Here is a 59,345-nt window from a genome sequence, read left to right on the forward strand (position 1 = left end):
AGCGAGGAAAACACCACCTGTGCTTCCCGTGTGTTTGAACTTGTTGACCAATTTCAACCAAATTGGATGGCAAGACACCAAAATGCCTGCCCAGGCAGAGAAAAAATGGCTTTATTAATGCATTCTCTGACAGACAAGGTGAATTCACACCCAAAGACACCATAACATTTCCACGGGAGAAAACACCCCTCTGTATGTCTCACCAGTGGTGAAAAACCTTTAACTACATCTCATGTCTGACTAGAGACCCAAGCCACACAATTCCAGAGGTAAATCTGCAGAAAATCAAACTTCCAGCTCTAATGCCTGTAGAAATACAGTGAAATGCTGTTTCAGAAAGTGAAGAAGCAGCCCTTTAACTGCCCTGGTGTTACGAAAAAGCAGACACACTCTCCATTGTCAAAAATCTTTTCATGAATGACTAGGAAAAAACATAAGCTTGATTACACTAAAACTAAAAGCTTAATGTTGGAGACTTGCATTGAAATACTAAGATCAATATGAAGAAATGCATTCACAATCAGAAATACATGATTTTGGGGAAATCACCTGGTAGAAAGCATTTGTACTAAGATTCAATCTCACCATTAATGAAGTTAATAGCGAAACGTATTCATTGCTACATACACCAAGTTCCGACTATTCAAATCCTAGGTACCTAGGATCCTACAGTTCTTCTGAGTGCAATTTCGTGTCTTATAGAAGCATTGTTACTTGCAGAATTTACAAACAAAGAAACAATAGCCAAATTCCTTTCTTTTTTGTTCCTTAAAATACCCTGAATAATGCAGGGCCTCCTGGGCTCCCCATGGAAAAACCACACTATAATTAGGGACTAGCGAGGGAAGAAAACTCTGTCAGGTTCCTGTCACAGACATTTCTTTAAATCATTTGCTGTTTGCCACAGAACAATTGTTCTGTGTAAAACACAAACTGCACAGAGGACAGTCAGCATTGCTGCTGGGACTTTGTGTCTCCTCGGCTACATGTTTGGAAAGAACAGAATCAGCTTACTAATACGTTCCTTTTGCTGGAAGATTCCTAATGCTACAGCTTTCACTCCTACCCTATTGCCAAGTTTCCTCGGCCACAACCTCAGCCAAGTACTGGCTCTAATGGGCAAATCAGGATTTTAGCCAGAGTCCCTGCCATGCTGCTTGTCACTTCCATGGGTCGATCAGCAGCAAGCGCAAGCGTAGAGGTGTTTTTTGGCAGTGCAGAGGGGGAAACATCTCTTCTAAGCATCTCTTCCTCCCGCATGTTCAGTAAATGACTGCTGCAGATGTAGCTATGCTCAGTCAGGGGAGGAACTCATCTGTTCAAATCATGCATTCTCTCTACAAAGAGCAGCTTCGTTTGCACAGACTGTCTGCAATGGGAATTCTCCTCTGCAGAGATTTAGCATCCCACTGCAAAACAGGCTATGCAGTTCCCCATTTGTTTTCTCTAAATTATGATAGTTAACAAGAAGAGTACCTTGTTTCTGTGTTCTGATACCTACTGTGCCAACTGTATTAATTCATAAGATTTACCATTCTGTAGAGGTGCCATTCTTTTCCCTTGGGAGCCAAAGTTGGGCTTGGTCTTAGCAGATGTGATTTTGTTTACCTGCCTGAAGCTTCATAGCTTGCTAAGTGTTTGCTTATATCCCCTGCAACCCACTTGGCTTACGATTTCTGAAAAGACAATGAGTTTCAACTGTATTCACCAGCTCTCTTGTACGGAATCTCAAAGACTGCTATAATAGCAAAGGGTTAGGAAAAAATACTGCCTACGCGTTGTTTGTTTACTCTGTGATGTAACAGCACCTTGGTCATTAACTAGACATTAATAGGTCAATGCAGATGAGACACATGAGGAGAATGGACTTAATCCCTGAGCTGTACAATAATGACCTGAACATCTTCTTCATCAATTTTACACCAGCACACCTCTCACCAATGTCGCTCCTAACCTAGCATGGTGAAAGTGCTCAGCAACAAGTCAGAGTGGGATTTCTTGGGAAGGGTAATAGTTCTTCACAAAACCAGAAGTATCTGAGTGCCAGCTACTCCAGTTTTTCTGTTTGTTCATTTCCACACTGGTGAGACCCACAGGTATCCTTCGAAGGCTGGAGCAGTCCCAGAAGCAGAAAACTGGCAGTTGTGGAGCACCTTTTCCTGCCAGTAAGTTAACATTGCCAAGAACTAAGCAGCTGATAATACATGCTTACATGCCAATGGTACACTTCTGCACAGCCCAGTGGTTTCTTTTGGTAGGGGCACTGCTTGAAGTCTTGCTGCCATGATATGGGAACAGGATAGACTTCTCTATCAGCAGACAGCATCCACCTTTCCCTTTGCCTGGAGATGAACTCCTACTGTCACTGACTTCAGTGGAGCACATTTGTCACCATTTACTGACTCATGTGAAGGGAACTAATCTTTTTTCCAGTTAAAAATCAAGTAAGTCAGGAGAACCACTTTGTTTTGTCTGGGTACAAAATGTTTTCCCTGCCAAAGCAACTAAATACACGAATAAATAAATATCTTGAACTTCTACACAAGTCAGTGGTGACCTCCATCTTGATTTTAACTTCATATACGCACTGATGGGGAGAGACAACCTTTATTGCATAATCTTGAAGATTAAGCCTTAGAAGCAACCCCCAAAGCATTCTTACCCATTTTACAAACACAGAAACTGAAACACAGAGAGCTTATATGAATTATCTTACATCACGGAGATTCACCAGAGGACAATACAATCCATCAATCCTAATATTTAGTCACTTTCTGTAACTACTGGACTTGTGTTCTTATTTTAAAATTTACAGTAATCCTCTCTGTGAAGAAGGCATCACCCTGTTTTATAGATGTAGAAATTGAAAGAGAAGCTGAAGTACAAATATTGAAATGTGGGTATCAGCCAATTTCATCCCTATATATACAGCTAAGTAAGTATCTGAATTCCAGAAGTGCTTCAGTTCAGACATTCAAGTTGGAAAATGCTAGTTAAACCAGACAACTTCTGTGTTTGTGGTTTTTAAATACATATAGAAAGAAATGTGTTCTGACCTTCATGGATATGTCCAAAAACATGAAGCCTTGGCTGTATTCGTCTCTGGACTGTGTTCAGCAGCTCAACACACCCTACCCGTTGCATTTTCTTAGGAACCCAGTCTAGAAAACCTTTGGAAAAGAAAGGAAAGCTTTAAGAGAAGACAGGTTATCTGCAAAGCTGTACTGCTATACAGTATTTCTAAGATTTCATGTCTCGTGGCTTTTCATAAGCAGCTCCAGAAGAACTGACATGGAAAAAACAGTGTTTGCCTTGGTAAGTAGAAGAGAAAGGAAGCAAAAATACTTGAGTAAAACCATAAAAGCTCATCCGAAGAAAAAGGACCATGAGAACTCTTGCCAGTGGTTTTTCAAGGAAAAAAAAAAATCACTGCAATTAAAGCTTTTTTGCACTGCTCTTAATGGGAAAACTCAATGCTTTATCCATTCTTCTTCCTTTAAGAGAGTGAGGTGTCAAGAGCAGTATGTCCAAAGTGAGTCTCTGAAGAATCTAAATCAACATTTAGCTATTTAAATCTAGTCCTGGGATCTAGTTTTTAAAATTGAACATTTTAGCTGATGTAATGGAATCTATGTTGCTAAAAATAGAACTATACTGTTATCACATTGAATTTTGCAGTAGTGGATCAGGTGAGGAACCCACAGCATGCTAAAAACAACATCCTCAAGTAAAACTGGTTTAAGCGTGTCATGACACAGCAAGCCCCACTAGCCTATATCTATAGGCCTCAGATAGGAAGAGAAACTCAGCCCTTCTGCAGTAGATTTTAAGTGCTACATTTACTTGCATGAAGTTTGTATAAAAATGCATTTTTTATGAATACAGACAAAGATGTACACCAAATTGCTTATATGTCTAAAAACATACTGCAGGGGGATGCTTACTGCCAACTGAAGTCTCGTGTTTCCTTCAAAATACTAGTATAAGAAGAATGTTGTTGTATTAGAAGGTTTGCAATAACCAATCTTGTTTTTCTTCTATTGTTCTGTCCTTTTCATCAGGCTCAAATTTGGAAACCTAAAAGATACAATCATTCTGTTTTTCTTTATTTGTTCTGGTACTTTCCCTGTCATAGCTTTGTATCTCTGACTTAGATTGCTGCAATAGAGTGAATATATTGTGCCTTTGAGAAAATGGTAGTCAGCCAGAGAGGTATAGAGACTGGACCTAGTTTTCATATGCTTACTTTTGAGGTCTGCTCAAGCATGGCTAAATAGCAGCTAACCAACTGGCTTGAAAGACCAGAACTGTGGTATTCAAGCTCTTAGAAAAGCTCTCAGTTTTGCTAGAGCTTCAGGGTAGGTTCACACATTGAGAAAGACCTCTTTAGATGCCAGTGCTTGAAAACTGGGCTCAGTATACTGTGGGGTTTTATGAAAATGGTAAAAATTTGCCCTCGTATCACCGTTACTCAGAGAGCTAAGTCCAATTTTCCGAAATGAGTTGGGAATACAGCACCCTAAGTGTCAAAAAGAGGAAGTTCTGATAATGGTCATAGACTCCTAATTCATTCAGACGCCTCTGAAGTCACTGCTTGGCTCCTGTCGGGAGGAGGTACAAAGGCAAAGCCCCGCTGAATTACAGACAGAGCAGGGCACTGCTCAATTCTGGTAGCTGATTTTACTAGTCATTCTTGGTATCCAATGCAGGTCAAAATTCACTGTAGGGCATAAAAAGTATTAAAGATGTCAAACTGCAGCCAGCAACTCTTCTGGAATCCAGTCATGCTTTTGTCACAGCAAACGTCTTGTAACCATAGGTTTTGTTACTTCAATGATTTGAAACAGTTAATTGTCAAAATGTCTGTGGTGAACATAAAGCCAAAAGTATTTCCACTTCAAAAACTTCACAAACAATAATCCATAAAATTAACTTCTCCATTAAATTAAGCATTATTTATGTTGAACATGTTTTTGTTTACATGCATTATCACCCTTCTGAAGCTTTCCCATATGTTTGCAGCTTATTATGTACACCTGACTACACAAACTAAGAATAATTGATTACACCTAGCTAACAATTAGAGTTCATCTTAGGGGTTTTTTAATGTTTGGTTACTTGAAACAGGTTTCTGCAGCTGTCAGGGAAGTATAAATCTTTGTCACAGACAATCAAGCAGACAGCTACAAATGAAGTCTTAAAGGTGAAATTAAATTAAAAACAAAGAAAGAAAAGAACAGTGAACTTTTTGAAGATAAATAAAAGAATCACAAATGCAGATCTTTAGGAATCAGGAAAAAGACTTTAAAGTTATACTATACATAAAAGTAACAAAAATATGCTGATGTAGAAATGAGCATTAGCACTGATCCTATAATCATGAATACAATATTTCATAAGCTATGAAATATATGTCATATCTTTATTAATAATAAACAGGTTACTAATAAAATGGTCAGTAAAAGCTGCTTTAACCTTTGTTTTCTCATCCTGTGTGAACCTCCTGTGTATCCCTGCCCTGGTTTCATCCCAAAGCACTACTCTAAAACAGAAAAAAAAAATTACTCAGATTTTTGTTATGTACCTAACTGAGTTAGAAACACAAAGTCCGTTAACTCTTAATGGTGCTTCTGCATCTAAATCATGCAGGCAATTTTAAATCTATCTAATAATGTAGTATTAATTAGTTTAGGAGGATGCGCACTCTTTTGAAGTGGGAGAATGAGAAAGCAGCACAGAAAATTGATGATGGACAGAATTTAGGCAGCCATGCTGGAGAAAAAAGAGGAATTTGCAAGAGCACTGATTGCTATTTATGATCATTAGGAACAGCTCTAGTGATGCTATCCAAGATCAGAACAACAGTAATCAGCTTTCTGGTTAAAATAATTGCCTGGGAGGGTCAAGGAGGATCCTGTCTCCCAAAATGTCTGTGGACACAGATACACAATAAGGAGGTTCTGTAAGTTAGGCAGAGTGCTCATTTCTTTTGAAGCGTCATATATTTGTTGCCATGGGTGTCAGGGAGACCAACAGCTGATGCCCTCAGGCAGAGGGTTCTGTGCCTGAGCCATCTATTAATGCATCAATAAGACAAAAAAACGGGACCTTTTAAAAAAGAAAATCCTTGGAGAACGGGAAGCTTAAGAATTCAAAAAAAAAGAGAACAAATACTGAGACATGGAGATGGGGGGAATTCAAGTTACCCCACTACAGTCAATGGAGATGGGCGGCTCTTCCTCAGAATTACTACAATTATTAAATCGCTTTTAAATTACTAAATTTACTATTAAATTTATTATCAAAGCATGTCTGTTGAGTGCCAGCTCTGCAGTGCTCTCTAGAGGTTCTCCTCCCTCTGCTGATCCCAGAGGCTGCCTGGAGAGGCCAAGTGGCTAAATTAGCAAGGTGGCTGAAGCTGGGTGGTGCAAACCCCTCTCTCCACCTTCCAACACTGGATTTCAAGTGCTAGATACAGGGATATTCTTCGGATTAGCTGAAGGCTGGATTTCTTTACAGCTGATCAGCTGGTTTTAAAAATGGCTTTAAAAGTGCTGAAAAAGCTTCTGAAAAAGTTTTAAATATGACTTATAAAAAAAACTGTATCAAAGACCCAACATCATGCCTTGGACCCTAATAGCGATTATCCCCAGTACTAACCATTTGGAGCTGATATCTCAAGATCTAAACAATTAATTTCTGCCATCCACTTTTATGATAAGGACCATATTAAAATCAGTCCAAGGCATGGCATGAGACTCCACTTAGGTGAAGTATCAAAACACACACCCTTACTGTGAGAAACTGTGCTCACAAAGAAGCCCTTTCCCCCAGGATTAGTGAGCAGTGGAATGCAAACATGTCTTTCTAAAGAAAACACAAACCCTTTAGACACTTTCTCCTCCAAGCTCTGAAAGAAGAGAAGAAAGGGTGGAAGACAAGAGGGTTTTAGCTTCAGGAAATTGGGGAATCTAAAGGTTTAAAGAAACCAACTGCCTTCATTTCACACAAAGCACTCCTCCGCAGTAAGACCCAGTAGAACACTTAAGTACATGCTTCACTTTCGTGTCCATTTATTAAATTAGTGAGAGTTAAACGCATAGTTGCATTAAATATAGCTTCCTGTATGTTAAATACATTGAAAAACATGTTAAAAGCCTTAAGCCTTACTGGACAAGTTTCTGTGATTACATTATTTCCATAACAGAGATAATTTCACTATTATCTAGGAATACAAGAAATCTCTCCTGGCTTTTGTATCACCTGTATTAATATTTGTAAAACACATGCAAAACTACTTCTTGTTGGTCTGTTAGTATTGTCAGATTGTATTAAAGATAGGCAATTCACCCATGCTGTCCAAAGAACAGGCAAACAATGGCAGCATTTAGGTTTGTGAGGCAGAAGATGCACCAAGTCAGCATGATGAGGAAAAACACAGACTCTGGGTACTTGTTGGTGGGGGAATGCTACTGCAAGTGAGGGAGAGAGACAGTGCTAAAAAAAATAAGATCCCAATCCCGCATTTCTCTTCAAGCAGGCTCCATGCTTTAAATCTACTAATTTCACCAGTGGCAGAGTGGACAGATGCACAGGAAAACTAGACCTTGCTTATTGATAAAGCTCATTAAGGCTTTATGTGTTAAGGCTTTATTTTTTAAGCCATTATTTAATTCCCTACCATTGAGCATAGGTAATCATGAAACATAAACTTGAGCTGAAGTCCTGGTGCTGCTGAAATCAGTACAGATGTTACTTTTGACTTTTGTAAGTCAGGATTGCACTCTTTGTTTAAGGAGAGCCATCAGTTACTGTATAGTCATCTGAAACACACAGCTAAGAGCACTAGTATTTTCTTACCGAGAGGTGGTCCATGTGTTATAAGAATATCTATTCCATCTGGAATAAGGTTCCATTTCTCTAATAGTGCTTGGCCTCGTGGAAGATTAAAGCCCCAGCCATAAAACCAAGGTTGCCTGCCAAGAGAGGAGGAGAATGTCTTCAGTGCTACTTCCATGTACTGGTTATCTAATTAAAATACGGAGATTGACTCTCTACTAGCAGGGAATTTGGAGACACAAATAGCATTCATTTTCTTCTTTGTGTGCACAGTAAAACCCTCTTTCCATACAACCAGTGTTATTTAACTTGTGTGGCAAATCAGTGCAGTCCTTACCACTTTCAGCAGGCAGCATACAGTAGAATATTCACAGTATTCCTCTAACTAGGTGAAAAATAACTCTTACAAGACCTGGATACCAAGATCTCCATGTGTGGATTAGCATGCTGGACTCCCACAGCATCTAGAACACCTGTCTCAGACACCTAGGTGTGGATATATGTTTCACATTGGCTCCCATCACGTTTGGCCTTTAGCCTATGACAGGCTGCGCAAGGACAGACCCTGGCACAATGACAGATCCCGCTCCAAAGCTGGAGACCTCATCTATGCTGTTTTGTTTCCCTAATTGGAAGCATCCCATCAGAACAAGAATACTGCTTCTTTTCTTACATAGAATTTTCTTCTGTCCTCTAATGTGTTGACTTGCTTTTAAGTAGGACTTTCCATATTCAGGATTTCTTATCAGACGGGTATTTACATTTTTTAAAACATATTTATGCAGCAGCTCATCATGGAACAGTGGGACTGTAACACTGCCAGTCAGAACACAATTTATCCGTATCTTGCTATCCCATTGATTAAAAAAAAATGTATTTCACAGCAATTATATCACAGTGGTAAATTATGCCTTGCTGACTATGCTCTAATTCTAGCTCATAAAATTGAGGGGTTAGTTTTAGGCTGGAATTTTTTTGTAATTTTTTGACTGATGTGTTCTGGCCATATCCGTATTTGGAGAACAACAAATAGGCTGCTGTGATTTAATAAGGTTTATGATAATTGCAGCATTAGTGTTTATAAATACATACACATCAACCAGAGTTCCCTTTGAGATGTTACTTTGTTGAGGAAAGCTTTACACTCTCTCACTGCATCAAAAGACAGAAAGAATTCTTTCAAACAAATTCTCTGAACTCCACTTTATATCATGTATGGCAAAGACAAAAAAAAAAATGCCCATAAAGCTATTATTCATCCTCTTCCATTACTGATACTTGACTAACATTTAAAAAATTAGCACATCTGCAATCTTCATGATGATGTATTTCCCACTTTTCCTTTCGGAATGCTGTACAGCACATGTCTATTGAAAACAGCTTAAGAAATAGAGCTTGCTAAAACATAAAGGGATGTGGCTTACTGGAGGGAAGAAAAGAAAATTCTGCTACAAGGAAAGGAAGAAAGGAGCTTTGCAGAATGTTTCCTGCCTTTCTTCCACAGATAAAAAAAGCCTCAACTTTTCTAGACAGATGACTGAAAGGCTTTCTGTGTCCACGGCTAAGAGCTCATTTCCTAGCTCTTCATCACATAGCACCCTGGATAACAAGGGTCTGGATAAACAGGTGTCCCAGGGGGGAAAGAAAAAAAAAGGTGAAACGGTGTACATCTGCCACTGGGACGAGAAATACATCCCAGCCTCCAGAAGCTGTGATGAGGGAGGTGAAGAAGGTGTGTGAAGAAGAGATGCTAATAGCAGTAGCAATGAAGCGGAAACTTTGTTCTGAGTCACGTTGCTCAGACCAGGGCAGCTGGCTGAGAAAAAGATATATCCATATATCAGGGATATGAAATCACACTTTTCTGGTTACCTGTTCATCTCCTAGTAGCCTTTCCTCATAGGAGGAATAGCACCTGGCTCACAGGTACATGACTTCTCACCTTCCTACTGCTGGGGTGGTAACTCATGGTCTAGTTACCGGCTTGTTTTCCAGTAAGCTACCAGCGATGTTCCTGTATAACACTGTCATGCAGAACCAAACCACAGTCTGTGGAGTCTGATCAGCCTGTCTTTTATGTTCAGTTCACCATTGACAGAATGGGAGTATTTTTATCTCACAGGAAAAAAAAACTGAAGTCTGCGACGTGCTCGGATATTACAGAAGTAGGAGGCTTTATAGAGGTTAGGCTTTTTCTAAACTCTCCATCCGTCCCTGTCTTGGGATTGTGTTCTACACCTTACATGCCAAGTATCTTTCTTCACCACGATGAAAATATTCAACTGTTTGGCAAACTGTCTTTAGGCCCAGAACAAGTTTTCCAGGAGCAAAATCTCACTGACAGAAAATATTTGCAAGGGCAAATGGGAGGCAAACGAAGTGTAGGCATAGTAAATCATGCTTTTAAAGCCACTGACGGCTTCAATGAATACGGGCCCTGCTGCCACCCGTCGCTCGCCCCGGTGCTGCTGGGCATGGACAGGACTGTCCCCATGTCCCCGGAGGGAAGGGAGACGAGGCGCCATCCTGCATCCCGCAGGTGTGCCAAACACAGCAGAATGGGCCGTGGTCACTGCGAAAGAAACCAAGGGGAAAGATCAATATTTGCGAAAGGTCAAAAATATATGAAATAATTATTTTAAGGATACAGTGAAGTATTTACAAAGAGAAATAATCGCGACTGTCACAGCTCTTGCCAGAAGTCAGCTTAATCCGGCTGAAGTCCGAATGACCACGAATGGCATAGGCAGCTGTGAGAGTCTCCGCCTGCCCTTTCTACTAGGGCTAGCCTGTACATGGCCACTTTTTAAAAAGCCCATTTCCCCTTATGAATAGGCATGATCTGCTTATTAAGACAAGAAGCACTTTCCCCCATCCCTCCCTCTCTTTGTGGTGACTGCAGCGTGTAGCTGCCTGAGCGCAGGGCTGGTAAGTTATGCATGCTGGAGCTGTTCTTTTGTGAAGGGGAGATGTTACAACTTGTGTGATTTGCCATTATGCTGTCTTTTGTGACAATCCCAAGATCGAAAGAAACGTCTGGAGTACTTCTGACAAAAAAAATTTGAAGTCCAAGAAAGGATTCAGCGGAGGATGTTGGTGTGCTTTACGTTTGAGAGAAGAAAGACAAATCATACACTTCAGTGCCCCCACCCCCAAAGCAAAACCATCTTTATACGCACACGGGGATTTTATAAATTCCCAAGTCCCTTCTTCTGAAAATTTATTGCAAAACAGCCATCAAAGTTTCTGAGTAGGGAAAAAAAATCTTCTCTAATACCCACTAACAAGTCTGTGATCTGGATATCGTCCAAAGACAACTTTGTCTAAAATTTCCATTTACAACGGAATCCGAAAGCAAAGTTTAAGTCTTCATATCAAGCACCAAATTTCTGGATCCCCAGTTACTGCTTGCTAAGGAAAAGTGTAATTTTTTTATAAATTACTTTTCAATAATATTTTACATTTTACAAAAAAAATACTGTCATGTATGTTCTGTTAAGAGAAAAATCTGCTGTTCTCAAAAAAACCCCACGAAAAATGTATTTGGCAATTAAAGACATACATCATGAATGTATTTCACCTCTGAAGTGAAGCCCTCGTGTAGAAATGTACTTTGACTTAGGTCTTATCTTCTTAAAGCAAACAGTTGAGTCTCTCCACATACTACTGAAATTCAACTGTATTATTATTATGATAAGAATAATGATTGTCTACATATAAGACTCTAGGGGGAAAATATATTGGAAGTGAATTTGCTTACAGCACAATTAACCTTATGTTAAAAACACATGAACAAGTTTTGCAGGTCAAATAATCCACCACACAAAAAAGGCTGAATTATCAGAATTTGTGCTAGCAATCGGATGTTGCTTTATGTACTGAATTTCTATCTTTCTGTTCTAAAGTAACCATTGGAATAATTTTCTTACAGAATGATAGTTGCTATGACAACCATAGCAAATTTTCCTTTTCTGAAACAGATGTCTCATTTAGTTGAAAATTAGAATGTGAAAAACCCATGGGAAAAATTAATTCAAACTTTAACAGAACACTGACTACAATGTAATCTCTTATAGGTTAACCCCTTAACATCTTTCTGCACTCTTATACTAACCTTCTCATAAATTCTAATTAAACCAATTTAACCTCCTAGGAATGACCTTCTTAGCTATCATTAGCGCTTTAGTTGTCTTTGAAAGGAGCATTTCTGTTACACTAATAACAGAAAAAAGTCATACTAAAAAAAAAGTGGTCAAACATATTACTGCCTTAATTATATATTAATAATTTTTCTTCTTTTATTCATCTACTACTGGAAAGAGCTACCATGTAGCCCAAGAATTCTTTTGTCATTTAAATGGGGCATAACTTAAGTTTTACATGTGATTTACTGTAAAGGGCGGTGATGCACCACACAGATTTGACCTGTAGTTTACGTGAAAATTGAAGGTTTTCAATTTTCAAACCACTCAAACCCATCTCAATCTGCTCAGCAGACATACAAAAAGGGGACTCAAAAAAGGATACTTGACTGGGGAAAACTATCAATGTGCATGGAATTTCTATTACAAGCAACGAGAGAGTGAAATCTGATTCTCCATTATGTTGATTCAATTTAGACGTTTTAACTTAAAAGAACGGACTCCTCCATCTCTGTACACTTACCAGCTCCAGAGGACCCTCCACAGTAGTTGGTCATGAGCTACAGATGAACATGGCAGGCAGCCAGCAGGCAGTCAAATATTCCCACCACAGCACTGCCTGTAGTGCTTGTGGGGTGTCAGCTACCACAAGAACTTCAGGACTGCAAGATTTACTGCATCAGCTGCCTCTAGGTTGTCCAGTTGAATAAGACAAATCCTGCCACCAGCAGGCACGCAATTACTCTCTTTGATTTCAAGGGAAAACTCCCTTGCATAGTCCAGTATACACAGCAAGCTATGGGTGGGAGCTGACTGAATAGCCATTAGCGTATCAAAGGGACTGGTGGGCAGCATCTTGCAAACACTTTAGTAGCAAAAAATACAGAACTAAAACACAATGTGCAGATCATTGTACCTCCTCATTTCTATAAAGTTTCCTACAGAAATCTTTTTTGCATCTGAAAGGCAAGTTCTCTCATTACAATTCCTTTGCTCACAAAATAAAGTTCAAAGGTTCACAAACACATGTAACTTGCTCCAGTCTTTCCTCCACAACAGTTGTCATTTTTCTCCTACTGGAAAATAAACAGATATTGGCCCGTGACAGTAAAGAAGCTCAGTGGGAGAAGAATGGACCAAATCAGTCTTCTCATTCCAGCTCTCCTTCCTGACAATTGCAGAGCTGCACGTATTCAATATTTATAAGATTGGACTACACATGCTGAAAGTCATACTGGTAAAAGTGACCGGTCAAGGGCCACAGAGCACCAAACAGCAGTTAGATTCAACAGTGGCAATCACAGGCAAAACTCCAACACATCCTGATTCCCAGCCCAAGAAATCTCACTGTTGGACATTTAAGTCTAATTTTTCCTGGTCTTGATTTAATCTCACTATTATAACTAGCTACAGACCTGTGAACATGGGTATACAGTACTATATACACTGTATACCTTCCTTGTCTGCCTGGTGTTCACATCCTTCAGATGTTCATATTTTTACGTTTCCCCATCACTGCTTTAGCCGAATTTACCCAATCTCTGTAACTGCCTTTTTAGCCTTTCCTCAGTAAGTAACTACCCAGTTCACTGAATATTTCTACTGCTTTTTACTCAACTTTGTCTCCAAGTAAGGATTCATAAAAGTTCACCTTTTTTTTGTGGTCTATTGGCGTGTTTCTACATCTAAAGCAGTTGCAAAATAATACTCATCTTTCTGTCTTTTCTTCCTCTCATTCAAGAGGACCATCCAAAGCAGGCAGGAAACTAGCTATTAGACCATTAGTGCCAAGGAGGACTGGCAGGGTGCTGTTTATTCATAGGCTTTGAAATACCATTCCAGCATCTTGGCATCTGAGCATTTTAACAGCATAACTGAGATTTAAAGAAAACTGGGTTTCAGAAGTTTTGAAGAGTATGAGGAGACTTATATTATGACTAACTTCCATGTGAGAGAGACAAGGGTAGTATGATTTTAGAGAAGAGGTACGAAAGCAGTGTACAAAAACAATTAAATTACGCAAAAAAGAAACTTAGATTCGCTCATTCATAATATTGGAACCAGGGCTTTTTTAATGAAAGCTAAGGTGTTATACTTAAAACTAATGATGGTTAATCTCATATAAGATTATCCCCTGGAACACATGGCCACAAAGTACAGCTCAGCAGGTGGAAAGGAGAAAGCAGAAGGGAGGGGAATGTAGGTGCTAAGACACTAGATAGCTTGCACAACGTTACTTTGGGAGGCTGTAGAGAGCAGTAAGTTGAACTCAGATCCTCTATCAGTCTGCTGGCCACAACAGACATTTCTTCCATGGGGAAGTTTGCCGTGTTCTTGGTTTTTTACCTTACTTACTTTGCATCCAAGGTTGTCATTCTTGAAACTGAATCAAATTATTGTTTTCACAAAAGGAAAGGAAGGTTAAAATCAGAACATGGCCCTTTGTCAATAATTATTTCTTTTGCAATTTGAGTTACACATGAAATCATTCATCTTTTGTTTAGTAATGGATTTCGTACATCTCTGACTGGAAAGAAGAAAGAATGAGCTGCGACTAAAAGCAACTGATCATTTCTAAACATTAATCTGTTATAAAACAATGAAAAATAAAATTAAATCTACCTTATCTTCATAATAAGAAAACAGAAGATAACAGGTAAGGAGAAAAATTAATGAAAGACTGAATTTAAAACATGCCAACACCAAATGCAAATAGTTTATTCCATTCTGCTCGGAGCCAAATGATAATATCCCATCTGATTTTTTTTTTAAATAATAAAATAAACCCAACAAACAAACTAAAAAGCTAATTTGGAATAATTAGCCAAGAGATTCAGTGCTGAGGGTACAGATGTAGAACTGTACAGACTTTCAGTATGGTCTTACGGGCTTAATGCAGGGCTAAGGTGTCAAGCTCCTGATGTCTCAGAGTCTGTTCCCTCAGTCTCTCTGATCCTCAGTATGTAAAAACATAGGTACAGCCAGGTTATGCAGACTGTACTTCAGACACTGATAGCCCATAGTCACAGAGAGAAGGGTTAAGAGAGAGGAGAAGTTAACAAGCCTCTCTGTCCACAGTACAGTCACCATCTCATTTTAAATTTAAAACTTGCCATGAATGGGCCAATCAGTAAGGAAAAATAATTTGAGCTCCATCTATGCATGGCATCTTTACAGTTTTTCACTATCAAATGACCAGACAGCTAAAGAAAAATAATGTTCTTCCACACATCCAGCTAGTTAGTGTTTACTGTAGTCCTCTAAGACTTTGCAGAAGTTTGCTAACTGAGGAGGTAGAATATCCCTTCAAATGGAGATGCTATACTTGTGGGTTTTTTTACGATGCAGCTCCTGGAGGGACTCTCCTAGATGAAACATGACTAAAATACGTAGGATGTGTAATAGGTGCACTGAGAATCGATAAAAAAGGCCCTCACTGTAGCCACTTCTCAGTTTAGTAACTCACCAGGTTTACATTCTTTTCTCAAAATACCAGGAGTAATTAGGCCATATGGACTAACTGTCTGCCAGTTCTTTTCTTTTTTTCCTTCTTTTTTGTTTCTTTTTACCTTCTTTTCCTTAGAAAATTCAAAGCCATTTTGATTTAAACAAGCATAAAAATGCTTCCAAAACGAATAAATTAATACACCACGTGTGCATATATGCATAAAGTGTATTATTTTTAACATTTTCAATTTAGCAACAGATGAACTTACCTCTTGTTTAAAAAAGCATATACTGATACTTCATATGCTATGTTTCTACCTGAAATGAACAACATCCAAGCAATCCTAAATTCTGAATTCATGTTTTCCTGCACTCCTAAATTCACCCCACAGTACAGTGGTGGAAACCAACCGCTGCAATATAACTTTGTATACCAAAAGGTACAGCTTTACCACCTGGATGCTCATGCAGCTAGCTAGGAATTCTGAGATAACTTTAAAAAAAATCTTACACTTATCTGATGTAAATTACGTGATTAGAAATATTTGACACACACAGGTGCAGCCCTCTGTTTTAATATTGGTTCCAATTTATTCTAATTTCTTACTGGGGAAGAAAATCCTCATATTAATTCATATTAAACAATCCTAATTTATTAAATAAAATTAACTTACGAACAACAAATCCAAAGGAAGTGTTCTGATGTTAACCAGCTTCACAACAAGTGGTAAATTACTTTTCCCCTTAAAATCTGGTCAGGGAAAAGAGAAAGAACTCAGATAACTATGTAACAATTAGTTCCTGTGATGGTGGCTCTATTTACAGTTCTTCACATCATAGGGCACAATTTAAAGTCACCATCTACCTCTTGATGTAGTAACGCATCTACTGTGTAAAAACCTAGGGAAAATGCATACATACAAGCTACCATGAAGTAGGGAGGCTGATTCTTACCAGGTGTAAACAGCTCAAAAGCCAGTGGAGCTCTGCCAATTTACTCCAGCTGAGAATCAGCTCCATCTAGATCCGCTCCAAACTAGTTAGCTATTTGTGTTTCTCTTGGAATATTGCCAAAGGGCTCATTGCAGTACCCAACTGTGTTTACATCTTTGAAACATCCTGAAATTGCTGCTGTCTGAGACTACAGCCCAGACTACAGATAGAGCTGGTAGTCCTTTTGTTCAAGAAAAAATGGGGAAAAAAGCACCAAAACAACAAAAAAAGCACTTTAAACTTCAAAATCAGCTCTGTCTCATAAAATTAAACTTTCAAGCAAATGTGAAAAATAAAGAGAAAACTGCTGTGGGGAATTGCAATTTCACTCTTGTGGTTTATGAACTGCAGGAAAGTAAAGCCAATTCCCTGTAGTGAGATTACAGGTCTCCTCTTCTATAGGTCTTAAATTAAAAACCAGCTGAATCCAAAGTGAGCTAGTTTACTGGATCAGAAGATTCAATTATTTCTACTAAGTAACTGAATGTGAACTACTTCCTTTTAATAATATACAACTAATAATTACTGCCCAAGAAAGGACTTTTTTCTACCAAGCTAATTAAACTAAAGCAATGTATTTTTCTACTCCTCTCAAATTTAACTAAAGCTAGAAACATTTGCAACAAAACAAGCAAATGCAAATCTCCACTCACACACAGAACTATAAAGTCACACAATGTGTCCAGACATTACAAGAAACAGGACTTGCCCAAAAATTTTTCGTGAAATCAACGTAACTTCTGGTCTATATTCAGCATATATGCACACATAGGCAGTGTAATGTCCTGCATACTTGTACAGGCAGTGGAGGAACACAACTGCGAAGTGGATGCAAAGCATCTTTGGCTTCAGTAACTGATTAAGCTCACTCTGCAAGAGGTCACTGTGAAATGTGTTAGAGAATTGATCCATATCCCTAATATGCAAACATGTACAAGTAAGCAGCATGCAAAGGTGTTTCACTTACTGGTTTTCCTCTACTGTGACTATTCTAGGATTGAACTGTTCCAGACTCCTCAGCCCTGGGCAACGTTGGGAAGAAATTTTATTTGAGAGAAATCATTTTCCGGAAAGTTTGTTAACAAGAAAAGAAAAAAGGGATATTCTAAACTGCTGTGACTTTAAAAAAATCCTGTGGGAAATGGAAAAAAAAAAATTTCTCAGGAGCACGTAATAACTAGAATTTATCACATTGGTCTGACTTTGACAATATTTATGTGCTACAATAGGTGTAGTTCAGTTTACATTTTCATTTGCTCACATACCTATTGCAGAGTTTAATTAGTTAATACCAACTATGTTCCTTTAACATGCTACAGAAAATTCACTTGGAGTCTGAGAAATTTTTATTTTGTTCTATACACATTTTTTTCAGCTATGTTAATAATTCTTGCTAATTCATTTCAGTCACTTAATTTGTACTGCAGTGTTCATTAAAAAGACCTCTCCTGAATTCAGTGATTGCTCACATGAGCAATAGCATCTGTATACCTAGTGTCTACTGAATGAGACTCACATTTCCAGTATTTCCAAGTCATGTAAAAAAAACCGCTTTCCAAGATGTGTTTATCACATGAAATGCACCAATTTTAGTAAAGTGCCATTAGTAAAAAAAAAGAAAAAATGAGGAGAAAAACGATCCAGTGATCTGTTTCTGATGTTAAAACAACCAGAATGCACTCTTAAGTCTCACTTTCTGCCACTGGAAAACCTTTCACACTTCAGGAGTTCAGTATCTTACATTTCTCCCCAACATCTTCCCTGAACAGCTGAATTTAATAGATCAAAATCATTTTGCAGGAAAAACCATTCTTGTGATCTTCCATATGCTGCAAACTAAACTACAGTGTATTGTGACTTTAAGTGTTTTTAGAAGCAGCGCCTTCCAAAATGGAAAATAGTTTCTGATAAGTATGGAAGAAGAAATAAAAATATCACTCCAGCATTCTATTAAACTACAATTAAACCTGTATATATCTGTCTCAGACTGTTAATTAATATATTTTAACAGGATGATGAATTTTGCTTTCTCTCTTCTAAACACGTTGCTATTTCTTACACATGTGTCTCACCTTATCTACCTTTTACTGAATGCCTGAAATAAAACCATTCTAACCATAGTAATGCAGCCACATCAAGTACGCTTAGATGCCAACCTCCTCCCCAAACTTCTGAAACTTGAGATGCCTCAATTCTAAATAACGAGTGGAGTCTATTATTCCCACTCATGATTTTCATTTTCTTCAAGAACTATGTCAGTCTACCTAAATTACTCACTTACATTGCCTACCTCAAAGTCACTAATTAAAAAAGCTCCAAATAGTTCCCAACTTCAAAAATCAGAGAACATCTATGATTTTAAAAACGTATTTCTGAGCAACCAAAACCCAGCACTATGTCCACATCCACCATTTCCACATCCATCCATACAAAACTGTAGCACTGACAGAGCTAGCCATGAAAAAAAGCCACCTGCTCAAAAATCTACTTAATCTGAGGTTTGCAAGAATTTGAGAGTGGTATTTTAGTACAGAAGCAATTTACTACAAATAGTTATTTGTATTTTTATTTTTTGACCAAGTGAGGGTGCAGAAAGAAGAGAACATAGGAAGATCTGCTATTTTACTTAGAAAAACTTCTAGTATGGTTTTGTCCAATAACACAAAATTTTGAGTCCCTATATATTTTAGCCACATGCAAAGTACTGAATATTTTTTTTGCAGATTTGAAAGGGGGCATAAGAACTAAGAATCCGAGTGGTCGCTTTGAGGTAGAAGTTACTATTTTCTGTAAATTTTACAGGGAACAAAACCTGCAGTGTAACATCTTGCACTGCTGCTGCTGCTGCTGCTCTATCTGGAAGCCACAATCCCAACTTGGGAGGTATGTCTCGTTAAATGAAGTCAATATTTTATTTTAATACAGTTTCATTTTAATTGATGTTCACCTCAATGACTATAAAGATTTGTACAAGGTCTGGGAAAGTAAACATCACATGATTCATCACTGGCAAAATGAAAACGTGTCCCTCTGATGAAATGAATCTATAAATCTTTGCTACATTATTTTACTGATGGAAACTGAATTCAGTGAGGAATGAAAGAGATTATTATAGCTGTTCTTGAAAAGATGGAGAGGAAGGCACTGAAACGGAGACCTAGGGTATGGGTGGCCTGGAGTCTGTGTGGAACAAAAATAAGTCTGCCTCATTTTGCCCTTTGCATGCTCTTTGAAACTACCCCAGTTACACACGGAAGTTACCAGTCCTTCTATCCAAAGCGTGCACGTGCGTGCGCACGCACACACACAAAGAGAGAGAACATTTGAGAAGTATAACAAAGTCACCTACTTTGTGATGAAAAAATAAATCAGACAAGAAAATAACAAATCAGATGAGAGTTACACACCTATAGCTAAGCACTACTGATCACACTGGACTATACAGCTTGAGCAAAGACACTCAGCTGCGTACTGGAATAGTACAGATAGCTGCAGTGCACCAAGAAAAGGGCCAACAGCTTGGAACAAATTTCCAGCCCTCACACCAAAGTGGGATGATGATTTGGAGAATAAGCCCCCTATAAAGGTTGCTTTGGGCTGAGCTGGTGGCTGATACTCACTTATGCAACCTACAGGTTTATGTCATTTACACTGGAAGGAATTCAGCCATCTTCTGTGACATAGCCAGAACTCACTGAATGGCCCTGACCCAGAATGCTAAGCTCAGTAAAAACAATACTTGAACAGAAAAAAACACCACTCCCTACATACACGCACCTAACTTGCTTCACTCAGTTCCCATTATCTGAAGAACAATGTTGTACGAGAGCAGCTGGCCCATGCGTAAACATGTGGGGGCCACATCTAATCAACGTTCCATTGGAGAGAAGCTACAAAAACCCAGGAGTCCAGCCCCGGTGTCTGTCACTTCAGGACAAATGGTCACAAACGTCTTTCTAGGCTGGTATTAATCTTTGCTCTCCCATTTTCCCTTACTGGGAAATGAAAGTTTCTGAAGTTCCAGATGGCCTATAACAAAAGAAGGAAGGAGGAAATGAGAATACAGAGGCACTAGAAAAAACTGTAATTCTGCAAAAAGAAAAATAAGGTTCTGTTTCACAGGAATAGATACCTCCAGACAATCAAAGCCAAGCAAAAATCCACTCTCTGGATAATGAGTCTGGAGGCAATCTCATCCTAAAGGGCTTCTTTAAGCTATCCAGGCCAACGTGTCATTTAGAATAATGAAATTGTCGTATGTTTGGCAAGAGATCTTTGATTGTCCCTTCCTTTCCCACATTGTGGAAAATGAAAAAAAGCGCTGAAAGAGATAATATGCTCTCCTGCCACCTTGTATGCCTGTTTGAAAGCCCGAGGACCAAATTTCCTCTTGCAGTTGTGTACAGCTGCTTAGAAGCATTATGGAAATTCAGTGGCTAGAAAGAAGGTATTTTCCTTCTGCCACTTGCATTTCTCTCGCTATGTCAAGTGAAATGTGTACTCCTACCCTGCCATTAATGTCAATAATCTACCTTTTAAAAGAAAATGCCACTGGAACTCCTGCCATTTTCCACAAGATCAGAGCATACATACAGAATACCTGTTCTTCTGCAGATGCACATGTTTTCTATAAGTTTGAGGCAGGGGTGCAATATTAGGCATTGGGGGAACAGCCAGTATAATCTTTGCCAGACACAAACAGCTTCTGATTATTGATCAGGGGTCAATTCATTAGTCTTCAGGTCTTATCATTAGTTATTGCATGCAACAGGAGAACAGGGAGCCAAGTTACTTACTCACTGAGTTGTAAAAAAATCAATGGAAAAAACACGTAGTAGGGCAGAGTCCATTACTGGAACCTTGTGCAGCAGAGAAGCAGATGTAGCAACACTCAGGATCATATGTGCAAGTACGAACCTCAGAGAGGCGTTCTCACGTTGATACAAAAATGCACGTGCACCTTTATAGGCATTTATTTTTACACGGCAATTCTGAATTAATGACTATAAAAGGAATAATATATAGTTGACTCATTCAGCAAGCACAGCAGATCTTGTGCACTGAATGCATCAGGGTTTTTTGTGCAAACACAGTGTGTAATTGTGCGATTAAAATCTTTAGCAGTGCAGAGGCACAGGTGGATTGTATAGCCTATCTTGATTCCAGCTGTAGCTAACACTGAAACTTTTACCTGCAAAACAGTAACACATTGTGGGAGCAATGAACTATAATAGAAGGCTGAAAATCTGTAACTGAAATAATCACTAATCATTTATTAATGTGGTTCCATGAATGACGTCATCATAGAGAATACTGAGTCTGATGACACAGAAAAGACCTGCTTCAAATCCAAATTCAAATTTCCACTATTATCTCGGCTTCCTGACTTCCAAACCACCTGTCGGGACCATCTGCTGCTTGTAGGGAGTTTGATATCAACAGCAAAGCTCCCTATTGTAAGGACTTTGTTGATACCTGTTCATTTCAGCTATCAACACTGACACCTAGCTCTAGCTCCATAGTGGGATTGACAGAATCATAGAAACATTGCTCATAAGGGACCTTTAGTCCAACCTACCACTCCCTACCACTCCCCACCACTAGATCTGGTCAGCCACAACTGTCCAGCCAAGTCTTGAAAACACCTAAGGATGGATTCTCTGCCACCTCTCTGGTGTTCCCGCTTGCTGTATTTTTACTTCTATGTTATGATTTTGTATGTTACTGAAAAACAAATTAAACCCCTCTGGAAAATGGCTTCATCTTTGGGAAGGCTTAGCAGTCAAAAGTACATCATATAGAATTATTATGTAGAATTATTTGGGTTATTCTATCTGCCAGTTTGACTTTTCTCGTAGCAGTCCAGAACAAATTAGGTTGTTTAAAAGTACTTTCCAACCAGAAGCTTTCCAATTTACAATAAATGCTACTGAGGAACCAAAGTCTTTGTTTTACATTCACAGCAAGTACAGCTATTCTCTACACAAGATTGCTTCCAGGTCTGTGAATATGTTCTGGCCATGTCCTGGGTTTTGCTGGGATGAAACCAGAGTGCATCTTCCTGTGCCTAGCTTTTTATGAAAAAAATCATAGTGCCCAGGCTTTATATGGGGAAAAAAACCCAACAGTTCCCACCGTCTGGGCTACATTAGAAGGAAGCACATTGCATTCTTACTGATGCCTTGCTCATCCAGATCTGGCAACCAACACTGTATGGTGCACTGTCAAAAGCATCAGCCCCCTAGGCCAAACATAGCCACCCTTTAAATTCAAGACTGCTCTGGACACATTTAACATCTTGGAATTCCCAAGTTTCTCATGAAGCATCTAATGTTTTTGTACTCCTCTCCCTTATCATCTATACCGATAATCTGTGGTCCAAGATACCAGTGTTGCAAATACTAATTCCTAAATGGCAGCTTTTGTGCTTTGCAGCTTGCATTTCAAAATGGCTGCTCCCTGCTTGATGATAATACTAGCGTAATTAACATTTAAGGCAGTTAAATTTTCGTTAGCGAGTAGAGGCTCAATCTGGCACTTGAAATCTTGCCCTTGGAGCCCAGGAGAATCAGAGCATTGGTTTCTGAGACATATCAGTGTCCCATTTCTTCTATGCAATTAAAAATAACCACTGAGTTTTAGATAATAATACAGGTCAAAATACCCAAGTGCTATTGAAAATATTTAACCACACACAAATGGTACATATTTAAAAGGCCTTAAAGACTGGCATGTTATGCAAACCAATCAAGCTCTCATGGTTTACTTTAAAACTAAAACATCTTAAGAAGAAGTACAATCTAATTGTGTAGAGGCAATATATAAAAACGCAGATGGCTACAGGTAAAGACACTAAGTTAATGCTGGTTGGCATTCACTCAGACCTTACTCCAGCATTCTCAATGTACTTTGCAACTATTGATTAACCTGTTTTATAAAGGAGGGATATCTCTAGCTTGTACTTATTTTTACAAAGAATGAAGTAAGACAGAAGGTCAGGGCTGTAACCAGAAATGGAAAGGCAGGATCTGGGGCCCCAGTCATAATTTCTAGATAGCTCACCTTCTCATTAGAGTCATGTACAGGCAACAAATATAAACTATAATTGGAAATTCTCCAATTAAACAAATCCATTCAAAAAGCTAGATGCATATTTACAAGGCTGGAAAATAAAATTATTTTAGGATATTAAACAAGCAACTGCATGAAATGTAGCTTTCTTATTGAGTTCGGAGATCTTAAAGAACTCTAAATTTTGAAGTATTGACTAGGTTCATAAGCATTTTCTAAAGGACTGGCTTCATGATGCAAGGGCAAAAAAAGATTCACCATGGAAAGTTCACCAAAGTTCTGCAGTTTTTTAGACATAACATTACATGACTATTTCTTTCCCAGAAAGAAACTGGGATTGACTTCCCAGAGAGGCTATGACAAACCTCTCTTTTCAGGGTGAATGAAGTATAGAAACAAAAAGAAATGCTGAATAACAGTAGTGACCAGTGGGCACAGACTTGTACTACAGCCTTCAATCCAGCAGGTAGCTAGTTTAACTCACACAAAATAGCTGTTTCTCTTCCTAAGTTTTCTGACTGGTGGGCTGGCTGATGTGACTTTGTTACTTCTGCATCCGCTGTTCTGATAGACTAATGAAGAGCGACTTATTATTGCTATTATTGTTGTTGTTGCTATTTCCACTGGACATGACATCAATTAGCATGGAAACTTCATTCAGCATTGCATAATTACAAGCAAAAAAACCAGTTTGGCTGGAAGACTTTCATCAAGACTTTCTCCCATATGGAGCAAGCAAAGATCTTCAAAGGACCTTACAACACTCATCTTCCAGGACCGTAGGGGAGATGAGTTAGGAACACTGAGAAACATGTAGTGTGGAAGTTTAGATATAACCTGAAGATGCATAAAAGATGGAAAGCAATCTTTTTTCATGAAGAATACATCATGCCAGATAGCTTAGACAACTTGTGGAAAATGACAAGATTAGCGCACAAAGGGAATGTGGCAGATCTGATTTTACAGAAATATTATTTATGGATTAGTGGGTGGACAAAAGTTTTCTCAACAGATTTTTACAGATCTAATCATACACAGAAAGTTCAAATGGTTTCCTCTAGCCTCTACTTAGTGCTACTTTATAGATAGTGTTTTGCTTTAATTTAATTTATCTAGACTTTAATGAGACTTTTGGTACTTTAATGTCTGGAAAATTATTACTGACACTGGAAATATGGTGCCTGGTTACGAATATTGCAATGAAGATAGGAAGTTGCCAGACATATTGTAAACAGAGCATAATTAACAGTATTTACAGTTGAACATCAAAATGGGAAGAGATGCCAAGTGGCATTTCTCAGAAGTTAATATTGGGACTGATACCATCTAATATCTTCCCTAATAATTTGGAAAATGAAGTAAATTGTACATTGATTGAATACACAATAGACACAAGAGGAAGATGAACTACAACACAGCAGGTGGGTAGGTTGAAAAAAACCCAGAAAGATCTGGAGATCTAAAAGGGAGAGAGGGAAGGATGCATTCAAGAGGGAAGCTATTTAATGTAGACAAATGTAGAATAATAAGCTCAGAGAAAATTAACACCCATCTCAAGTAACCAAATGGGAAAATGCCAACTTTCATTTAAAAAAAAATCCAAGAGATTTCACAGTTTATTCACACTGAAAATTCACATTGGGGTATATGCATCAGGTTTGACAACTTGTTTGCTACATTCCAGCCTGATGTGATTTTAAAAGGAAGAATAACAGATTCCCCTAAAAACCTGCCTTTTAAAATAAATTTTTACTTATTTTAAATGTATACCGAATGCTCATAAAAGACCCAATTTACAGTCCTGTTAGCGGAAACAATATAGTAGTAATGTAACATAAGTAAGAGACACAGAAGCAGCACATACGAGGTCCAAGGTGGCGGTCAGGAAGCCAAAGCCCATCTGTCTCCAGTACTGTCAAGGAGTTCTAAGTGTTTACTCTATGCAGTAGAGCAAAATCCATGAAATACTAGATTGCCACTGATTTGTTGACTTTAGTTTAGAAGCTCAACTACACCTTGAGGAAAGCTATTACTGTATAAAAGAAGTAAGATTCTGAGGGATATTAAAAAAAAAAAGGCTAAACAAATATTGAAACAAGCTTGCTGTGTTAAATGACTACTGTATACACTAATGAACCTTAAATATTATCTGTAGGATGGAAATTGTCAAAAGAATGTAGCCTTGCAATAAAATTAACCTGTAATTATATAAACTCACTAAGCACAGAAAACATATTTTATGACACAAAAACCCCCTACATGGACTATGTTAGAGAACTGCTCCTGGCTGAGAGTTTAAAGGGCACACTATCTTTTTCCCATCATTATTTGGTTAACAATAGCCATAGTACAAGTACGTTATTTTGTCACAGGAATGATTCATTACAAGAAAATATAAAAACTTTATCAAACTGAGTATTACTTTTCTTCCTAACACAGCAATCCAAATATAGCTGATGCATACAAAATGGCTGATGTGATAGCAATCAACAATATTTTTTTATGTATGCTTAAAAACCTGCTTACCAAGGGGAGCCATATATTCTGAATCCCCTCACCGTCACTTCAGAGTCTTGAAGATAGATGCAGTTTGTTAGAAGAGACTGTACATTTTCATAGCTCTCTGGCTTCAGCTTAGAAACAGAGGGGAAATAGTAAAAGTCCTGCTTGATTAAGTCAGCCATGAATTCCTGGTCAAAGGTCAATTCATGATTTCCTGCTATCACAATCTTGTATTCATAGGGCAGGCTACCTAAAACAGTGAAAAACAAACAAATTACTTGTTTTATGGAAAATCTGATAAAAGAAAACAGACAGACTCACAAACTATTATCAATTCCTATAATACGCTCATATACTTGAAACAATCGAGCATATCCCTACTAGTGTTACTGTAATTCCTGGTGATTTCGGGTACATGACATTACTGTCTTTTTCAGGGCACACTATGATTTAGCATGCTTAGCATTAATGTGTTGAAACTACTTTCAACTCATCAACCTTAAAAACCAGTCTGCAAACTTCTGCTCTACTATTTACTTCTAGTTAATTGCCATTTGTGCTGCAAGTATCACTTACTGTGACAGTGATGATGATAACTCTTTGACAGAAATTAGGGTTCAAAGAAGATCAGCCGTAACGCTTCGTAAAATAACGTCAGCTCACTTCTCGCAGAGCTGTGGTCTTCATCAGCTTGTACTGAGGAGGTCTTACAGACTCAGAACTTGTGTCAGCCAGAGGGGTCTGCTGCCCTCTTTGCCCTGACATTAAGATCAAGCCTTCAAGCAAGACAGGGACTGGGTTTAGCTGTCAAAACTCCACATCCCACAGAGAAGTCTCACAGTTTGCCTCTATTCCATGTTTTTTCCTGCTCCGTTTCCTCAGTGACTTCCTTAGATCCATGGACTATAATTTAAAGTGACTCATGTTCAAGAATATTTTACAACCCGTATTTAGTGAAAAACCTCACAGCAACCTCCTGCTGCAGGCAAGAATATATATGCCCACACACGTGTGTTCTTCCTGAGAGCAGCACTGCAACAGAAACTTTCCACCCGACTCTACATTTGGTTATCAACCGGATTCTGCCCTCGAGAGCAGGCATCACCTGTCTCAAAAAGCTCAAGTGTATCTGAGAGGAAACAAAGAGAGAAACTGTGTAAAGCTGCATTCATTAGCTTTGCTTTTGCACTATTAATTTGCATCAGGATGAAGACAGTCAGAACAGGAGATTGGGAGCAGAAAGAAGTATTTTATTGAAAATGAAACCCACCTTGCATAGCAGCAAAATCTTGTCATTTTTTACTTTAAAATGTATTGTTGATAACATAAAAACCTTTACTGATGACCCCAAGCCTAACCTAGGGGTAGGATATTTAGAGAATGTAAAACAATATGCAGTGGCAAAAGTTGGCATGAGTAGGACTTAAGAATAAAATGCAACAGTGTGATTCAGAATTACGGAAACAGAAGACAGAGAGCAGTGCTAGCACAGAGGAGATGCCACATGGCTGAACTCATTATTTGCCAAATGAAAACATCTGGGCAACTCCAAAGAGTAAGTTTCAGATACCCGTAACACCTGTACGAAGAAAATTGATCATACAGGTTCCAGTCTTTCCTGTGGACTCAATACACATGTGCCTAACAGAAACTCTTTTCAGATATTTATAATTACATGCTGAATGTTGGAGATCCAATTATTTACCTGAAAGACTACTTGAGATGTAAATTTTGTCGGTTTTGCTTCTGAAATGCTTAGCATTTTGCAGATGCGTACTTCATCTCTAGAAGTTTTCCGGGTGTGTGCACACATACACACAAAGTTAAAAATGTTACTTACATGTTACAATATGTATCGGCATCTACAGGCCTTAAAGCATTCTTGGGAAATAGGAAAATAAAGAAATCCTGTATGCCGCAATATTGTTAACAATTCCATTTCTATTCTGTTTTGTAAATCTTTTCCAGCTCATCTGATCCATCCATCTAGCAGCCAAGAACCTGTACGAGCTGGTTATAGTTGTTGCTTCCACTAATGTATTTATGTCATGTTGCTGTCTGTGGGTGTTACTTAGGCAAATTAGCAAATTACTCTAAATGTACAGTTACATTTATTATAGTGGCGGCCAGAGCGCTGCTGTAGTTACAGGTCTGTCAGCTTTTCAATTAACAACTGTGTTTTTGATGAGTTTGCAGCTCAGTTTTTTTTCCTTTCATTCCATACCAGGCAGCAACTTGCTAAACCTATTTCCCTCTCTTTGTCTCCACAAGCCCTCTTTACCCTTTAAATCTTAATTTTTTTTTTCTTTAAATCTTTTTTTTTGTCTAACATGGGTATTTTTTTCTGCTTGCACATAAATTTAAAAATATTTTGTTTAAACTTTGTTCCTTAAGACGACTTATGAACGTGCTTCACTTTTTACTCCAAGTGTTCTCAAAGTGCAAACTCAACCTTAGGCATAAATCTTTGAAACCTTGTTCTTGGCTGGGCACGACTGTCATGAACTGTAGGTATAAGATGCCAGCTGAGCAGCTGCTCAGCTATCAGACCACAATATTGATTACACATTTCCCATCTTCCCTGCTTCCAGTGTGATCCAGATATGCACCAATGCTCACTCTAGTCCACACGCAGAAGTCAACACTGAATGCTAAACACCTCTTTGCACTGAAGGCATGGTCCTGCTAGGGACCAACACCACCTGACTGCAGCAGGACCACAGTCCAACATGGTGTGTCAGCACAATCCTGAGAAATGTTGAATGTTTCAAGTGCCTTTTGTAGCATTAAGATCCACCAAACATTAGCAGTATCTGATCAGTATTTACCTAAAAACTACCTTAAAGCAGCAACTCTCTCCTACTTCTGACCTACAACTTCTTACTTTTCCTTTTTATATGTTATTATTTGAATTATTCTGTATTTTCTTATTCCATTATGTCCTTCCAACACAAATACATGGTTTTCCATCCCTAGGCACAGACTACTGCACAATTTGGTCCTTGGCTAGGACCAAGACCTCCCCGAGAGCACATAGCCTAATATGTTGTATGGCTGTGTTTTGACATGTTTCCATAGCTTTAGAACAACCACTTTTCCATCTATTATTTTTTGTGCCACCAGCTCTTGATCAGAGATAATTCAAATGACTCCAGGTTGACAAGTTTATTCCCACACTTGCTTAGCGGGTGCTAATGACAAGCTGGGTAGAAAAGACATCAGGCACATTTCCTGTCCCTTCTTAAATAAAATGAGCTAAGAACGTTGAATTCCCACTTAAGCAGGTTTTCAGGGCTTCTCATAACAACTGCATTTGCTAAGAAAGATTCCTACCAAAGACAGCAGTGGCCACAACATACCCATTGCAGTGGGTTCCTTTTGCCTTCCACTTACAAACTCCATGAAAACAAGCCTTAGTAAAGGCACTGGCTAAAATTTTCATTTGCTAAGCTGTTTTCCTTTTTTCTTCTTCTTCTTCTTCTTTTCCAAAATAGCCATATGCTAAACATTAAGTTCCCTGACTGCTCATCCGTGTGGGCACCAATAGTACCACTAGAGCGACCTTGAGCGTATCAAGGGTGACTGACAGCCCTGAGATAACAGTGAGGGGGACGCGACCCTAGTGGTACCTCCTCAATCCTCCCAGTGAGGGGCTCACTGCTCAGGTGGGATTAATGCATCCCATAGTCAACATGATGCTGTGTGGCTGGTGCTGCAAGCAGGGCTCCAGCTTCTATAACCACAGGACCCTTTTTGAATAACAAGAACTGCTGGGCAGGGATGGCATTCCCCTGGCAAACTGGGGCAAAAGCATCTGTGCCAACAGGTTCATTAATACAGTGGAAAGACTTTTAAATTAGGTGTGTTGGGGAAGGGTTGTCATGCTGTGAAGAGAAGTGAAGGCATGGAAGCAGTGAGGAAGCAGTTGGGGGACAACAGGATGGTGAAGGCTCTTGCATTACCATTGTAAAAGCAGCCTCACTGAGGCTCCTCTCAGGTACCTGTATGCACACACACACACAGCATGGGGTACAATCAGGAGGAAGTCCATGCACAGTGGAGAGTTGTGACATCTCTGAGATTACAGAGACATGGTGGGATAGCTCACCTGACTGGAGTGCTGCAATGGATGGACACAGGCCTATCACCTGTCTGTCACAGGTCTGTCACCTCTGAAAAGTCAGGGGGATTGGAGAAGTTCCCAATGGCTGGAAAAGGGCAAATGTCCCACCCATCCTCAAGAAAGGCAAGAAGGGTAATCTGGGGAACTACAGGCCACCAAACCTCACACCAGGCCTGGGAAAATTATGGAACAAATCTCCCACAAAGTAATTTTCCAAGCACATGAAGGTCAGGAAAGTGACTGGGAACAGCCATCATTGATTTAACGTGGGAAAATCACACCTGACTAACGCAATTGCCTTCTATGAGGAGATGACTGGCTCTGGGGATAAGGGAGAGCACTGGATGTTGTTCACCTTGATTTTAGCCTTTGACACAATCTCCCATAGCATCCTTATAGCCAAATTGTTGAGATAAGGATGGATGATAACGTGGGTTGAGTATCGCCTGGAATACTGGACTCAAAGGGCTAGAATCAGTGGTACAAAGTCCATCTGCCAGTCAGTCACTAGAGGTATCCCTCTGCTAGTGACGTTGGGACCAATACTGCTTCCTTTCTTTACTAACAGCCTGGATGATCTGATGGAGTGCACTTTCAGCAAGTTTGCAGACAACACCAAATTAGGTGTAGCCCCCCACTCTGGAGGGCATGTCTGCTATTCAGAGGAACCTCCAAAGGCTGGAAAAATGGGCTGACAGGAACCTAATAAACTTCATCAAAAGCAAATGCAAAGTCCTGCACCTAGGATAAAGTAACTTCATTCAACAAGAGTCAGTGTGTCTTTGTGGCAAAGACAGCCAACCACATCCGGGCCTGTATTAGTAACAGTGAAACCAGCTGAACAAAGGGAGTGATCTTTCTCCTCTATCTAGCATTTGTGGTGTCCAGTTCTGGGTTCCTCAGTAAAAGAAAAACTACTGACAAACTGAAGCAAGAGGGCCACCAAGATGGCTGGGGAATGTGGCATACGGGGAGAGGCTGAGATAGAGTCTGTTCAGCCTAGAGAAGATGAAGGAAAGACCTTACTGCTGTCTGCAACTACCTGATCTCAGGATAAAGAGAAGCCAGAGCTAGGTTCTTCTCAGAGGTGCACACAGATACAACAAGAGGCAACGGACACATGTGGGAACATGGTATAAGGAAAGAATTTTACCATGAGGATGGTCAAAAAGTGGAATAGATGTCCAGAGCAGCTGTGAAATCTCCACCCTTGGAGATGTTCAAAATACAACTGGACAAGGTTCTGACTAGACCTGCTTTGAACAGGAAGTTGGGCTCAGTGACCTCCAGAGGCCCCCTCAATCCTGTGTGATTCTAGGTTTCTCTAAGTCTACACTGGAAAACAAAAAAGAATTTTAAACAGCCCACAAATGCTGAAAGAAATTAAAAACTCATTTCATGTTGTGATTCTAATAGAACAAATCTTTGGCAGACAAGCAATTCAACAGGACTAGAGAGTATGTTCCATTAACTTTGGTGTAAGTTTCTCTTACTATCCATTTAGCAGATGAGCAGGACTAAATACCCAACTGATAGCCAATGAACATTTGATGCTAGCATATGGCTTTGCTGGTGGACAGGTAGCAAACTTGGTAGTAATACAGAAGCTCTATCTATACAAAGATATTAAAGAAAATTTATGGCTGTCACAAGAATTCTGCACACATATCCAGGACAAAACTCATTCCCCAGTAAAATTAAGGAAGCAAGCATGTAACAAATAGATCTGCCCTTCAGGAGTGGCATGAAACACATGCAAGAACATATGCTATGGGACTCAAAGATGTATTTTCAAACCAAAAAAAAAGAAAAGTTATGAATTTGGGGGAAAGCTACATTTTTTTTCTGATCTCTTATTTTGACTAGCCAAAACAAGACAAGTGTTTTTGCCCAAAGACCAGGGATCCCCCGGTTTTTGGCATCTGAGAAGCTTCTGCTAAAATACCCCTATAACTTGGAAAAGTACTACAACTAGAATTGATTGTAAAAATTTTACCTAAACAGTTTTCTGTATTAAAATTATTAAAATACCACTTGGATGGAATGGGATATATTTGGAAATTCATGTAGTGATTCTGACATTACCAAGGAAACAAAATGAAGCAAAATGTCAGTTTAAAATATTTTGGGGTGAATACAAATTTCATTTCTAAGCAAAATTTCACATTTTTTTCTAAAACAAGGGATTTTTTTCCTCCCATAACGTCTAACTTGCAAGAAATTAGAATTATTTTCCTCCATAATCAACCTCTAGCCACTTCATCCTATTTGGATTTGGAAACAACAGAAATGTTTACCCATCAAAATTCTGTCAGAAACACACTGGCTCCAATTCAGTCCTGGGCTTCAGGGCTTTCTCTTTCAGGCCACATCCAACTTTTGCCTTCTGCCAATTTGCGATGGGGCTCCAAGCCACCATCCACTCCTTCAGCCTCTATCTTAACATGGGATGAGGGATTTTGCCCTTCCTTTTCCTTCTTCTCTGCTACATGGTTCTTCATCTTTCCTGCCTCATTTTTCCCTCTCCTTTACTTTTTGTAATCTCCCCCTGTATGCAGTGTCTCCCCCTGGAAACACATTATCTTGCACTTAATTTAGCAGTTTTAGCAAAGGGTACCTTTTTCTTACAGAAACAAAACTTGTAGAATTATGATGCTTTAGACTTCTGTATGCTTATCTCTCAATATCCCTCTGAAAATGCCCAACAGATTCAAAAGTCATTTACTATATTCAGCAGAGGAGTAAAAGCCTCAAAGATAATTATGTTCCCTTGAGTCTCCTGAAAGTAAGTGTCTAAGAAGACCAATGCCCAGCCTAAAGGAGAGGCTTCAAAGGAATGAGACACCTTAGGTCTCATCCTATGAGACACCTAAGAACCCACAGAAGGTCTACAAGACAAAATCCAAGACGTCAGGCAGCAGTGGTTCTGCTCCCAGAACAACTCATCACACAAAAAATTCTGCCCTAAATCTCCTAAATCAATGTAATTTATTATTCTTTGAGATTATTTTACTATCAAAAAGCCTGGGAGATCATATTTAGCTTATATGTAGCCAGACGGTATTATCATCTTACTAACTTCTTAACTACATACATGGAGTTTTTGTCAGTTATGGCAAGCCCTCCTCAGAAAGTTTCTCAGCCTTTGTTTGCTTAGTATAAGAATCGGACAGTAGTTCTGGTAATATAGTGTGTATAAGAATATATATATTGTTTAGCTAGTAACATCTTTGTTTATTCCTTTCACTACTGTAGATTACTAATTAAGAAAATCAACTGAATATCTAATTTTTTGCACGTTTATGCACCAATTACAAAATTATTACAGCAATTCTTAACTTCTAAACTACAGTAGGTCCTTTTTATGGCAAACATAATTTTTACACAATAACTTGAAATGCTGGGGAACCATTACTTGAACTACAAACTGCATAATGCAAAGCACTGAACAATGTGCCTTTGTTTGCTATTTCTCTGCATCTGAGTTTGTTCAAGGTAGAATTCTGTGTGCTTAAAGGTTCATCCTGTTCTATCAGCAAGCCTTCTCCACAAATTAGATAAACACTGCAAATAATTTAAAAGCAAATGCATGATGTTTATAGTCCAGGCTCCTCTTGTACTAAGAGGTTAGGCATCTTTATCAACCAGTGACCTCCTTTGCAGCTTACAATTGTTATCAACTTGCAACTTCACCAAGATAAATGCAAACTTGTACAAGCAGATGTGCTTTGCTTCTCTCCTGGTATTGTACTGAGCAGAATTTTTAGTATTCATTAAAGGCAGTGACAATCATATAAGTGCCCACTTAATGCTTTTCCCCTCTCATTTCAACCTTTTAGAATACAGCAGTGAGTGATACAGTAAAAAGACTGCATAACTGTCTCAGATTGCTTTTTAGCATCTCTTTGACAGTTCTGTGTTTAAACACTTAGGCTGATGTCTGGGAAATTCACATTAACATACTTTTTGTATGGTGTGTAATCTGGAATAACATTGTAAATGAACACTCCCTCCTAAGTCATCTGTAACCTGCTAGCTCTAGACATTCTTGCATTGTAAAAGCCAGTAATTATATCAAACACTAAAACAGCAAACACATACAATGCTGCTCACATTTGCAAAACAGTATTTCTTAAAATAAACAGATAAAGGCAAATCAAACTAAAAAATATCTGGTAATAGTCCATCTTAGGCTCTTTGATATACTGTGTTTTATACGCACCCACACACATGTGTAATAATTGGCCAAGATTACTCTGAAGGAAAAGTGGGTTCCTTTTACCCTGGTTTATTTAATTACCCCGTAATTATGCAGAACCAACCCAATGCATGCTGCAAACTAGGCCATTAGAGTAGCTGTAGTGAGTCAAGCCGAAAGATTATGTAGCTCTGTACCTTCTGTCCATTACTGGTCAGTAACAGGTGCCTAGAAAATAGGCTGCAAGGTTTGCCTAGGTGGAACTTTCCTTTGATATGTCCCCTTAGATTATGGCAATTGATGGTTTGAGAACCCCCAGCTACGTAAGCCACAGGGTCCATTTTCATAAATATTTTTTCTTTTTTACTTCCTGGAATAGTCTTAAATAATATACCTTTCTGAGGAGATGAAGTTCTACAACAGCTTTTTTGCCCTTTAGAATATTCTAGTTTTGGTTTACAACATGTATCTGGGGACAATGAAAGCAAAGGAGATAGAGAACTCTGTTAAGAAGTAACAATTAAAAAATACTTTAGACTTCCTACATGAATCTCTCTGCACACTGATACAGATTCCTATTCAGATCTTCAGATCTCACAAAGCTGCTTTCAGTATCTCCCAGTTGTCACCTTCTGAAAGGAAGACTACAAAAAGCTGTGTGTCATGTCACCATACGAGGTGCACAGCCCTAATAACAATGTTTAATGTTTGTGTATAGTGCTTTGCAATAGGTGTTCAAAGTGCTGTACTGAGAATAATTAATCCACCAACACATTGATATGGATGAATCAAGCATCATTTTCACAATTTTGCAAGGGGGAACAATACAGAGGCTGTCAAACCTGAAGAGGACTAACTAGAATTCGGTTGCCTGCCTTCCTCAGGCTCTTTCAAGTATCTCCACCAGAGACAATGACAGTTCACAGAATCATATTCCAGATCTTCCAGTTGCCCGGTTGCTCTCTGCAATTCTGGGCCATGCTGCCTTCCTAAAGCTACACTTGACTGCTAGGAATAAGACTGGGTATTTGTACTCACGTGCTGATTTTAGGGGTCAAGGATCTCAATATTTATGAAAATCACAGGACGTTTTTAGGTGAGTCATCCCAGAGACTCAGAATCTTGAAGTTTGGCTACTTTCCACTCCATCAGTGGAAAGAAGAAACCTCAGTATTAGTACAAAGTGCAAGAAATGCCCCAAAAGCATACATGTGTTTGGAAGGAGAGAATGAAGGAAAAATCCTTTAGCACTCACCGCTCCTACAGCTTCTACAGCTTCTCACCACTAGCATGGAAGGAATACCTGGAAAACAGTTGTTCTGGGTCATCTTCCCAATACAGGGATGTAGCTTAAATATTCCCTGAGACTCCCAGCAGCCAGTTTAACATTCAGATGTCTTCAGGACATACTAACTCCCCAGAACTGGAGAAATACTGGAAGAGTGTGTTGCAGTGCACTTTTCTGTGCTGTACTGTCTAAGCCTTAGATATAAAAATGGATCTGTGCCATCACACATTTAAGAAATGGAATAAAAACCAACACTTTTTTTAGTATGCCCAGTCTTTTAAAAATGACATCTGCTCTAAATCCCTATACAGCTCAATGTTTTTCACTGCATTTCCAAAGCCATTCTTTTGTAAATAGTTAATTAGTGCTTAAATACTTCTTTCAAGGGGTTTCTACATTAACATAAAAATAGTGTAATTACCGATGGTCAAAATGGCATGACTACAATTTATAAATTCTAATTTCTTTTGCTGCTCTGAAGCTGATTTTCTTTCTTCTTCAACACAATTTTAATCTGTTTTAAATGTGAGCCTTATTGAACCCAAAAATATAAAATACCTGTTAAGAGAGGAAGAAAAATAACTACCATCATTTTGCAAGATTGAACAGTAAAGCAAAAGTAAAGCTAAGCCTAGTGTTTCAGGCTTTTCTGAAGATCTTTTATTTTTTATCAAGAACTTAAAAGTAAGGATGATTTTTATTGACCAAAATTAGCTGATTTTGTTCTACAATCTAATACTAGAAACAGGTAATTCTAGTAGTGCTAGTTACTATAGCTGGGAAAGCACCTTCACCCTAAAATACTTTTTAGTCCGAAATAAAAACATTATTCTTTGAGCTGAATCTGCCCAGGTCAATTCCTGAAGTGCATGTCAAACAATTTAATCCTTTTTTTTTGTGTGTGTAAATATGCAAGTAAGATTAACATTTTCAGGAAAATACTCTGAAGAGCTAATTGTTGTTTTCCACTACAATGCAAAGCCACCTTCTATTTTTTTCTTTCAAACTTAGCGTGAACTTCAATTTCAAATAGGAAGACTGTCTTTGACATTGGAAAATCTCAAGCAAACATACTGAAACAATGGGTATTACAAAATCTGTTAGTTAAAGTAATCGTTCCAATCCATGCACAGAAGAGAATTCTCAGAGAGAATATGGAAGTATGTGTGGCAGCTTATATCACAGATCAGCTATTTAGTTAAATTTCCAGGAAAGTAACCCACAAGCTCAAAGTGACAGTGGGTCCTGGAGCATACACAATTTGGAAATGATATTACAGACTTGAGCAAGGGGAATTACAAGAGCAACTGAGCCAAGCAGGCAATTTCCAGTGCCAACAATATAGGAGATAAAAAATAGAGATGGTTTTGGAGTCATTATTTGATGAGTGCACTAAAGCAGGACATGTGTCTTTGTATTTGTTCTACAACACATTTGATTTATATGCAGGTAGGGAATAAATAACAAAAACAAAAATAATGAAAAAGTTGAGGACAAGGATAGCTACAGTGCATAGTTAGCTTGACATATCTTATGATATGTTCTACCTTATCTAGCCTTGATTACACAGAATCATAGAATGGTTTGAGTTGAAAAGGATCTTTAAAGATCATCTAGTCCAACCTTCCTGCCATGGGCAGGGGTATTTTTCACTAGAGCAGGTTGCTCAGAGCCCCGTCCAACCTCACTCTGCACATTTTCAATGATGGGACATCCACAGCCTCTCTGGGCAACCTGTTCTGTGTCTCACCACCCTCATTGTAAAAAATTATTTCCTTATATTCAATCTAAATCTACCATCTTTCAGTTTAAAACTGCTGCCTCTTGTCCTGTCACTACAGGCCCTGGTAAAAAGTCTTTCTTCATCTTTCTTATAAGCCCCCTTTATATATTGAAAGGCCGCAATAAGATCTCCCCAGAACCTCCTCTTCTCCAGGCTGAACGACCACAACTTTCTCAGCCTTTCTTCACAGGAGAGGTGTTCCATCCCTCTGATCGTTTTCGTGGCCCTCCTCTGGACCTGCTCTCACAGGTCCATGTATTTAGAAACAATTCCCCTGAATTATTTCCGGCTGTTTAAAGTGATGTCATTAAAATCTCCTGGACATACTGGAAAATTAGCATATGTTCAAAGCTGTCATATCATGCATCCTTATAATGTCATTAGAAAGTTTCACTGGCCTCATGGCCTTCCATTTGGCCCTACCATAATACGTATTTTGTACTTCATTTTCTCTGCTTTTACAAAATTGGGTTTTCAAATCTGGAAGAAAAATACAGTCAGAGAAGAAACTAGGTAAAAAAAGGAAAAGATGAAATATAAAAACAGAAGAAAGGTCGGTTCGGGAAAAGAAGGGAGGGAAATTATCAGGTTGGCAGCATTGGCAAGCTTTGTAAACGGATTATTCATTGCTTTTTCCCTTCTTTTTCTAAACTACCCTGAACAAGGGTAGCAAAATAGAAATCTGACTTGCAAAAGTACATCATGATACTGCATGACTGGGCAATAAGAAGACAGATGAAACTGAATATAAATTTATGCAGAATAATTCAAATGCTGGAAAAAATATACCAACTATAGATACACACTGATGGGTTTTGAACTAGATATTACCATTCAGGAACAAGTTCATAGAGTTGTAATAGGCAATTTTATGAAAATGCCATCTCATTGTTCAGTCACAGTCAAAAATAAAAACAGAATAATCCACAACACTAGAAAGGAAAAGAAACAAACTAGGAAATTTCATTATGCCAGGGGATAAATCTGTGATGTTCTCAGACCCTGTGCAGTTCTGGTCTCACCATTTTTAAAAGGATATAGAACAAAGAGGTACATAGATGATCAAAGGCATTTAAGGACTTCTAAAGAGTCTTCAGCCTGAAAAATACCTTAAGAGCAGATATGGGAAGAGCAAAAAAAGAAAGAAGAATGAAATTGTTCACTTGCTTCTTCCAGTATTAGGAAATACTAAATGAAACTAGTAGGTGACAGGTTCAAAATAAGCAAAGTTCGTCACACAATCCATATCACATTGTGGAACTCCGATGCAAGATTGTGTCGGCGCTCAAAATTTGCATAAATCCAAAAGGCAATTAAAAAACTCAGAGAAGAAAAATCTATATATTAAATACAAAGTAATGCTGTGGCTCAAGACGTCCTTGGACTGCCTACCAAAGAAAGCTGAGAAATTATGCACATGCATTTAATCTCCTCCATAGAGTTAGGCATCAACCTAGCCCTAGTAAAACCTCAAATCCCTCCCTGGGAAGGAGGGAGTGGGCTTTGAGAAAAAGAAAAGTGAAAGAAAACTACTAAAAGAACGAAGTGAAATGAAATGGAGTGGAGGGCTTTAGGGGTCAGAGGATAGAAAGTATAAAACTAGGTGACTAAGGGGCAGACAAAGCAGAGCACCTTGGCTGCTAGCCACGGTCAAAGACAATACTGGGCTAGACAGACATACTATTTGAGCTGGTACAGGCCTTCCTGTATACCCACATACAGTTAGCCTAAAAAAGAGAGAACATATTTTAGGGTATGATTCAGCAAGCCAACGTGCCTCTATTAGCACAACACTTGAGCATGTGCTCAATATAACCATAAGGTCCATGGAAGTTAATGATGTTAATGTAAAATATACTTTGCATCAGACAGGCACAGAAATTTTATGCAGAACAGAAAGATAAAATCTGAACTTGCTGAAGGGCCTCTTGAAGAGATGAAATAGGCCAACAGGCCAGAGTGGCACAGACTCAAGAGGGTATGATGGAACAGAAAGCTAAAAAAGGTAGGAATCAATGCTACACATAAAGATGTGGTGCAAAAACAGGAGTAGGATATGTATCTAGTGCCTAAGAGGAAGCTGAGATCAAGGGAAGGTGTAACAAACAAATATTCTAGTGTTTATTCCAAGGCATAAACAAAGTTATAGTCTAATAATGGCAGAATAGATTTGACACAGAACAAAATAACTAAGTGGGAAGGTGAGCCCTGTGCTATGGGATGAAGGAATGGACAGGGAAATTTGGTGGCAGCAGGTAAGAATGACAGTGGAGGTAAAAGTCCGTGCCAGAGTCATTCAATTACTTTCTCTAGAAACTAGTAAAATGTTAAGACAAGGAAGAAGGAGAAGGTTGGGTAGGCTGTGGGAGTTGCAAAATCATGGCAGGTACTGGAAGCAGCTATCTAGAAAAATCAAAACTGTTGAAGACTAGTGCCTTTCACAACAAAATGGACAACCAGCAAAAACTTCTGAAATTTCTTCTTCTCAAAGAGAACACTTAAGCATTCTACCATTTACTATAGATTTTGCAAACACTCAGGGTATTCAAGAGTTGATAAATTGTTCATTTAAAACAAAAAAAAATCTTTCAAAATAAGCTGAAGTTTCCATTTTGAAATCTCATTGACTGTAATTTAAAGTTCACAACTTTGAACAGGAACAAAACTTTAAATGATAGCTGAATGAAACCCATGTATTGACCCCAAATTATTTTTCTATTGGATTTTCCAGAATTAATTAAAAAATTAAGTTAAATTTAGCATTTTTTCAAATTGCCAAGAAACTGAAAAAAATCTTTAATTTGCTAAATCTGCATATCTCAAAGATGCTCTTGCAAAAATATAACTCAAAGCACAAAGATGACCTTTTCCCAAACCACACACTACCATGAAATTGGAAGCATGCCTGAAAAGTCAGAAAATTAAGCCTTCTTTTGGAATAAAAATGATGAAAAGACCATCACAGAAATGCCTTGGGAAATCTCCCTACCATACTGAGAGAATTTCAGCTTAAGGACTTCTTCAGAACACTGTACAGCTGTGACCAGCAGGGAGGCAGATGGAGAACTAGGGAGACAAAAACTGTGCAGCAAGTAATGGGTGTAGCCCCCATCCTTGCTCAATAGCAATATCCCAAAGCACTTTTCTTCCCACACTAGCAGATAAATAAAATGGATATTATTTAGAAGGGATAACCATATGGTTTGTATAATCTTTATATGCTATTTTCAGTACATTATTATAATACATGGTAGAGACCTACAAAACAGGATTAAAATTTGCTTTGTTTTACAGCCAACCTGTTCCATTTGGGTACAGAGACAGATGTGAGGGCAGTATAACAGAGTATGTAACTTCCACATGCTGTCCCTACCTTAATACTCATAAAACAATGCAGTTGTTCCATGTGGGTTATATTACTGGGTTCCCAAGCTCAAATAAATATTTATCACCCTTGCTGATAATTATTTGCTAGTAAATATTTGTTTAAATTGTGAAGTCCTGGCTTCTTTTAATATTCTATTCCAGCCTACATGCATCTGTCTGCTTTGTGCCTTTCCAGTGTGGAATGCTGTAATATGTAGCACAAAAGACAGGAAAAATGCAAAAATATCAACTACAGGAAAGAAAATAAACCTAAAAACTGAAATCCATTACCCTTAAACTGTGTCCTTTCTCTCTCCAACTCCTTCATTTCCTCTCACCCTTTCTTTGATAATGAAGTATCAGAATCCAGAATCCATTTTTATTCTAAATTAAGGTATCCACACTGCTGCAGGAACAATACCGATCAGGGTTTTTGTCTGGATACAGTGTATGCTTTCCAATTTTCACTGTCATTTTTTTTAGCATCTACAAAACATTGCAGAAGCACATGTAAATCACCACTCTCTTGCCCAGTGGAACAGAATTTCAGTTACCAATGCCAACAGTTGCCTACAGAAGGCATCTACATCTGGTCTGCTACTTCCAAGACAGCAACCACAGGCACACGTTTTGCTTTGTTTGGAATTCATCACTGTGGTGCAGCTGAGCCTCAGATAAAAAAACTATGAGCCTCCGGGGTTAAACAGACAAATGTTTTCAGTCACAACAACTTTTTCTGCGGGGAAGCAAAGCCATAACAATGTATGTAAGAGGTTTTATGTAAATCATTAAAGGCCTACTGCCTTAAATTGTTGCTAACACCAAGAAGTTGCTTAATGTACACTTGAGAGTGTGAAGGCAGAACAGATGAATAGTCTCACAAATCTTATTTGCTCAGTTGGAAAAATGCAAAAATATTTGTAAAAAAAAAAAAAAAGAAAAAAAATCTGATTCCTGCTCATTGCCATTCAAATTTAAAAGTCAAATTAATATTCATCATTTCTGAGTGCATGATGGTTTTTACTGGGAGGCAGAAGGGGCAGATACAATTAGTAAACAAATTTACTTTCAAATCCACACAGAATTCAATACCTACCTAGCCACTCATTGAATTTTTTTACTTCACTAGGAAGTCCCAGCTCAGTAAAATCACCAGCATGTATTAACACATCTCCATATGGCATTTGGATGGGATCAGTTCTTGAGTGAGTATCAGAAATACAGACAAATCGTGTATATCCTGGAGGTTTGGGAGCATCGTGGGGCACCGGATCAACCCTGTAGGAAATGCATCATAACAAGGTTATAAAGTACTTATGTACTTCTTAGTGTCTACTTTGCAATTCTAATACTATTTTTTACCTTTACAAAAGATTACACAGGCTTGTAGATCTGTCTAATGGAAGAGATTTATTAAAACAAAACTAACACTAATGGGAGGTGTAAAAATTCTTGATGTTCACATCACAACATTTTCAGTATTTGTTGGGTAGATGGATTAATTTAAAAAGATTAAGGAAAAGAGATTGAACTATGGCAGTAACTCTGAAACAAACACTTACAAATAAACCAAAGGCATTGCCAGTTTCAAAGGAACAGTACTATCCCGTTTCATTGTTTAAATATGACTACATAGTACACAGGGGAAAGATTCATTTTAGATACATAAATACATTTAAATGCATTTTTTCTAATTATAACTTTTTTCTGCAAGTTATATAATTCCAGCAAATTTAATTAACACATTTTGGAGATATGTTTCAGTGTGTTAATGCAAAGCAAGATAAGAACTCTCCTGACAACACAGCTGTAAATGTACGTTCAAGCCTGACTATTGTCAGGACAAATGTGGCAACTTTCTGGGCTTAATTATACTAAATGAAATCAGATGCTGTGAGGGGTGAGGCTGCATTGTTCAGAGCCCAATCTCGATATTCAAAACCGAGGAAACGAAAAGATCTGACCCAGTTTGATGAGACTTACTTATGATTTAGAACAGAAAAGCAGGGAACACCTCTCTGCTATATGAGAAATACTTATTTTCAACTCAATCTTTTTACGCTCAATCCGTATTTTGTTAGAATATATAGAAGCAAATGTATCTATATGCAGCTATACCATATCTGCTATTCCAGTTTAGGGAATTCTGGTGGAGTAAAATCAAAAAGCTAGAGATGCAAGAGCTACATTTATGTCACTAGAAGCCAGAGAGATATACAGAATTGTTACGAATTATTTTACTTTTACAACACTTATTTTGAAAGGACAAATAAAATTAGTTTTGTTCACTGTTGCAGTATGTAATACATATTCCTAACCCTTGCTGGTTGTGCTTCAATTCAGCAGCTTACTTTTATATAAATAAACTCAGGAAAAAAGTTAAGAGATCTTTGCTATTAATACTACTACCCCTGTTTACTGGGTAAATTTTCAGAAGGCATTTTATTGCTTGAAAGATATATGATAATAATCTTTAATCACGCAATCTTGTCTCTAAGTCGAAGAATTCAGTGAAATTTATAGGTGGGTAAACTGAGGTGTTTTTGACAACTTAACAAGATTAGTGAGAGAGTGAGGAATAAATCTAAAACATTCGTATCTTGTTAAATATAGAGAAAGTTCTTAGCATTTTCTACAATATAACTACAAAACCAGAATATGAACAAATTATTTTGTACCCATCTTTCCTATACCTTTTTAGGAAGAAGAAATGTTGAGGTTTTTACAGCAGTACTGGAGAAACAGCCTTTTAGCACAAGTACCTTGTAGTCGTCTTTCTGAAGTTCCAGTTTTTGAGCAGAAAGTAACCAAAAATGAGGTAAGAAGTAAAATCAGCTGTGATCAAACCATATCTAATGAATACCCAACAGTATGTACGTGCTAGTGGGATATGTAAGCAAGCATGTACTGGAAATTGTAAAACTTGGCTGACAAAGAGTGGAACGTTTGGACCCTGAGAGAGAGCAGCTGCAAACACTCTGTGTAGGGCTGATGGAGGGTGTATGTTGGGGGAGGACCACAGGCACATGTAGAAGGGCAGATGAAAAAAAAAGAGTTAGATGCAGGGGGAGTTAGGCATAGGAGGTCACAACCTCAAACAGTGCAGCTGCATGACGGCCATCGCATGTTAAAAATGCCTCTGTCTTGGAGGGAAGAGAGCTGCCATAGAGTGAGCTCCATGGGTGGTGAGTAGAGGTAGCAGGGGTGCAAAGGAATATGGATGGCGAATGGTGGATTTTAGACTAGCGAGTGAGGCTTGTCATAAGGTGCGAGCTGTGTGAAGGGCAATGCATTCAGTTCACGGAGTTCTTCTTCAAAATGAACTGGGATGGCTGGATAAAAATGGGGGGAGGTGACCATGGCTATTGTTGCAGCCGTTCAAGCTAAAAAGATTAAACATCAGTTCAGTAAACAAATTTCTGATTATTGTTCTCCCTGCCCAGCACTTCCCGAAGTGAGTTACAAGTCAACCCAACACATATGCATACTACCCTGGCACAACATAAGGATACGGACTGGTCTAAAATACCACTTTTTGACTTTTCATGGTAGGGTAGCCTTTAAAGCAGGTGCTTCCTCTCCTTCAGAAATCTTTTTAAAGCTCAGCACAGCAGTAAGTTGGGTATTGGGGAGTAGCATGCATTTCACATGTTGCTCCTCTGAAGCCTTACCTTGGCAACCCATGCAGCACATAATACACGTGCTTTTTCTTATAGTTTGGATGGGGACGGGGAAGACGTGAACAGCATTCTCCTGGTTGCTGAGGTATGCATAACTTTTAAATGCTGTGCAATGGGCCAGAGAATTTTCATGGGAAAAAGGCATCAATACAAAAAAACAAATAAATGAGATGCAGATTTTCACATTGAAGTGATATGCACACACTGAGGCCGGATATAGGTAAAAACATATGTCAAGTTTCACAAATGCATCGAAGTTGTATTACTGGAAATAATTTCTGAAGGCTCAATCTCCATATTCTTGTGTAACGCATTCCCACAGCAGCTGTCACACCAACACCCAATGCACTGCTTGCAGCATGAGCAGAGGAATAAAGATCTGCTGATTATTTTTGTGCGAATGCTATTGTTTTTCTTTAAAGCAGTATGAAAACTTGCAGAGAAATTGAAAAGCAAAGTTAAAAAATCTCAGAGCAAAAACACTGCCAGAGGTTCATTTATACTCTAGATTTCAGTGGTTTCACAAAGGAGCAAGACAGGAACTGCCCAGAAACGACTGATGGACTTGAAAACACTATCAGAATTTACCACCCTTCTTGTCAGTGGCAACCCAGACATCTCACAAGCACAAGACTAAGACGGGGCTAGGAAGGGCTGTCAGCATGTTACGGGTGCTAAAATGCAAAACAAGAAATATAAAACTGCATGGAGGGCCAAGGAAGAGCTGCAAGATTGAATCCAGAAGAAAAGAAGCACAAAACCCCTCCTGTGGTTAAAGTAGTTTACTGCGAGTTCAGATGTTAACAGGTCTGTGTGAAATCTGTTTATGATTGCCTGCAACATGACTAATCTAGGTATTTTGAACTATACATAAAGACAAGGCAAAGCCCTCACCTCCCTGAAGTTACCGACAAAACTTGCATGGACTAAAGCAGGGCTGAGATTCATGTGAATAAAAGGTGCTTTTGTTACACTTTTTATGTCTACTTTTCCCTTCTTTTTTATTATTCTATTCACTGGTAGGAGGCAAAAGAAATCCTGCTGGTATTCAGAAACATTATTTACAATTTCTGTACCAAGAGAAAGACTAGGTCAGATTGTGGTAAATGTTTCAGTTGATTTAGCCTGTTCTTCTATTTGCACAAGCTTTTTCAATAGTAGATTGCTAAACCGTTCTGAGGAACCATTTTCTAAGGATAGCTTATTTCCAACTACTTGTTTAGGTGCTGAACTTCTATCATGCAGTTGATTGTCTAAGCCCTCCAATAATATGATTTGTTACTGGTTAGAAGTTTAAATAGCATATTGTTGAGTACCAAGTGGATACTAATAAATAACTTACTTTCAGCCCACTAAAAAACATGCCGCTTTTAAGACCAGTGAACAAATTCATGAGTGCCCAGGAACTGTCTGAATATTCACAAAGAATGGCTAAGCCTCAACAAATAAAGCAACCTGCATTTGGCATTTTCATTTCTAAAAGTATTTCTGAACCCACATTTGTTTGCTTGTACTTTTGCTACCATTTGCCAGCTCTATAAACAAAAGATGTTTCCCAGTGCTAACACTCAACTCATTTTACTGTTTGCATTTCAACAGTAACTAAAAACCCCCAACACAGACCACAAGCTAATACACTGCCCCCAAAAACTGAGTGTTTGATCACCACCCTGGTATATTTGTTAGTCTTCAGATTTTTTAAATGTAATATCTAATTTATGCCAAAGAATGTACCTAAGCATTCACTAAATAGACATATAGCATTCAACCAGTCATAATTGCTGAATTTTTTAACTGCAGAAATCATGGCCTATGTTTGTAAATTACAGATCATATTAAATACCAAAAATGTGAATGAGGTGATTATTTATTCAGTCTTCCTAAAGGAAAAAAAGTTTCCTTTAAGAAAATGAAAACCAGCCTTCTGATCTAAAGATAAGGCTGCTTCTCTCTTTAATAAACACAATAAAATGGTGCAGACATTTTTATTCCCTATAAAAATATTTTACAGTAGAATTTTATACTTAATTTATTTGTAATAGCTTTACTGTTTTGCTCTTCCTTCTGGCTTTAAACTTTATGGCAGGTTTCATTTTGTAATTATAATTCTCCACTTTACATTACAAGTAAATCATTTAGAACAGTTAATTTTACTGATATTGTCATTATATAAGAAGTCAGAAACAAACACATTATTTTAATTACTCTTTAAGCACTTGGCATCTTTGGCACATCAGTATGAAAGTAAGTTTTCGGATGGGTGCCCACACTATTTTATTTATTGATGTGACTTTTCCCTTGTTTGTAGCTGTAATATAACTAACCAAACAGTATGTGTTGTACAGATACAGGCTTGGTATTTTCAACAGCTATTTACATTAATAATCAAGTGCACAATGCAAATGAACATTATTAAGATTGCAGAAAGTATCATCCTTGTAGCACTCTTACTTTATTATCACTGCTTGTTGTTTATTTCTCTTTTTAATACGCAAGTATGATGTATTAAAGTTACGCTAGTGATCTTTCTCCCATCCTTTAACAAAGTACTTATACTTTCCAAATGGACTGATTTTGTATCATTATAGTAATTATTATTAGAAAGGCAGCAAAACAGTGTTCTTTGAATTCTTTTTGACTGGTCCATCAAATACCACATTGACAAGCCAATAACAATTCAGAAGGCTGTGCTAGAGCAATAACAAAACTATAATACTTACATTTGCACATGTGGGGGCTGAAAACGTCCCTGGTTAATGTTGTAGAACGTGAAAGCCTGTGTGGGGTTGGAGCTGTACTCATCCACTTCAATTATGAGTCTACTGTGCTGATGCCTTCTAGCTGCCATAATGTGCGACTGGGCGAAAGCCATGCTTGCACTGTGTAGTTCGGCTTTTTCAGGCGATCATATCTGCTATCTTCCTACATCGATGGAAGAAGACCATGACATCTCCTTACCTAATCAGCACACTCCCCTTCGAAAAACCTAAAAGCAGATTGAAGAGATGGAGCATAACTGTTTGACAGTTAACCTGTTTGGAATTTGCTTTATTTAATATGAGATGAAGATGAAGGGGGGATATGCAGGGACGAAGACACACAGCTCAAAGAACTCATCACAAACCTTTCCAACTCAGCAATTTTATGAACGTACTTTAGTTGGGGGTGGGAAGCAGGGAGTGGAAGTAAACTTGCTAAAGAACACAGGGGCAACTTTCTCAAGTATTTCAGACATTTAATACAAATCTAAAAGACAAGGCAGTCATTCTTCAGAATGGTGCGACAAATAATAATGTTTCTTCAACATAATCATTTACTTTCCTTTCTTTTTTTATGGCACGGCTGAATGTTTATTCCCCTGACACAGATATGAAGGGCTCCCCCCTTCAAACACATTCTCTTCTCAGTCAGCACTAGCCCAACATTCTGGATTCACTGGAAAAGAAAGTGATTCAAAGGCTAACACACAGTTAAATGTTATTAAATATTAAAAAAAGTAAAATCCAAACAGGTTTTATGTTTGGGAATAAATTTTTCCCTGAAGGTTATGCAAGTCTAGAATAGCTGCACTGAAAATGGGTAGAAGAACAGCAAAGTGAAACCAACTGGAATGCAAAGAGTATCCCCTAGAAACAGCAGAAAGTAATTTAAATGTGAATTTTACTTTTATTTCCCAGTTTTAATAAAAAATGGATTATAAGCTATAAAGGTGGGTATTTTTACAGTATAATTCTGCATCCTTTTCAAATGTTGTCTGTCTTAAGTATTTACTTTCATGCAAGCGAGGGCTCTTTTCTTCTAAGGAATATACGTAATCTGCTTCAGAAGATGTATTTCATGGTAAGCCATGCTAGAATGCAGCAATTCACTTACTATGTGCAGATTCTGGAAAGCAGGACTACAAGTATTTTAAGTGACCTTGCTGATGTGCCTTACTTCCATTCTGAAGGGACCACTGCCAAGAGTGATGGATGAGGGAGGTCTTCACAGTCACTCAAATTTTTAAAGCTATTTACAGGTACTTTGGTCCAATTCAATTCTAGTGGCAGTCAAGCACTTAAGCATCTTTAAAAATCTGGGCTTCAGTCCTTTGCTTAACTACTACAGATGTTAAGTACTCCAAGAAGTGGTGGTGTATTTTTGTTTTGGGAAATCTTGTCCTTAGGAAACTGAAATGAGAGATTCAGCTCAGTTTTGTTACTTACTGAATGGCTGTAAAATGATGACAACTTGCTGTCACTAACAACCCGCAGGAAAACAGTCTGAGAATGAAAGAGCAGATTCCTTCATGCCCCTAGAATTGAGTGGTAAGGAAGTGGCAAAATAACAACGAAGACAATTTTGGATTTTAAACACTTTCAGATGCCACGTTCAGGCTACGAAACAAGCAGCAGCACAAAGGAATATGCCAGAGCAGGGGGAGGGAAGGGAGACACTATCCTTCTAAGAATAATCAAGTACAAATTGCTGCATTTAGGAAATAAGAAATTATGATGGCAGATGTGAAGAACCTTCCCTGAGGAGCTTCCTGCATTAAATGATGCATTTGTAAAGAAGTTTGAATAGGCAAGGTCAGAGATTTTATAGGGGGCAAACTGTTCTAAGTGAACCTACTTCTGTTTGAAAGAAACTATTAGAACTGGTGACCTCTAGAAATATTCTCCAATAAGATTAATAATTTATGATTCCACAGCTCTACATAAGGATTTCAAACTACCTGAAAAACACAGCCTTTGTTTTATAATTCAGAGATTATGCCCACTTTACACACAACTGAACTGCAGTTAAAAAGGAGTTCAGGCACTGCCTTAGAGATCTATAATCTCCCTTCGGCCTTAGTAAGTTCTCAGGAGTTCACAGCAGGTGAGAAAATGCCTTCTGTCAGCCTCCTCTTTGGGTCCTCTCTTTTGTGACTTCTCTCAAGTTATAGATCAAATCTGCTGCAGAAACAGCAGACGTATGCAGGTACCCCAATATCCACTCTTAAGCTCTGCTTCCTCTTTCTGGGTAAGTGGAAAATACCACTTACCAATACAAACTAACTCAAAAGAACAAATTTATTTGCAAATAGAAACAAACCACAGCCAGCACACCGCTGATATACCCTTTAGTGCTGAAGAGTTCTTTTAAGGAGGGAATCAATCCTTGCACATGGGAGAGTGTATGAATCACACCATTAGGCCAGCTTGAGAGGATGCTAGCCACAGACATTCAGCAAGAAGTTCACCATATAAACATCTAGAAAATGGGAAGATGTATTTCACTTGAGGTAAGGGAAAAAAAAAAGGGAAAAAAAAAGAGATGCCACAGCACTGCTAAGCCTTCTGCCAAATAACAGTCACCCAATATCAACCCTGGACACATAAAAAGCATCCAAGACTGGAGAAGAAAAGAGAGAGCGCCAGATCCTGCAATAAAAATAAAATAACTAGCAATCACATGAATAGCCTGCGCTAAACAAAAATCACATATGTAACACACATAATCAGTAAGCATAATTCAATAGCAAGCTTAATTCAAGCTCATTTCAGAAACATACACAGATGTCTTTGAACCTTACCTTTCAGTCTAGGGTTTTCTTCCTGCATAAGTGGTTGGCTGACTACTAACATTCTTGGTGTTCGACAGAACAAGCTGTCTCTTTCCAGCTTGACTGATAACCAGACTGACACCCATTACTCCCCTCTTTCTGTTTCCATTTTCAATAGTCCCCCAAATCATAACTTTTTCTTTCTTTTAATATTCTGAAATTTCTTCCTTTCCCAAACCAGAGTATAAAATGCAGCAGGGAAATAATTATCTGCTTCTATAGCATGCAAGTTTTAAAATTATATGCCCAGCATTAACAACACAGAGCATTAAGACTCAAATCCCCACAGCGACAACATGCTAACCATCCTCTTCCCCCAGACTTATGGAGCTGCGGGATGTCTGCCAGGGAAAAACAGAGAAATGTAAAAAGGACTGCAAGAACATGAATACTAAAATAAATATCACAAACCTGGCTGTTAGAATCACAGACTGAGAAAAAGCTATTAAATCAGCTAAGCCATCTTCTTACTGATGGCAGGAATGTTCTCCATACATTATTTTACTGCTGCTTTCTCCAGCATGTGTTCAAATGTTCACAGAGCTCTGACCCAAAGCCCACTGTGTACAACGGACACGGCTCCACCGTCTTCAGAAGGCTTTGCATCAGGCCATAAACTGTGTGGATTGCAACATCTGTCCTGAGGAATTACTGGACTAGGCAGGTGCTTGAACCCAGATGTATATTTAAGTCCTTTGATGAGGTCCTCAAATAAATCTTTGTAGTAAGATTTTTTTTACTTTTTCAGCCTGAAATTTCTGGTATTTTCATCTCACAGCCTTCTTGTATAGCTGCCATAATTATTTCTCTTTTGCATGAATTTTCCAGCCTATTTATGCATCCTATTTCTCTTTTTTTCCATTTCAAGCCAACATTTTATTTTAATCTCACTTCTTCACTCACAGATTCTGCTTTATTCTATGTTCGTCCTTCAGTTCACCTTCATGTCCACTGTCTCTCGCCATATCTCATTCCGTCATCCCCACTGTTCCCTCCATCATCTACCCTTTGTCTCAAGCCTAAAAACAACACTGAGACTTCTTGAAAATTATTCCAGCAACACAAAATATGAATCTAGACTTGAAAACAACATGGCTTAAGCAGATGTCACTGAAATAATAATTGGAAACCAAGATAAAATACTGAGGATGATGATAATAAAAAAGAAGTTATAAATTAAGAGAGAAAACTGTGAAGGAGTTATCTGTTGAGCAATGAACTTCACTAGGTTACAAAAAATCTGGAGGTCAAGAAGCACAGCATGGCTACAGCATACCCCAGCAAGAGTTCAAGAGAGGCAGTTGCCAGATTTTGCACTAATAACAGTGAGATAACATAAAGAAAGAAGAGGACGCTGGGACTCTCAGCAATACCAAGATCAGAGGCAAAGAGGTAGCTACGGAAAACATGTTAGTTTTGCTCAGGGAATCTGACAAGCTGGGATTTGGGGAGGCAATGAAGAAATGAAATGTAGTATCGAAAAAAAAGATGTTTTCATGCAGCTATAAAACATCAAAGCCGTATTTTTTTCAGGAAAAGCCAGTAAGACAACAGCAGTAAAATACCTTAAAGAAGCGCGTGAGAGTTTGTGATAGACCGCATAGTGACACGCTTGCTTCTTGTGCAAATCTTGGATACTGTTAATCAGAAACCCTTCCAAGAGCTTCATCAAGGGTTCAGGTCTTCCCCTATACTGCACTACAGTGCTCTTTATAAACTGTCAGGTCATCCTTTACACAGGGAAGTACACCCTTTATTTAAACCCAAAAAAAGCGCTACAGAGTATTCTGCAGCAATGGTCCCAATTGTCATAGTAACATTCCTATAACCACTAGTGATTGGCTTCATTATCACAAATTACTATTTTTGTTTTAACCCCCCCAAAAAAGCTTGTTATAGACTGACCAGCAATAGGCGAACATACTGGAATCAGTAAAGCAATCACTTACTATGAGCAATAGGCTGAAAATGCTAAAAGTTTTTTGCTGTCTAAAATACCCATTTCAGATACTCCAGATAGAAGCCAATCAATGGAATTAGGTCTGCTATCTTCAGTTCTGCAATCGGGAAATGAATACTGAAATAATCCTAAAAAGGCATTATTCTGTGGGAAAGGATGAGCCAGGCAAATCACTCTGCAGATGAAAGCTTTTCCAAAGGGATACACTCTCCTCTTCCTCCTCTTCATTTTCTGAAACAGAATGCAAGTCCTGGCAAACCAAAACCACTGAGCTTCCCCTTAGCAGACTAGTTTGGACTCACTTGACAAATGAGGACTTTAAAGTGAAGGCAGCATAATCAAATGTCATTGAGACACTTGTAGATTTTAAGGTCGATCATGCACATTTCTACTGATGGAATCATTAGGCTTTCTAAATGAATACAATTTGCCATAGATAGAAACATTTCCCATTGCATTTAAAAATAAACAAATAAAACTGCAATGTACTGAAGTGAAATATGCATTTATAAGCCCCCTTTTCCCAAAGCAAATGCTTTATGTACCTGCAATTTGTGTCAATGAGAACTAAACAACAGCATTAAAAAACCAACAGACTCCTCAAGGATAACTGAATTACAATCTCATAACCTGTGGTGCCATTTAAGGTGTTTACCACCCTTACAAACCTCCCAGAGTTCTTCATGACGAATGTAGTGACCTAGAAATCCTGTCGGGAAACCTAACCCTACTTCAGCTACAGAAGCAGTACGGCATTTGAGAGCATTAGCTTTTCTAAATGCCAGTTTAGCGGTGGTGAAACATGCCAGGGTGACAGCCTTCAAGCCTGCAGCCCTCCATCCCCGGCACAGACAGAGCGCGCGCAGAGGGGCTGGCACCCGCGCCAGACCTGGCGCGCTTCCCTGGCCCGCCTGTGCGCCTCGGGCCTCCGCTGCAGAGACCACCACTGTAGGGCAGCTCTAACCTCATATCCACACAGGCTAAGAAATCCCAGGTTTTAAGCAGCAAATAAATGTACAAATGAGGGCGAGTTTTGCAATGCAGATTTATCTCCGCAAAAAAAATGGAACGCACTCACTGGTCCATTCTGTGAGTACCATGAGATGGCAAGATGTACTGCTCCATCTGCTCCTCGGGGCATAACATGTAGGTATATTGCTGTGCAAGTCTGTAAAGTTGTCTTAAGGTCAAAAATTGGAATAAAACCTTTACAAATGCCTCTTTACCATGGCTCTTACCATGGATTTCACAATCCTCGTCTGGTAATTAGAGCACATACGCTCCACTATGGTATTTTGAAAAACCTTTGCCTATGGTGTATCTTTAATTGAAAGAGATCTTAAGTATCATGTTTTCCAGTCTCTGCTCTCTTCAGTGGCTTCTGCTGAAAGAAGTCATACCATCCCCATGATTTATTACGGGGACTCTTTGGGAGGTCTTTTTAAAACATGTCTGAGATGGTTTTCTGAGCCAGAGAATCTAAATTTACTCAATTCTGTGACCGTATCTTCTCCCTGGAAGTCAGAGTTATTCCCACCCATATAACCAAAACAAGGGGGCATAATTCTGAGTTACTCGTATGCCTCAGTCATACCGACTTCAATGAGAAGAAACGCAAGATCTATCCTCTTCTGTTTAGACTCTTCTATTTCACCTATCAATGAATACTTCAGTGCCCCATCATCTATATCACATATTTGTTAACTGCAGATCTACAAGGCACTGAGCAATCTGTTTTGTAGCGTGAAAAAAAATCAGTGACTTAAATAAGACCTCTTATTTCTCTGTAATTATAATTACCTTAACCTACATTAGAAAAAAAAACAACAAAAACCCCCAAGATATTTCTCACCGTGCTAAAACATACATCATTGTTCTCCTTTGCTGATTATAATGACCTGTCAAATATGGTATGACAAAACTCTTCACTGAAATTAATTTTTTTCTTCAAATTAGCTTTCTTCCATTGCTCTCAAACAAATATTGTACGTTTCTCTCATTACTTTATTTATAAAGAACACTAACATACTTGTTAGCTTTAACTGTCATAAAAAGATTATATAGACACAGCAAGTAGGAAATGAGATAAATTATTTGTCTTTTGGAACTATGCCCTAACATCCACTTCTGTGGAGTTCCCTCCAAAAATATACTGTACCTAACTACATGCCAAAGTTCTGACCTGGCATCCAGAAAAAGAGATAGATGAATGAGTTCAGAAAACACAAGAATTGCACATTTGCCTATGAAATCTAATTCTGTATTTATTTAAAGCAGTTACCACTTAGAAACCTTCTTAGCCAGTCTTATTTTGAATTATGATTGTATGATTTTAATTTACTTTTTCTCATTTCCCTACCTAGGTTCCCAAAACTACAGTAACTGAATATTCTATTTATGAAGATTTAATTTTATTTTGGCTCATCAGCAGTATCATTTTCTGAATCAAATTCACATCCATACAAATAACTGTTCATTTATTCAATTTAAAAAATAAACACAACCTAATAATATTCTTTTTTTTCACCTTAAACTTCCACTTTACAACATATCCAATATATTTTAGATTTAAACACTGCAATACTCTTAGGATTTACAAATAGACTGAACATTTGACAAGGCTAAATGCATTATTGTAATCCTACATACGATCTTGCCTGAATGTATAAAACATTATCATATTTGGATAAAATAGATGCATTTTTCTCAAGTAAAACCAAATCTTTTCCCTGAAAAATATACTGGTTTGCCTCAGTATTACCTGTATTTATCCCAAAATATCTGCAGAGGTAGCTAATCTATTTAAGTAATTACCTCTAGGGAAGGAAATTTTAAATAAATATCTAAAAACCACAAAACTGATTTCTCACTCTAAAAAATTTGCCTTCGTATCAGGCAGTATTTCTAAATCTACATTATTAAAATTATGAGTATACATTCATAAAAGACAAATTACAAGTCCCAAAATGATAATACTCATTCTAAGGGAAGATAGCTAAAAATACGGGTTATGTGCAAAAATGATAAAAAACGGGACATTCCAACAGGAGTAAATTAGGGTTGCAGGGATTTGATTCTACATGTTCTTTTTTTTCACCCTTCTGTGACAAGTGGCCTCACACTCATTTCCTAGCCTTCATCTGTACAAGCCCTGCTGGGTCAAGTCCCACTTGCCTGTGACACATACTTTATTCAAACCGATTTCAGTGGAAATTGTGTATAAATGCACAGAATTTGACCGATTTGATCATTCATGCATATCTGAGGGCAGAATACATCCCATCTGGTTCAGTGTGTTCACTCCGATACCAAAATTACATCAGAATATGCCAAAGCAGAGGATTATTTTAGCAGACAGTTCAAGTAGCTTTCATGTAAGCATTCAAAATCAGTGTTGGTCACCAGCAGTGGGTCGGCAAAGTACAGCAGAGGTGCCAGGGTGGCTCAGGGCGAAGGTGAATGGCACACAGCACCCCTGGAACAGCCAGCAGCAGAGGCAGTAACTCCCCTGCTCTTGAGTTTAGCAGGAGCTTACAGTCTCTCATACATAGGCAAATTAATACTGGTAAGAGAGGGTCTTCCCTTTTTGTGCAGCAGCACCTCTCAGCTGCGGATGAATTTCTGTTGCCAATATTCTCGTCCAGTTTCAGAAAGAAACCCAACACTAACAACTCTGGAAAGGTTGCTGATCTCTATGTCAATACACAAGAACAGAAAATAAAAGTAGCCAATCTATTCCTGTAATTCAAGATGAATGAAATGCCAAAGTACCAGCACACAAATATATACAGGGTGGAATGTAGAACATAGCTTACACGTAAATATATTTATAGTGATACTGCTTCTGAGATCAGTATATCTTTTTCTATTAAGGCCTGGAGTTAAATTATAAAATTCATCAAGCAAATCCTTAACAGCTACATTTTTTTCTCTTACAGCTACATTTTTTTCTCTTAGACATAAAACTTTGAAAATGAAGTATACTGTCCTATTAGTTTTGTTGTTTCACTTTTTACTCATTTAGTTGCATCCATCCCATTGAAATCCTTCATGTCATCTGATTAATGTTCAGGGAGGGAGTCACTGGGTTTCTTCTGTTTATTTTTCCAGGTATCCTCCCCAGGACTGATACAAGAAAAAAATACTCAACAGTTATTTGGGCCACTCACTCCTCCTACCCATAAAGTCATGTCCACAAAGAGCCCCCCTTCACCGTCCACAGGAAACAGACAAAGGCAACTAAAAGCTTTCCTTCAAAGAAAAAGAGAGAGGAAAGATAGTATGGGGGAAGTTCCAGACACACAGTCCTGAGGGGAAGTGTTTCTGGTCAAACACCTCTGAATATTCTTCAGACCTAAAATGGATCCTACTGATTAGCAAAGCATCCAGTCCTACAGTGCCTTTCTCACACAGGGATGCTTCAAATCACTGCTCCCCCTGAAGCTGAAGAGGCTACTCATAAAAAAACTACACTGAGTGCACTCACAGTACTCCATGGCAGCTAGGCTAGCTCAGGTGGAAGTTATCACGCTGTAAAACACAGCGCAGACTGTGCCAAGTGACAGGAATAGTTGGTCAGTGACTGGGCTGGCTGCCCCCGAACTGTGACTCCGAGCTGTATGCACTGTACATCAGCTGATGCACTGGCTGCTTGAAAAACTCTTCTGAAAATTTTATTTGGACCGACTACAAATTTTCATGTAACGCAAAAGATGCTAAAACAAAGCCAAACAGTTCAGGGGTGAAAAGTAAAGGGAAATCAAATTTAAAACATACTTAGGAGGCAAGTATCAAAGTAGTGAAATGAACCCATTATACATTTTTGGTTTTCTTTTCCCTTCTGTCTTACTTAATCAACCTGGTGAAACCAGAACATTTTTTTGGTGTTGTCAAATCTGAAGTTTCCACTGAAACATGTTGAAGCTGACATTTTTTTTTGTTTTGGTTCTTGTTCAAGGTACTAGATTGTTAACTACTGGCAGTAGCTGAGTTTTAATCCATCCCACCCCAGCTGCAATAGGCAAGGTACCTTGAACGTTACCAAAAACTGCTTCACGCTAGGGACAAAGTGTTGAGGGGCAAAACTGAGATATACCTCAGAACAGCAATACAGTGAAGATAAGCTCTGAGTAAGAAATTTTTTTGTTTACTACCAGAAGAAAGGCTGTCCCACAAAGTTGAAATAATCCTAGTATTACTATTTATTGTCATATGAGTGTCCACAGACCAAGTGAAATCCAACAGCAAACTATGCTAGGCACTGTACAACCATGCAGTAACAGAGAGTCTCTGCCCCAAACAGCTTACAGTCTCCAGAAGCTCAACAAAGGATATGGGAGAAAAATAATACAGCAACGCAGAAAAATGATCAGTGCAATGGCAGAGCACTATGTTCCTTCCATTTTCTTTTACGGAGAAGGAAAAAGTAAGTGGGATTAGCGTCACAAAAGACAAAAGCAGAGAGAAGATGGGATATGAGAGTCAGTGAGAGGAGGAAAAAGGTGGTAAGAAATAAAGTCGCATGGAGGATGTTTGAGCTATACAGCACGTTAAGCTAAGTGGTGCGACTACGAGAGCTGGCAAAGAGGGACCTTCAGCAAAACAGCCAATTAGGAAAAGGCAGAGAAAAAACAGTCAAAAATAACAGTAACCATCGGTCTCCTTCGTATGCTGCTGCTACAGCTGCTCTGCTGGCTTCAGTCTTTGGTTGAATGGCAAGACCCTCACCTGCCATAAGGGAAGCTGGACTGGCTATATGGCAGAGGAACTGAATTTAAAAGGTCAAGAAGGCATGCCACTTTTCAAAAAAGTGATATATGCTAAATACAGTAATCTTGGTTTTAGCAGAAATGTATAAATTAAAAATATATAACAAGTAAGGGCAAATACTTGCAACTGAAATGTATTATACATATGTATTACACCTCTGAATCTCTGTAAAAAAGAAGATGAATCCTTATTACACTAATATCAGTACGGCTCTCTGTAGTCACACACAATACAGCATATTTAAATGACATTATGAACCCAATCTTACTCCCATGGTAAATAATGGCATTTTAAACAGTGACTGAATGGAAAACGCTAAGCATTTTGTATTTAGGTTAGTGTAATGAATCCCAAATCAGTTATGACTGCAAGTTACTACATATATGCCGTGATGGTTACTTGTTAATTCTAATACAATTTCCACTGTCGTATCAAATCACAGCAAAACTGTCACACTTGTTGACAGTTTCAGCAATGAGGTCAAGCAGTGAGCAGTCACAAGGAATGAACTGCTTTACCCTCCAGAGGTGGCCACTGCAGAAGCAGGTGAATAGCCATTACCATAACAGCTCTGCTCCTTTTTGCAATAGATCTTATACTGGACTGTCATTCTGCAACCTTGCCCAAGCATTACATTCACATGTTATTTTATTTGTAACAACATCAGCCTGAAAAGATGACTTTCTAACAGGAAGTCAAAGGATAACAGACCAGTGACCTTCAAGGACCCTCTTAAATTACTAACCTGGCTTATATTTTGAAACATAACCTAGAATATCCAGAATTGAAACAGAAGCATGTATTTAAGTTAGAAGAATTAGAGACCACCTTGCTCTCACACAGACCCAATTTACCTATGGACAATGACCACAGAATCCAAACTGGTGTACGATCCAGAACACCCAAATTGAAGTTTCCAGCACTGCACTTAGTCTTATTCTGAGAGCTCAAACTGTACATTGTAATATTCTAATATATCTTAATGTAGCAGGAACATGTGAAAAAGCTCTTCCCTCAGATTACCTTACACATCCTCTCTAAATTCTTCAAAACAAGGTTCAGCAAGAATCAAATGGACTAATTTATTTTTACTGTGTTTATTAATCATTTGAGATGAAAACTGTTTTCATGGACAAAAATATTAAAATTCTCAATTATAAACACACTTTTTTTATCTACTATTTGATACTGTTTCCATATGCCTGAAAAAAGAAACTGCCTGGATAACTGACTAAGCAGTTACCTGGTTTTGGGGGATTTGAGTCTCCTTCCATGTAATTCAGTGGCAGAAGTCTAGTTGACTTAAAAGACAGTAACCTTTTTATACACCTCTACATGTTCTACTATATAGAAGAGCCCACTCCTGTGTAACTCTTCAGGTGAGGAAGATTGCACCTGAGGCAGAAGATCTGATCATACTTGGTTCCTAAAAGGACGTAATGTGGACATTTTTTTCTAATTCCGTATAATAAATTCAATTAAATACATACAATCACAAACAACACTATATTCTGTGAACCACTAACTCAAGAAGCAGAAACATCAATGTCAGAACTGGCTATGTATGCCAAATCAGAACTCCAGTCCGCTTTAC

General features: G+C 38.4%; 1 protein-coding gene across 1 annotated transcript; it reads right to left on the reverse strand.

Moving 5' to 3' along the window:
• Window positions 1-3,056: 3,056 nt before the first annotated feature.
• Window positions 3,057-47,419, reverse strand: MPPED1 (metallophosphoesterase domain containing 1; the record flags this gene model as incomplete). The annotated part of the gene is made up of 5 exons (XM_009574239.1): window positions 47,153-47,419; window positions 41,849-42,030; window positions 26,019-26,244; window positions 7,861-7,976; window positions 3,057-3,170 (listed from the first exon to the last, which is right to left on the reverse strand). Coding segments are annotated over exons 1-5 (790 nt in total), but the record flags the coding sequence as incomplete, so codon positions are not given.
• Window positions 47,420-59,345: the final 11,926 nt, after the last annotated feature.

The sequence above is a fragment of the Fulmarus glacialis genome, unplaced genomic scaffold (assembly GCF_000690835.1).
Source record: "Fulmarus glacialis isolate BGI_N327 unplaced genomic scaffold, ASM69083v1 scaffold9693, whole genome shotgun sequence".
Taxonomy (NCBI): Eukaryota; Metazoa; Chordata; class Aves; order Procellariiformes; family Procellariidae; genus Fulmarus; species Fulmarus glacialis.